This window comes from Bos indicus, chromosome 29 (assembly GCF_029378745.1).
Source record: "Bos indicus isolate NIAB-ARS_2022 breed Sahiwal x Tharparkar chromosome 29, NIAB-ARS_B.indTharparkar_mat_pri_1.0, whole genome shotgun sequence".
Taxonomy (NCBI): Eukaryota; Metazoa; Chordata; class Mammalia; order Artiodactyla; family Bovidae; genus Bos; species Bos indicus.
This window is the reverse complement of record NC_091788.1, coordinates 28113841-28185929: the sequence shown is the minus strand read 5'-3', so window position 1 is coordinate 28185929 and position 72089 is coordinate 28113841. Positions and strand designations below refer to the sequence as shown.

Here is a 72089-nt window from a genome sequence, read left to right as displayed (position 1 = left end):
CTGACTCCTAGCGACCCCATGGACTACAGCCCACCAGGCCGCTCAGTCCATGGGATTTTCCAGGCAAGAGTACTGGAGTGGGGTGCCATTGCCTTCTCCAAGAACAGTGTGGAGATTCCTTAAAAAACTGGAAATAGAACTGCCACACGATCCAGCAATCCCACTGCTGGGCATACAGATCGAGGAAACCAGAACTGAAAGAGACATGTGTACCCCAGTGTTCATCGCAGCACTGTTTATAATAGCCAGGACATGGAAGAAATCTAGATGTCCATCAGCAGACGAATGGATAAGAAAGCTATGGTACATATACACAATGGAGTGTTACTCAGCCATGAAAAATAATACATTTGAATCAGTTCTAATGAGATGGATGAAACTGGAGCCTATTATACAGAGTGAAGTAAGCCAGAAAGAAAAACACCAATACAGCATACTAACACATATATATGGAATTTAGAAAGATGGTAATGATAACCGTGTATGTGAGACAGCAAAAGAGACACAGATGTATAGAACAGTCTTTTGGACTCTGTGGGAGAGGGAGAGGGTGGGATGATTTGGGAGAATGGCATTGAAACATGTATAATATCATATGTGAAATGAATCACCAGTCCAGGATCAATGCATGATACAGGATACTCAGGGATGGTGCACTGGGATGACCCAGAAGGATGGTACGGGGAGGGAGGAGGGAGGGGAGTTCAGGATGGGGAACATGTGTATACCTGTGGCGGATTCATGTTGATGTATAGCAAAACCAATACAATATTGTAATTAGCCTCCAATTAAAATAAATAAATTTATATTAAAAAAAAAAAAAAGAAGTCTGCAACAACCAGTCACACGTCTTCTCCTTTTAGTACAAAAAAAGCCTGAATTCTAACTCAGGTAAAATGGTTCTTTGGAACACTAGTCCATCATCTTCTTGGTCTGCTGGCTTCCTGAATAAAGTCATTATTCCTTGTATCAACAACAAGAACAACAAAAATCTTACAAATAAAATCATACTGTTTATACTCTTTTGGGGTCTTCTGTCTTTGTTCTACATAATGATTTTTGTATTTCAACCACATTGGCACATGTGATAGAGCATTTTTTTTTTCCTGAGAAATATCTCATTGAATGTATTTTCTACAATTTGATTTCCTTGATGGAAATTTGGCTATTAAAGTAAAACCTCAGTAAACATTCTTGTACAAGTATTTTTTTTTTTTTTTTACATGCACTATTTTTTCTGGGTGTATAACAGTGGTGGAATGTCTGGATCAGATGCTACCTATGTGTGCAGCTTTATTAGAAAATACCATTTTGCTTTCTTTTTTTAAATTTTTTAAAATTTTATTTTATTTTTGAACTTTACATAATTGTATTAGTTTTGCCAAATATCGAAATGAATCTGCCACAGGTATACCTGTGTTCCCCATCCTGAACCCTCCTCCCTCCTGCCTCCCCATATCCTCCCTCTGGGTCGACCCAGTGCACCAGCCCCAAGTATCCGGTATCGTGCATCGAACCTGGACTGGCGACCCGTTTCATACATGATATTATACATGTTTCAATGCCATTCTCCCAAACCTCCCCACCCTCTGCCTCTCCCACAGAGTCCATAAGACTGATTTATACATCAGTGTCTCTTTTGCTGTCTCGTACACAGGGTTATTGTTACCGTCTTTCTAAATTCCATATATATGCGTTAGTATCTATCCAAATTTTCTCTTCTAACAGCAGTGTATGAAAGCTCCAGGAGTGCCACATCCAAATGTACACTTGGTGTAGACAGTCTTATTAATTTTAACCATTCTGGTGTATATGCAGTGGTATCTCATTATAATTTTGGTTTGATTTTCCTTAGGACAAAGGATGCCGAGGTACATTTTTTCAAACATATCAACATTTGAGCCTATATCTTGGAATGATAACTTTAAACAGTTTTTAAATACATCCTGGAAAAAAAGAAATATGGCTGCCTATGTTCTCAGATGATATGATTATCTCTGTAGACAATCCCTCAAAATTGACAGTGAGAACTACCAAACAAACAAATGAACAAAAGTTGGCTCAGTGGTAAAGAATCTGCCTGCAATGCAGGTGATGCGAGTTTGCTCCCTGGGTGGGTAGATCCCCTGGAGAAGGACATGGCAACCCTTTCCAGTACTCTTTCCTGGGAAATCCCATGAACAGAGGAGCCTGGTGGGGTACAGTGCATGGAGTCACGAAAGAATTGGACACAACTTAGCAACTAAGCAACAACAATGCAGCAACTAAGACCTGGAGCAACCAAATAAATAAAATCAAGAAATAAAAAAAGGAACTGATTCTAAAGTTTATATAGAAAGGCAAAAGACCCAGAATATCAGATACAACACTGAATGAGAACAAAGTTACAGGAGAGAGACTGTCCAATTTTAAGATTCTATGTGTGTGTGCATGTTAATTCAGTTCAGCTGTATCAGACTCTTTGGGACCCTATGGACCGAGGACCATCAAGCTCTCCGTCCATGGAATTTTCCAGGCAAGAATACTGGAGTGGGTTGTCATGCTCTCCTACAGGGGATCTTCCCCACCCAGGGAATGAACCTGTGTCTGTTTTGTCTCCTGCATTGGCAGTCGGGTTCTTTACCACCTGTGCCACCTGGGAAGCCCAAGACTCCCTATAAAACTATAGACAACAAGTCAGTGTGGTGTTGAAGGAAAAGACAGTGGATTAAAAGAATCTGGAAGTAGACCTACACAATATAGTCAACCGACCTTTGACAAAAGAGCAAAAGCAATCAATGGAGAAATGATAGTCTTCATAACAATTGGTGCTAGAAAGACCAGATGTCCCTATGCAAAAACATGAATTTATACCAGACTTTACACCTTTAAAAAAAATCAGAATCTAGAACCCCACCTCAGATCTGCTGAATTAGATTCTGCCTTCCCATTTCCTTTCTGGCACTTGTAGATTTAATTTTCTTTCTTTTTTTAAAATATAAATTTATTTATTTTAATTGGAGGCTAATTACTTTACAATATTGTATTGGTTTTGCCATACATCAACATGAATCTGCCACAGGTGTACACATGTTCCCTATCCTGAACCCCCCTCCCGCCTCCCTCCCCGTACCATCCCTTTGGTCATCCCAGTGCACCACCCAGAAGCATCCAGTATCATGCATCGAGCCTGGACTGGCGACTCGTTTCACATATGACACTATACATGTTTCAATGCCATTCTCCCAAATCATCCCATCCTCTCCCTCTCCCACAGAGTCCAAAAGACTGTTCTATACATCAGTGTCTCTTTTGCTGTCTCACATTCAGGGTTATCATTACCATCTTTCTAAATTCCATATATATGCGTTAGTATACTGTACTGGCGTTTTTCTTTCTGGCTTACTTCACTCTGTATAATAGGCTCCATTTTCATCCACCTCATTAGAACTGATTCAAATGTATTCTTTTTAATGGCTGAATAATACTCCATTGTGTATATGTACTACAGCTTTCTTATCCATTCATCTGCTGAGGGACATCTAGGTTGCCAATGATTCTGGATGTTTGCAGCAGCTTAGCTCAGTGTGACATAATACTGCAAATTAAAATCCTATTTAGTTAAAAAAAGATTTACATTTTATGCACCTTGCAATGGCAACCCACTCCAGTACTCTTGCCTGGAAAATCCTATGGACGGAGGAGCCTGGTGGGCTGCAGTCCATGGGGTCGCTAAGAGTCAGGCACGACAGACCGACTTCACTTTCACTTTCATGCACTGGAGAAGGAAATGGCAACCCACTCCAGTGTTCTTGCCTGGAGAATCCCAGGGATGGGGGAGCCTGGTGGGCTGCCGTCTATGGGGTCGCACAGAGTTGGACATGACTGAAGTGACTTAGCAGCAGCAGCAGCATGATAGTCTAGTATGAAACTTAATTTACTGCTGACTTTGTTAAGTTAGAACATATTGGGCTTGAGTTAAGAAAACAAACCAGGAATTAGCCAAAGATATAGCTCAGTGAAAAGGATAACTGACACATTTTGTTATAACTACATCAGGCTACTGTGACCATTATGTAGATAGAAGAAAGGAGGATAATGAGTTAGTTTTGCAGTGTTAGAAATAAGCTGAGTATCTCTACAATCATTTCTCTGCCTGTATTTATACTGGTTGTGTTAAAGATGAAAGAATGACCTTTAACTTTAGCTTAGCACTTTGCCATAAACTTTCTTGTAATGTGACTTCATGTAATATAAACTTGGAGGGAGTGTTTCTGTTTCCTGCATCACCTAAATAAAACTTCTAACATTTTCATAGAAAACACATGCTTTAATGAATCTCTAAGGTCCTCATCAAGACTAAGCCCAAAAATGTTTATCTTGTGGGACACATTTCAATTTTGTCCTGAGTAATTTTTGGTACTCTTGTTATTTCTAAGGATTTAGTAATAATAGTTGGGACTCATTTTAGTAATGATTGGGTTTTCAATTATCCTATGTGTAATCCATACAAAAGATTTTCCAAATATTTTTCTTGTGTCTCTGCTCTCTTTATTCATTCTTATTGAGTTCGCCCGACTCCATGACTCTGTGGGAATGGTCCCCAGATCTTTTTATCAGATTCTGGTCTTCCTCTTGAGCATTATTTAGCCTTATTTGGGTTGTATACTTCTTTTTAGTTGCTCAGTTGTGTCCAACTCTTTGTGACCCCAGGGACTATGTAACCCACCAGGCTTCTCTGTTCATGGGATTTTTCAGGCAAAAATACTGCTGTGGGTTCCCATACTTCTACTTGCTTGTCCAGCTGGGAACTCAAGATCAGCATGTTCACAACTGAATGCATAATGTTTGTGAACATTCCTATTCTTTCTGAATTTTCTGTTTGTAGTAACATCATAGTTTAACCTAGCACCTAGGCTAATATCTTTGGGATTTTTGTCTATTTCTATCCCATTTGTGAGAAGCTCTACTGACTTTCCTTTCAGTATCTCTTGCATGTGTTTGTTTCTTGGAATTATTCACAGTAGCACAGTTAATTCAGAGCATTTTTATCATTCATTGATCTTTTTTTGCCTCTTGTGAGTCGCCTTGTCTCTAGTCACTCTTACACCAGGCCATTCTACCAGCCATTGCCATATTAACCTTTCTAAGCTTGCACTTAGATGATTTCAATCCTATGTCAAAAATAGAAATAAAAATCTCGAATGGTTCCTAATGGCTTCCGATAGTGAGCTGACCTTGATTTTGGCATTTGAAACCTTCTATTGACCCAAATCTGCCTTTTGATCTGTGCTGTCAGAGAGAGACATTGAGACATTTCTGAGAATTTGTGGAAATCCTCTTTGCGACATTCAGGGAAGATGAAAATTATATTATTTTCTCTGAATTCAGCAGCTTTGATCTGAAGTGCTCTTAGATGACATCTAAGAGTTTAGCAGTGACCTTACAGGCCTTACTGATGTCTTTCCTGTCTCACACTCAGGTCTGCAAAGAAAAACACCAGCACTACATAAGCCTTTGCCTGCAGGGCAAGAATTTTGTTGTAGTGTCCAACATAGGTTCCAGGAAAGATGGGAAAGGGATCCTCATTCCTTTATTCTTTTATTATACAAATATTTATTGGGTGCCTATTATGTGCCAAGTATTGCTCTGAGGTGCTGCAGAAATACCTCTGAAGAAAATAGAAAAAAAATATAGCTTAGATTCAAACGTTTGTGAGTACATAAATGTGTGTTTATGTGTGGTAGGAACATGCAAGGAACGAATAAATGTATAGTATTCATATAGTGATAGATGCTAGAAAGAAACCACGTGGATGCAGGGGAGATTCAGCTTTTCTATTTGGGGATGCGTCCTATTTTACAAGAAACTAAAAGGTCTGTAAAATGGTATACTTCCAGTAACTCGGTGTTGTTATCATGAACTAGGCTGAATATGCGAAGTAGGTAATTTCTTTTTGCCTCAAAGTCTGACCTCTGGGGAAAACACTAAGAAACCATAGGTCTTTTAACTTTTAATCAGGTTCCTAGGATTTCCCAATTCATAAAAACCCATGGGTCATATTAGCAGGTGGCTCCCTGGGCACCAGCAGATGCTATTTACACCCTCTAGTTTGAAGAGGACACTTTGCAGAGCCACCATCAGAAATCATGACCTGTAACTCGTGGCATCTCAGAGCCAGAGCCACTGAGGTCTGTGCTCTGGCTTCATTAGTCTGAAACTCACTGAAAACAAAACAACAGAAAACTCTGTTTTAGGTTGCTCTCCCTCAAAATTCATCAGAGCCACTTGCCCTTCCATGCAAATGATGGAGAAGAGTTAATAAGGTGAGCTGACCTTGATTTTGTCATTTGGAAGCTTCCAAAACTGACCCAAATCTGAGTTTTGATCTGATTCTGTGCTGAATTTAGCAAGGAGAGACATTAGGACCTTTCTGAGAGCTTGTAGAAGTCCTTTATCTGACATTTGGAAAGGATGAAAGTGACTTTGTTTCTCTGAGCTCAATTAATCCGGCAGGACTGAGGTCCTCATGAGGTGAGTGTTGAATTTTATCTGTCCTGTTACTCGTCTTCCAAACCTCATCTGTGAAAGCCTGGGACACCCTGAAATGATGTGCCTTCTCTCTGCTGAGATGATCACTGATCATTGGGTGGGCCTGGTAAACTGTCAGAGCAGAAGTGGAGCAGAGATGCTGTTGTCATGAGGTCACAGTGTTACTGAATCTTGTCCCTGTAGAACTTGCCCATTAGTGTTTTTGATACCCATCTTTAAAAATTCCCTCAGCCTTTATACAGAAAAGAAAACAAAGGCACAGAGGGGTGGGTCGGGGTTCCTTCTCACATTCTGGGTCTGTCTCATTAGAGTGGTGTTGGGTGGAGAGAGTGGGGTACTCGTTTTAACATTACCCTCTGTCCTATTCTCCAGGTATGTCCTAGGGAAGAATGGCCCCAGGGAATGAATCTTCAGTGACTGAGTTTATCCTGCTGGGTATAACACAAGAGCCAGGACTCCAGCTGCCTCTCTTTTTCATTTTCTTAGCAGTTTATGCAGTCACTGTGGTGGGGAACGTTGGCTTGATTATTCTTATTGGTCTGAACCCTCACCTGCACACTCCCATGTACTACTTTCTCTTCAACCTTTCCTTCATTGATCTCTGCCACTCCTCTGTCATTACCCCTAAAATGCTGATGAGTTTCGTAAGCCAGAACATCATCTCTTACGCAGAGTGCATGACTCAGCTCTGCTTCTTCTCCTTCTTTGTTATTGATGAGTGCTGTATTTTGACGTCAATGGCCTATGACCGATACGTGGCCATCTGTAAGCCCCTGCTGTACAAGGTCTCCATGCCCCGTCAGGTCTGCCTCATGTTGACGGTGGGTGTATATGCGATGGGGCTTGTGGGTGCCATGGCCCACACTGCGTGCATGCTGCGACTCTCCTTCTGTGATGGAAACATCATCAATCACTACATGTGTGACATCCCTCCTCTCCTCCAGCTCTCCTGCACAAGCACCTCCATCAATGAGCTGGTGGTTTTCATTGTGGTGGGTGTCAATGTCATAGTGCCCAGTGTCACCATCTTCATTTCTTACACCTTGATCCTCTCCAACATCCTCCACATCCGTTCTGCAGAGGGCAGGTCCAAAGCCTTCAGTACCTGCAGCTCCCACATAATCGTGGTTTCTCTTTTCTTTGGATCATCTGCATTCATGTATCTCAAGCCTTTTCCCGCTGAGTCTCTGGATGAAGAGAAAGTGTCCACAGTTTTTTACACCATTGTGGGGCCAATGGTGAATCCTTTCATCTACAGTTTGAGGAACAAAGATGTCCAAATTGCACTGAGTAAGACTTTGAGGAAAAGGGTGTTCTAAGTGGAACTTTATTGTACTATTTGCTGGTACTATTTGTTACTAATAATTAGTAGTATTTGTTATCAATAATTAGTACTATTTGTTACTAGTAATTATTACAAATATCACTCTTTCCCTTCCCTGTGACAGCCAAGGTGGTTCTTTCTCAGATCTTCACTGTGAGAACCTGCTGGGGTGTTTTGAAGGTAAAATCCAAGAAAGTGAGGCAGTCCCCTAAAACTGTGGCTCCTATGGTGTGCTGCAAGTCTTTGGGGTTTCAAAGAGTCAGATATGACTTAGTGACTGAATAACAATGAATCTTAATATATATTTAATAGAAACATGTTATCTGTGACTCTAATCTAGCATCATAGGATTCATGGTAGACTTTCCTTTTTGTGGATCTGTAAATTCTTTCTTTGATGGTGTCACCTACTTATTTGACTGTACATTGTAAGGAGAAAAGGGGGAAAAGAAAACTGTACACAAGCACTGTACTCCAGATGGTAAATGTGTTTCTCACACTGGTATTGATGTGCAATTCTACCACATGTGTACTGGGATTGAATGAATGATAATAAATTTAGATAATAGAAATTTTGTTATAACCAAATGCCTTTCCCTGACTAACTTGCTTATGACTGGTAATGATGCTGTACACTCTCACAAAGTGTAGTGGAAGGGCATTCCTTGCTTTCCCCTTGTCTTTGACCGGTTATTAAAAACCTGCTAAAAATCTGGATGTCTCAGTCTTTATTCTTAGAGAAGGAAGAATGAGAGCCTTGACTCATATTGGCTTAAAGAGGATTCAGAGAAGAACCAGCTTCAACTGTGATTTCTAGCCTCTGTGCCTGAAACATTTTCCATAAATAAAACAGATTTACTTTTGTATAAATACAAGAAGGTGGAATAAACTTAAATTGTAAAAAAATGGAATGCTACTCAACAGCAAAGGAAATGGCTATTGATAGACGCAACAAATGGGGTGAACATTAAAGGCATCATGACTATTGAAAAAAGCCAGTCTCAGAGATTGCATATTGTTTGATTTCATTTATTATCCGCCAAATGACTTGACTATCAAGGTGAAGATGAAAGAGATGGAGATGGAGAAAACAGAGATGAAGGTGGAAGGGGATGGGTGTGACTATAAAAGAGTAGTATAAGAATTTCTAAAGGCAGTGAAACAGTTCTGTATCCAGTCGTGGTGTTGCTACATGAATATATACAAAGGATCAAATTGCATAGATCTACACACGTACACACACACAATATATACACTCAGTGCATATAAAACTGCTAAAACCTCACTGTCTGCAGTCCTGAAGTCTTGTTACCATTACTAAACCAGTGTCCGTTTCCTGGTTTTACTATTACACAGCAATTGCGAAAGATGTCATCATGATAGGAAGCTAGATGGAGTTCAAGGGACTCTACATTATTTTAGCCAACACCCTGTGAATCTATACTTATTTCAAAATAAATGTTAGCTGCAATCTCAGAAGCACACATAGAAATTAATACATATCTGCTGCTGCTGCTAAGTCGCTTCAGTCGTGTCTGACTCTGTGTGACCCCATAGATGGCAGCCCACCAGGCTCCCCCGTCCCTGGGATTCTCCAGGCAAGAACGCTGGAGTGGGTCGCCATTTCCTTCTCCAATGCATGAAAGTGAAAAGTGAAAGTGAAGTCACTCAGTTGTGTCCGACTCTTCGAGACCCCATGGACTGCAGCCCACCAGGCTCCTCCATCCATGGGATTTTCCAGGCAAGAGTACTGGAGTGGGGTGCCATTGCTTTCTCTGTAATACATATCTAGAAATTCTAAAGTCATATTTTCTTGAAATAAAACACGTGTATACCTGTGGTGGATTCATGTTGATGTATGGCAAACCCAATACAATATTGTAAAGTAATTAGCTTCCAATTTAAATAAATTTATATAAAAAAAGAAATAGAAGTCTTTGAACAGTGATTTTCTTATGTGCTCTATGCTTAGTCACCCAGTCATGTCCGATTCTTTGTGACTCCATGGACTGTAGCCCTCCAGGCTGCTCTGTCCATGGGGATTCTCCAAGCAAGAATATTGGAGTGGGTTGCCATGCCCCCCTCCAGGAGATCTTCCCAACTTAGGGACTGAACCCAGGTCTCCCACATTGCAGGTGGATTCTTTATTGTCTGAGCCACCAAGGAAGCCCAAGAATACTGGAGTGGATAGCCTATCTCTTCTCCAGGGGATCTTTCTGACCCAGAAATTGAGCCAGGGTCTCCTGGATTCCAGGCATATTCTTTACCAGCTGATCTACCAGGGAAGCCCCTGATTTTCTTATAGACTTAATTTATTAAAAGCAAAGACATACTGAGTCAGAACAGCCCAAACTAAATGTTGGATTAGAATTAAACCTAATAGCATTTTACTGAAACATTAATGTCTAAAAGCAATAAAAATATCCTTTTACTATATGTCTATAAAATGTTCATAAATATTTAAAGATACTCAATCTATTTTACAAAGCAAATAACCTTTACTGAAGTGTTTATAAATTTTTACAAAAATTAATATGTTACCTGGAATGACAGTTAATGAAATTTTCAGTGACATTAATTATTTTCATTTTTATGAAGCACAGAGAGGATCTTTTTCTATGTCCCAGGGGATGTATGTTCCCTGAAGGAAAACTAACATTTACTATCATGATTAGGGTATAAAAATAGACACAAATTTCTTGCCTGCAGAGCATATCACAATGGGAAGGTCTTAGGGGAGACTTACCCCTGGATTTCTAATCAGATATAAAAAAAATTACAAGCCTTAAGCAAATGCCATGTGCTCTATAACATGGTGATGTAGCTGCCAAGTCTATGGTTTCCCTTTACAGTCTCCTAATAGATTTATAGGTACAACTTTAACCTGAACCTTAGACTAACTCCTGTTATTCAGACTGTCATATCAGTGCTCTGACTCTTTTGCCAACACAGGGAGAAGATTCTGTGACTGCATCTGCTCAGTGTCGATATCTCCAAAGCCAGCTCTTCCAGAAGAGTGGAGGTGAAACACATGTGAAGCTCCCTCGGTTCTGAGTTCCCTCAATGGAAGGAATGTGAGTTAACCAGATTTCTTTTTCTCTTGTTGCTAAAAAATGAGGAAAAGTATTTATATTGACTAACAAGAAACTCCAAGGTCTGGATCTCTGACTCAACTGCTTTTATTGTTCTGAGCATATCCTCTGTGTTGGCTTTGTCCTTGTTCTGGTAACAGGGGAACTATAGCAGTTCCAAGTGACAAATCCAGAACATAGCAATATCAGAGGAAGAAAATATTTTTCTCCTAAATTTTTTTTTGTTGAAATATATGTATCATACAACTTTATACGTCATAATAAGGATACAGCTTGGTTTGTTTTCACTAACTTAATGGCTTATTTAATCAGCACCCAAATTAATTTATTTCTCTTTCATGCCATCCTACAAAACATGGTAAAGTACATCCACCTTGTTTTATTCATCCTCTGTTCTTCTAGGATGGAATAGAGCAGGAAAATGTGTAGAAACAATGGAGTATATGGTTAAGAATAAAGTTTAGGCCACCAAGGTTCTCCTCCATACCTGTTACCAATTATTGAGCTTGTAATATCTTGTAGTAAGTATCTGTAAATCCTATAGACTGTTAACGACTTTCTTCCAGGAAGCAGAATATTGGCGTGGCCTCTGCTCTATAGGAATTCTCTCTTTCTTGAAGGTCATCATAGGGAAACTGAGATATCTAGTAGAGTGATGGAAACTTGAGTAGGAATGAAAAAATGACTGGTCAGATGAGTAGGTTAGAGAGATGGGGATACATTCCCACCACTGAAACTCATCAACAGGTAGATTTGTTCCTCAGCTACCCCATCCCTCTGCTGCTGCTAAGTTGCTTCAGTTGTGTCCAACTCTGTGCAACCCCATAGACGGAAGCCCACCAGGCTCCCCCATCCCTGGGGTTCTTTAGGTAAGAACACTGGAAAGGGTTGCCATTTCCTTCTCCAATGCATGAAAGTGAAAAGTGAAAGTGAAGTTGTGTCTGACTCTTAGCGACCCCATGAACTGCAACCTACCAGGCTCCTCCTTCCATGGGATTTTCCAGGCAAGAGTACTGGAGTGGGGTGCCATTGCCTTCTCCACCCCATCCCTCTATCTTTTAGTAAAAATAAAGTTAGAGCCATAATTTGTCCCATACAACTCATGAAAGCAAAAGACATGGGAGGGGACATGGGTAAACCTATGGCTGATTCATGTTGATGTTTGGTAGATAACAATGCAATATTGTAAAGCAATTATCCTTCAATTAAAAATAAATAAATTTAATAAAAAAGAGTGATTTAAATGTTGAGATGTGCGTGCCTCCAGACACTATGAAGCAGAGGAGGACTTACATGATTTCTGCCAGTCTGAGATGGTGTCTCATAAGTAAAACTCATATAAAAGTGATTCTGTAAGGAAAGAGCTGTTTTTCCTGCTAATGAAATTTTCTTCTGTTCTCACAGATTTCTGAAGTTGAAAATAGAATGCTGGCTAGAAATGACTCCTTAGTGACTGAATTTATTCTTGCTGGATTAACAGACCATCCAGAGCTCCAGCAACCCCTCTTTCACCTGTTTCTAATGATCTATGTTGTCACCATGGTGGGCAACCTGGGCTTGATCATTCTTATTGGTCTAAATTCTCACCTCCACACCCCCATGTACTATTTCCTCTTCAACCTGTCCTTCATTGATCTCTGTTACTCTTCTGTTTTCACCCCCAAGATGCTGATGAACTTTGTATTCAGGGAGAATACCATCTCGTATGTGGGGTGCATGACTCAGCTGTTTTTCTTTCTCTTTTTTGTCATCTCTGAGTGCTATATGTTGACCTCAATGGCCTATGATCGCTATGTGGCCATCTGTAATCCCTTGCTGTATAAGGTCTCCATGTCCCATCAGGTCTGTTTGGTGCTCTCTTTGGCTGCATATGTGATGGGGTTTGCTGGAGCGTCTGCTCACACAGGGTGCATGCTTAGACTAACCTTCTGCAATGTGAATGTCATCAACCATTACTTGTGTGACATCCTCCCACTCCTCCAACTCTCTTGTACCAGCACATATGTCAATGAGGTGGTAGTTCTCATTGTCGTAGGTATTAACATCACAGTACCCAGTTTCACCATCCTAATTTCTTACATCTTCATCCTTAGTAGCATTCTTCATATCAAATCTTCTCAAGGAAGATCGAAAGCCTTTAGTACCTGTAGCTCCCATGTGATTGCTCTTTTTCTTTTTTTTGGTTCAGCAGCATTCATGTACCTTAAATATTCTTCTGAATCCATGGACCTGGGAAAAATTTCTTCTGTTTTTTATACTAATGTGGTACCCATGCTCAATCCTTTGATTTATAGTTTAAGGAACAAGGATATCAAAGTGACACTGAGGAAATCCCTGTTTAAAATCCAACAGACTTTCGGACTCTGTGGGAGAGGGAGAGTGGGGGATGATTTGGGAGAATGACATTGAAACATGTATAATATCATATAAGAAATGAATTGCCAGTCCATATTTGATGCAGGATACAGGATGCTTGGGGCTGGTGCACCGGGATGACCCAGAGGGATCGTACAGGGAGGGAGGTGCGAGGGGGGTTCAGGATGGGGAGCATGTGTACACCCGTGGCAGATTCATGTTGATGTATGGGAAAACCAATACAATATTGTAAAGTAATTAGCCTCCAGTTAAAATAAATAAATTTAAATTAAAAAAAAAAACCCAGAGGAGAACCATGTTCTAATTTGAAGTGGCAATATTATAAAACAACTCAAGTTTTTATTAGTTTTTATTGTTGTTTTTCAGGAAGATTCTTTGTTTATCACCATGTTGCTTCTACAGATTGTGTTATATTTAGAATAATAGACTTGTCTTATTACTTCCTCATTGCTGGTCTTATCTCATATTTGTCCCCTGTATTTCTTGTACCTCATATCAGTTTACTGAATAGTAACTTGTTTATAAAAGGAACAAATATGCTGACTTTTTTAAATACAATTTTTTATACTTCCATCTTCTGTGTTACTCCTACTCTGTACAAATGTGATGAAGTGTAAATCATAGAAATTTAAAATTATACTTTGCCTATCTAAACACAGAAGTGCCAAATACTACAGAAGCATTCTCATGCTTGTTGATAATATTGCTGGTATAGGCAACAGGATTCAATAAATTGTCTTAATACAAACTAGTATATAGCTTAAAGTGTTATCATAGTCTCTGATCTTTTCCTTTTGTTCTGTTTCTTATCAACTTACTTTTTAGTTTTGTCCTTTCTTATGCCCTTGGCAAATTGCAATATCTGTACCATAGTATCACCTGTTTTTGAGAGCCTCCATCAGCCCAGGTCATGTAATATTAAAGAGAATATATGTAGTTCCATCTTTTATTGCCAAAGATGGCATTAACAGAATACAATTAAAGGAATAATACACATGTACCTTAGGATCCCAGTAAGGGGACTGGCTGCTTTATTATAAAACTTGCATTCATTATTATATAAAATGACATAAAATATTTTGAAAAATAGCATATAATTCTTACTGCAGAGTTTGTTATTTATCACTTTAAAGGAAAATATTGCACATTAAGTTAGGAGAAATATGTTAGACATTGTTTTATTCATCTAATGAGATTTATCATGAAAAAAGTCATATGCTAATGATAATAAACTGTATTCCTTTCAATGGTTCTTGAGCTTATTTAAACCTGTTTCAGTGCATTCAGGGTAGTGTAACAAAATACCACAGACTCAATGACTTATAAATAACAGAAATTTATTTCTCATAGTTCTGAATGTTGGGAGTCTAGGATCAGAGTAACAGCATAAATGAGTGAGGGCACATTTCTGGGCTACACCTTTCTCATTATATGCTTACTTGGTGGAAGGGGCTAGTGATTTCTGTGAAATGTCTTTTACAATGCACTAATCTCAATTGTTAGGGTTCCATCCTCATGACTTAAGTACCTCTTAAGGGTCCCTTCTTTTAATATCATCATTGGGGCGTTAGGATTTCAACATTTGATTGTAGCACCTTGTCTCACTGATAAGGTAATTAACAGATTTAAAGTAGATGCTGTTTTCTGTAAGTTTCCTATTTCTCCAGTGCCTTTTCAGCTTGTATATTTAGAATATCAGATGTATTTGCAGGATAAGAAATACTTGTTAAATTGTGTTATCTTGTTTGAGTAACAACAATAATAAATTTTATTGTTATAAATAATAATTAAGGGAATATTATAATAAATACAAATACTAGTAACTAAATAAATCAGAGAGAACTTTGGGGTATCATTTATTTTTTTGAGGGTGGACTTTCACAGCTCTAGACATGATGCTCAGCTCCCAGTCAAGATAAGTAGCTGTGGGGAGCATCAGTCACTGTCTATAGCTTATACTGCTTTGGATCCACCAGTGTTCAGGCAGGGTCCATGCTTACTCTGAGATGTCCTTAGCCAATAGTTTAGCTTGGTGGGTCACACAGGAGCTGGCCATTTTATATGTTATATATTATACATGTATCTCCTAATAGACAGTTTTTGGTTAGGGACTTTCTATCATTATTAATGAGAATTATAGAACTGCACTGTGGCCTGGGATTTTCCTTCTCTGTCTCCTTTCTTAGATGTCAGATTTTCATTGAGGTCTGAAGCCCTTTCTCATGGATTTTCAGCTGCCTATTTTAGCCTTCATTGAATTTTTTAAAATGTGTCTTGAAAGTGAAAGAAAGTGAAAGTCCCTCAGTCGTGTCTGACTCTTTGAGACCCCATGAACTATGCAGTCCCTGGAATTCTCCAGGCCAGAATGCTGGAATGGGTAACCACTCCCTTCTCCAGGGGACCTTCCCAGCCCAGGGATCGAACCCAGGTCTCCCACCTTCCAGTCAGATTCTTTACCAGCTGAGCCACAAGGGAAGCCCAAGAATATGGGAGTAGGTAGCCTATCCCTTCTCCAGCGGATCTTTCTGACCCAGGAATTGAATCAGGGTCTCCTGCATTGCAGGCAGATTCTTTACCAACTGAGCTATCAGGGAAGTAATAAATGTCTTGCAAATCTAATATTTCTTGGCCTTTGCTCCTTGGAGAACTTTAAGTGACACAAAGAACTTACTGATTTTAAAGCTTAGTGTAATGTTCAAATAAAGACTGAGTTTCTCGTTATAAAACAGATGAATGAATAATAGATAAAATAGAAGATTCAGAAAAAGATCCTTATCTATACAGTTAATTGTTTTTTAACCAAGTAATAAGCCAGTTCCAGAGAGAAAGAAAAACTAAGAACCTGATGCTTGGAAATATTAACTTTCATGAGAAAACTATTAAACTTGATCTCTATTTAACAACATACACAAAAATTAATTTAAAGTGGATCAAAACAATAGACACAAAACTTAAATGTGTCTAAAAAAAAAACATAGGAAAATGTCTTCGTGTAGGCCTAGATTTCTTAGACATATTCTAGTAAACAGGAGATCCCAAAGAGGAGAAAAAAGGTAAACTTCATTAAAATTAGAATACCTATAAAAATATTCATAAGCAAACCATGTACTAGAAAAATATTTGCAGTGCATAGATTTGATAAATTTATTGTATCCAAAATACATGGCAATTTAATAACAAATATATTTCAATGATAAAATACAGTTTCATATATTTGCAAATCATTTGAAAGACACATCCATGTGTGTAAATGGCATGTATAAATGGCCAGTAAGCACATGGAAATAGGCCTAACTTGGTGCAGTCCCTTAGATGTATACTTAGGAGCTGGACAATAGTCCTTTAGCAAATATTCTGTCTTCCCTCACTTCGTTGCCCAAACTGGTGGCTCAGATGGTAAAGCGTCTGCTTACAATGTGGGAGACCCGGCTTTGATCCCTGGGGAAATGGCTAGCCACTCCAGTACTCTTGCTGGAGAATCCCATGGATGGAGGAGCCTGGTGGGCTTCAGTCCATGATGGGGTCACGAAGAGTTGGACACGACTGAGCGACTTCATTTTCACTTTCATAGTTGATTTACATATTCATATTAATTTCATGTGTACAGCATGATACGTTGTTACTTTTATATGCTCTACTCTGTTAAAAATTATCACAATTAATAGTCATAATTACTATATAATATATTCTTTTTGCCTATCTGTTTTCCCTAGTAGTTTGTATGTCTTAGTCCCATGCATGTAATTTGCCTCTCCCTTCTTCCCTCTCAGCTAGTGCCTCCCCTGACAGTTCCCAAGTAGACACCAGGTAACCAGGGAGCCACTGATGTAGCCCACAAAAGCCAACCTTCAGGGAGGGGTCCAGAGAACGTTGCAGAAGGATGGAGTGGGGATCTGAAGGAGCCAATGGGGAAGATCCAGCAGGGTTTGCTTACTAGTAAACAACTTTTGAAACTGGAGACTTCCCCAAATAATTCTGTTACATCTGAAATATCTAATAATACATATGCAATGATTATTTTAATGTTGAGGGTTTTTCTTTTCTTTTTTGGTGGTGGTGGTGGGATAATGGATTTTCCCTTTGATTTGTTTTTCTCTGTTAAAATGACTTCATAAAGTTCTTTAAAAAGTAATATGTAAAAAACAGCAAACATTATTCTCAATGGTAGAAAACTGAAAACATTTCTCCTAAGATCAGGAACAAGACAAGACAATTACAATTAATAGCCATTTTCACCACTGTTATTCAACAAAGTTTTGGAAGTCCACCCATGGAAATCAGAGAAGAAAAAGAAATAAAAGAAATATACACTGGAAAAGAAGAAGTAAAACTCTCACTCTTTGCAGATGATATGCTGTACATAGAAAATCCTAAAGATACCATCAGAAAATTACTAGGGCTAATCAATAAATTTAGTAAAGTCACAGGATGCAAAATCAATACCCCCAAATCCCTTGCATTCTTATACACTAATAACAAAAAATCAGAAAGAAAAATTAAGGAAAAAAAAATCCCACTCACCATCGCAACTAAAAGAATAAAATATCTCAGAATAAACCTACCTAAGGAGACAAAAGACCTGTATGCAGAAAACTACAAGATACTGATGAACGATGACACAACACAGATGAAGAGATGTATCATGTTCTTGGATTGCAAGAGTCAATATTGTGAGAGTTAATATACTGCCTAAAGCAGTCTATAGAGTCAATGAAATCTGATCAAATTACCAAAGACATTTCCCCAGAACTAAAACAAAAAATTTCACAAGTTTATGGAAACACAAAAGACCTCAAATAGCCAAAGTAATCTCAAGAAAGAAAAATAGAACTGGAGAATCAACCTTCCTGCTTTCATAACATACTACAAAGTCAGAGTAATCAAGAAAGTATGGTACTGGCACAAAAAGAGAAATATAGACCAATGGATCAAGATAGAAAGCCCAGAAATAAACCGACACACCTATGGGCACCTTATCTTTGACAAGAGAGGCAATAATATACTATACAGTGGAGAAAAGAAAGCTTATTCAATAAGTGGTGCTGGGAAAACTGGACAGCTACATGTAAAAATGAAATTAGAACACTTCCTAACACCATACACAAAAATAAACTTAAAGGCCTAAATGTAAGGTCAGAAACTATAAACTCAGAAAATGTAGGCAGACCGCTCTGACATAAATCACAGCAAGATCCTCTTTGACCCACCACCTAGAGTAATGGAAATAAAAATAAAAATTAAAAAATGGGATTAAACTAGGGCTTCCCCAATGGCTCAGCGGGTAAAGAACCTGCCTACAATGCAGGAGACATGGAAGAAGATGCAAGTTTGATCCCTGAACAGGAAGATCCCTGGAGAAGGAAATGGCACCCTACTCTTGTATTCTTGCTTGGAAAGTCCCATGGAGAGGAGCCTGGAGGGCTCCAGACCAGGCTACAGCCTATGGGGTTGCAAAGAGTCAGGCATGACTGAGCAGCTAAGCATGCAAAAGCTTTTGCACAGCAAAGAAAAATATAAACAAAATGAAAAGACAACCCTCAGAATGGGAGAAAATATTGCAAATAAGACAACTGACAAAAGATTAATCTTCAAAATACACAAGCAACTCATACAACTCACTCTCAGAAAAATATACAACCCAACCAAAAAATGGGCAGAAGACCTAAATAGACATTCCTCCAAAGAAGACATACAGGTGGCTGATAAACTCATGAAAAAAATACTCAACATAGCTCATTATTAGAGATATGCACGTCAGAACTACAATAAGGTATCACCTCACACCAGTCAGAATGGCCATTATAAAAATCTACAAAGAATAATTGCTAGAGAGCATGTGGAGTAAAGGCAAACCTCTTGCACAGTTGGTGGGAACATAAATTGATATAGCCACTATGGAGAACAATATGGAGATTTCTTTAAAAACTGGGAATAAAACAACCTTGTGGATTCAAGCAAGTTAAGTCACTTCAGTTGTGTCTGACTCTCTGTGACCTTATGAACTGTAGCCCACCAGGTCCCTCTGTCCTTTGGATTCGGCAGACAAGAACACTGGAATGGGTTGCTGTGTCCTCCTCTAGGGTATCTTCCAGACCCAGGGATTGCAGGCAGGTTCTTTACCACTGACTTAGCAATCCAACTACTGGGCATATACCCTGAGAAAACCATAATTGAAAAAGACACATATACCCCAATTTTATTGTAGCACTATTTACAATAGTCAGGACACAGATGCAACCTAACTGTTCCCGACAGGTATATGGATAAAGAAGTTGTGGTACATATATACACTGAAATATTACTCAGCCATAAAAAGGAACACATTTGAGTCAGTTTTAGTGAGCTGGATGAACCTAGGGCCAATTACACAGAGTGAAGTAAGTCAGAAAGAGAGAAACAAATACTATATGTGTGCTGTGCTTAGTTGCTCGGTCTTGTCCAACTCTTTGTGTCCCCATAGACTGTAGCCCACCAGGATCCTCTGTCCATGGGGATTCTCCAGGCAACAATACTGGAGTGGGTAGCATATCCCTTCTCCAGGGGAACTTCCTGTCTCAGGAATCAAACAGGGGTCTCCTGCATTGCAGGCAGATTCTTTACCAGCTGAGCTACCAGGATTAACACACACACACACACACACACACACACACACACACACACATATATATGGAATCTAGAAAAACAGTACTGATGAACCTATTTACAAGGAAGGAATGGAGACACTGATGTACAGAAAAAACTTGTGAACAAAAAGGGGAAAAGAGAGGTTGGGACTAACTGAGAGAATAGGATTGACATATATACCCTATCATATGTAAAATGGGTAGATGGTGAGAAGCTGCTACATAGCACTATATGAACACTGCCCAGACTGGCATTCTGTGACAACCTGGATGGGTGGGATGATGAGGAGAGGGAGGCTCAAGAGGGAGGATAAAGATATAATTATTATTGATTTGCAATACTGTACCTGGAAGCCAACACTACATGGTAAAGCAACAATGCCCCACCTATTCTTTTGTTTTAGGAACTGGGCATAGACTCCAAGAGATGATAAAAAAAGTAAATATTGGAACACACATTCCTCTGCCTTGGGGATTAAGGAGAATACTTATTTTAAAATTGTAAACTGAGTAGTATATTGTGTCTCAAAAGATCTGTGACACAGAATGGAAAAAAAACCCATTAATTTCTACTGTCAGTGGGCTCATTTAACTTGAAAGGAAATCACGAGGGAGAGAATTATTTTCTGTGCTTCTAATCAATTTCCCCAGAACTACAGTGTATGAAATGAATTCTACTTGAGTCAACTGACTGTTTTGGAGCTCATTAAGGTGGATATGAACAGTATGAAGAGGCAAAAAGATAGGACACTGAAAGATGAACTCCCCAGGTCGGTAGGTGCCCAATAGGCTACTGGAGATCAGTGGAGATATAACTCCAGAAAGAATGAAGGGACAGAGCCAAAGCAAAAACAATACCCAGCTGTGGATGTGATTGGTGATAGAAGCAAGGTCTTATGCTGTAAAGAGCAATATTGCATAGGAACCTGGAATGTTAGGTCCATGAATCAAGGCAAATTGAAAGTGGTCAAACAGGAGATTGCAAGAGTGAACATCGACATTCCAGCAATCAGCGAACTAAAATGGACTAGAATAGGTGAATTTAACTCAGATGACCATTATATCTATTACTGTGGGCAAGAATCCCTTAGAAGAAATGGAATAGCCATCATAGTCAACAAAAGAGTCTGAAATGCAGTACTTGGATGCAATCTCAAAAATGACAGAATGACCTCTGTTCATTTCCAAGGCAAACCATTCAATATTACAGTAATCCAAGTCTATGCCCCAACCAGTAACGCTGAAGAAGCTGGTGTTGAATGGTTATATGAAGACCTAGAAGACCTTTTAGAACTAACACCCCCAAAAGATGTCCTTTTCATTATAGGGGACTGGAGTGCAAAAGTAGGAAGTCAAGAAACACCTGGAGTAACAGGCAAATTTAGCCTTAGGGTACAGAATGAAGCAGGGCAAAGGCTAATAGAGTTTTGTCAAGAGAATGAACTGGTCATAGCAAACACCCTCTTCCAATAACACAAGAGAAGATTCTACACATGGACATCACCAGATGGCCAACACCGAAATCAGATTGATTATATTCTTTGTAGCCAGAGATGGAGAAGTTCTATACAGTCAGCAAAAACAAGACCAGGAGCTGACTGTGGCTCAGATCATGAACACCTTATTGCCAAATTCAGACTTAAATTGAAGAAAGGAAGGAAAACCACTAGACCATTCAGGTATGACCTAAATCAAATCCCTTATGATTATACAGTAGAAGTGAGAAATAGATTTAAGGGCCTAGGTCTGATAGATAGAGTGCCTGATGAACTATGGATGGAGGTTCGTGACATTGTACAGGACACAGGGAGCAAGACCATGTCCAAGAAAAAGAAATGCAAAAAAGCAAAATGGCTTTCTGAGGAGGCCTTACAAATAGCTGTGAAAAGAAAAGAAGTGAAAAGCAAAGGAGAAAAGGACAGACATACCCATTTGAATGTAGAGTTCCAAAGAATAGCAAGGAGAGATAAGAAAGCCTTCCTCAGTGATCAGTGGAAAGAAATGGAGGAAAATAATAGAATGATAAAGACTAGAGATCTCTTCAAGGAAATTAGAGATACCAAGGGACCATTCATGCAAGAACAGAAGCAGAAGATATTAAGAAGAGGTGGCAAGAATACACAGAAGAACTGTACAAAAAAGATCTTCATGACCCAGATAATCACGATGGTGTGATCACTCACCTAGAGCCACACATCCTGGAATGTGAAGTCAAGTGGGCCTTAGGAAGCATCACTATGAATAAAGCTAGTGGAGGTGATGGAATTCCAGTTGAGCTATTTCAAATCCTGAAAGATGATGTTGTGAAAGTGGTGCACTCAATATGCCAGCAAATTTGGAAAACTCAGCAGTGGCCACAGGACTGGAAAAGGTCAGTTTTCATTCCAATTCCAAAGAAAGGCAATGCCAAAGAATGCTCAAACTACTGCACAATTGCACTCATCTCACACACTAGTAAAGTAATGCTCAAACTTCTCCAAGCCAGGCTTCAGCAATATGTGAACTGTGAACTTCCTGATGTTCAAGCTGGTTTTAGAAAAGGCAGAGGAACCAGAGATCAAATTGCTAACATCCACTGGATCATCAAAAAAGCAGGATTTCCAGAAAAACATCTATTTCTGTTTTATTGACTATGCCAAAGCCTTTGACTGTGTGGATCACAATAAACTGTGGGAAATTCTGAAAGAGATGGGAATACCAGACCACCTGACCTGCCTCTTGAGAAACCTGTATGCAGGCCAGGAAGCAACAGTTAGAACTGGACATGGAACAACAGACTGGTTCCAAATAAGAAAAGAAGTATGTCAAGGCTGTATATTGTCACCCTGCTTATTTAACTTATATGCAGAGTACATCATGAGAAATGCTGGGCTGGAATAGGCACAAGCTGGAATCAAGATTGCCAGGAGAAATATCAGTCACCTCGGATATGCAGATGACACCACCTTTATGCCAGAAAATGAAGAAGAACTAAAGAGCTTCTTGTTGAAAGTGAGAGAGGAGAGTGAAAAAGTTGGCCTAAAGCTCAACATTCAGAAAACTAAGATCATGGCATCTGGTCCCATACTTCATGGTAAATAGATGGGGAAACAGTGGCTGACTTTATTTTTCTTGGGCTCCAAAATCACTGAAGATTGTGCCTGCAGCCATGAAATTGAAAGACACTTGAAACATGTATAATATCATATAAGAAACGAATCACCAGTCCAGGTTCGATGTAGGATACAGGATGGTTGGGGCTGGTGCACTGGGATGAACTGTGGGGACGGTATGGGGAGGGAGGTGGGTTGGGGGATTCAGGATTGGGAACACGTGTACACCCGTAGTGGATTCGTGTTCATGTATGGCAAAACCAATACAATATTGTAAAGTAATTAGCCTCCAATTAAAATAAATAAATTAAAAGAAGGACACTTTCTCCATGGAAGGAAAGTTATGACCAACCTAGATAGCATATTAAATAGCAGAGACATTACTTTGCTAACAAAGGTCCATCTATTCAAGGCTATGGTTTTTTCAGTGGTCATGTATGGGTGTGAGAATTGGACTGTGAAGAAGGCTGAGCACCAAAGAATTGATGCTTTTGAACTGTGGTGCTGGAGAAGACTCTTGAGAGTCCCATGGACTGCAAGGAGATCCAACCAGTCCATCCTAAAGGAGAACAGTCCTGGGTGTTCATTAGAAGGACTGATGTTGAAGCTGAAACTCCAATACTTTGGCCACCTGATGCAAAGAGCTGACTCATTTGAAAAGACCCTGATACTGGGAAAGATTGAGGGCAGGAGAAGAAGGGGAGGACAGAGGATGAGATGGCTGGATGGCATCACCGACTCAATGGACATGAGTTTGGGTGAACTCCAGGAGTTGGTGATGGACAGGGAGGCCTGGGTTTCTGCAGTCCATGTGGTTGCAAAGAGTCAGACATGACTGAGCGACTGAACTGAATTGAACTAAAGGTGGATATTGTCCTTGCAAGTGAAGAAAACCTTCTGGGAGAATTTTCATATAAAAATTATGGCCTGTTCCCTTAGCTTGTCAAAGACTGATGACCACAGTGATGGATACTGTTTTCTTCCTTGTGAGAAACTTTGACCTTCTAAGCATCATAGGGTAGAAGGAGACCTACGGTTCAGTGTCAGTGAGGCATCGAGGAAAAAGAAGGTGAGGGTTGAATCACCTTTGTCTCAATTCCTTTCAAACTTCAGACTGTATAAATTGAGGGTTCTGGGGAACACCACCTATTTATTGTTCTTTTCAGCCCAGATCCTGAACAGAGCCTGAAGAGAAGGAAGAATGATGTGCAGAGACACTGGGAGTCTACTGGTATTTTTTAAGCACAGAGACAAACAAGAGGAGTAAGGGCAGAAAGAAGAAAATGAGGAATCTGCGGGAATAGTCATTACAAGTCTTGTATTTTGGATGATTTGATGAGTCTCTTTAGACAACCCTGTGGTTATAAAAAGATCCAGCTCTCACTCGGGAAACAGGGAAAGTCCATGAAGGTCCATTGTGAATCTGAGTTTCTGCCCCTGTTACTACAGATCACGACTGTGTAGTAAATGAATATGGAAAATGCGCCCTCTGTGACTGAGTTTATCCTTATGGGATTGACAGAACAACCTAAACTCCAGCTACCTCTGTTTTTCCTGTTTCTGCTGAACTACATGATCATTATGGTGGACAATTTGTGCTTAATGAATCTAATTTGTCTAAATTCACACCTGCACACCCCCATGTACTTTTTTGTCTTCAGTCTCTCTTTTATTTATCTTCATTACTCATCTGTCTTTACCCTCAAAATTCTAATGAGCTTTATTTTTGAGAATATGCTATCTCCTTTACAGGATGTGTGTCTCAGCTGTTTTTCTTCTGCTTTTTTGCAGCTCTGAGTGCTGTGTGTTGACAGCCATGGCCTATGATCGCTATGTGGCCATCTGTAAGCCCTTGCTGCCCACAATGGCTGTGTCCCCTCAGGTGTTTTCTCTGCTGATGTCTGGTTCATATGTGATGGGGTTTCCTGGAGCCATGGTCCACACAGGGTGTATGATGAGGCTGAACTTTTGTGATTCCAACATCATCAACCATTTCATGTGTGACATCTTCCCGCTTCTACAGCTCACCTGCAGCAGCATTTATGCCAATAGGATTTTAGTTTCTGCTGTTGTGGGGACAGTTGTAATAGTATCTAGCCTCATTATCTTTATTTCTTACACTTTGATTCTTTCCAATATTCTTCGTATACCATCATCTAAAGGTTGGTCCAAAGCCTTGAGCACTTGTTTTCCCATATTACAACAGTTGGTCTATTTTATGGATTTGGGCTGCTCACTGTCAAACCATCATCCTCTGGGTTTGTGGAAGAGGGAAACTTTTTCTCACTCTTTTCCACCAGTGTGGTACCCGTGCTGAACCCTCTCATATAGCCTCAGGAACAAGGATGTCAAAATTGCTGTGAAGAAAATCCTGAAGAGAATTACAAACTGAACCAAACCATTTAGGCCACCTTTTCTTTGTTGTCTTTCTTTTTTTCCTGCTCGTTCTTTTTTCACATTTTCCTTTGTCTTCCTCATGTCTTCTTGACAGGATTCGTGTCTAATGTCTGATGCCTATTCTTCTCTTGCCACATAATGTAACACTGTGGGCCTATTTGACTGGAGAATCATCCTCAGCCCTAAGTGATCCCATAGCATTTGGAGAGTAGGGATCAATAACCTTTCCCATCTGATGATAACACTACTATTTCCCTTGTGCGTCAGTTCATCCAAGGTATGCCATAGAGTAGTATGCTGTTTGACCATTTTTTTTCTTTCTTGCTTTCAATTACATAGAGCCCTTTCCTGTATCAGTGCTGTCATTAGTTACCACTCCATTAACACAGAGAAGTAATGACAAAAATGTGGACATGGTAAAGATGTAAAAATTCCCAAAAACTTTCTGGATTTTCTTTTAGTAATAGCTCCTGTTCTGTATTTTAGGTGCCACATAAAAAAAAATAGATAATGAAACTGAATAATTTGTTGAACCATAATTCTTTTATTCTTGAGGGTACTTGAGAATGAATAAGCTAAACTATTCTATCTACCGTTCTCAACCCACACCAATAAAAATGCCTGTTTTTAGTTTATTGGTCAATTGATATGTTGTCATAAACATAATTGAAATTGTTATCAACTTGCCTATCAGTGGATTGTAATTGTGATTAAAAGTTGCACAGTGGTATATTTGACTACAGAGTATGTTATCAAACATAAGGTCAGGATTCATTGTCTAACTATGTAAGAGGGCTTCCCCTTTGCAAAGAAAGGTGTGTTTCCCACTTTTCAAAAGAAAACAAAAGTATTTGGCAGAAACATTGTCTTATTGATATTTACTCTTTTAGTTCATAAATTTGACTCCTTCCCTCTATTAGAGGAAAATTTAAATCGGTAGAAAATAATGTGTTATAGAATTTTACAAATGGTCTAAAAAATAAATCTCCTTATCTGATTTTTTTTTGCTGAGGAAACAGTTCTGTGACTTGCTCAGAATCACACAGCTAAAATTGCAGAGACAGTTTTTGCAGCCACTGTTCATCTTGTGAAAAAAATGGAAGAAAAGAAAGAACTGTGAAGGGCCAGAGAGAACTTCTGGAGAGTTGTTTCTGAATGAGCTTGAAAGTGGGAATTTTCCAGTGTGGAGTTATCTCAGAAAACTAGAAATAGAAATACCAAATGTCCAGTAATTCCACTCCTGTATATATATCTTAAAAATATGAAAGCATTAATTCAAAAGATATTTGTACCCCAAAATTCAGTGCAGCATTATTTACAGTTGCCACGATATGGGAGTATCCTAAATCTCCATCAACAGATTGAAGGGATAAGATGTGGCAAATATATACAATGGAATATTACTCATCCATCAAAAGAATGAAAAATTCCCATTTACAGCAACATCAATGGACTTGGAGGGTATTATGCTAAGTTATTTAAGTCAGGCAAAAAAGATAAAGATGATATTACTTATATGTGAAATCATAAAACTGTAAAAAATTAGTGAATACAGCAAAAGAGATATAGACTCATTGATGTAGAGAACAAATTTGTTTATCTGTGGGGAAAAGGAAGTGGGAAGAAACAATAAAAGGATAGGTGATTAAGAGGTATAAACTATTATGTATAAAATAAGCTTTAAGGATATATTGTACAACACAGGAGATATAACCAGTATTTTTATAATAACTATAAATGGAATGTAATCTCTAAGAATTGTGAATCACTATATTGTACATCTGTAACTCATATAATATTGTACATAACTACACTTCAATAAAATAAGTTAAAAGAGAATTTTTGATCAGTAATTGATATTTCATTCATAAAACCTGATAGAAAAATTACATTCCACAAACAAGCACATATTTACATTAGAATTTTGATGATTTTATTTGGAAATGTTATCTAGTAGATAAAATCATATCATAATTCATCTTTAAATATAAGAATATTTTCAATTTTTAGATAATTATGTTAATATGATAAAGGTTGAAAATACCTGTTTTTCTTTTTTATCATCAAACATAACAGACTTACTAGATGTTCCCTGGACATTCATTTATGGTTTAATAAATAATTAAACATTTGACTTAATATCTACCATGGTCATAAAATATTGCCAACATAGTTGATTCAGTACTTATAGTTATATTTTCCCCCATGTGTATTTGTTGTAAAAAATCTAGCTAAATGTTATGAGATAGATAAGTTTTGAATTTAGTCAAATTAGTGTGAGTGAATTTGGTGCTGTCATTGATTTTGCTGATTGTCTTTTTACTGGAAAAATTATTTGTATAAATAGACCTATTTATAATTAAAAACTGTGATGACATATAGCTTTGTGAGTTCTTGCTAGTCTTCTTAATTAAATACTTGGTAGACATACTTTAAGAGTACACAGAATCATGTAAATATTGTATACAAAATATTTTGGAAATAAATTATTTAGATAAGATTAGATAGCTATATTGGAGAAGGCAATGGCAACCCATTCCAGTACTTTTGCCTGGAAAATCCCATGGACAGAGGAGCCTGGTAGGCTGCAGTCCATGGGATCGCGAAGAGTCGGACACGACTGAGCGACTTCACTTTCACTTTTCACTTTCATGCATTGGAGAAGGAAATGGCAGCCCACTCCAGAGTTCTTGCCTGGAGAATCCCAGGGACAGCGGAGCCTGGTGGGCTGCTGTCTGTGGGGTCGCACAGAGTCGGACACGACTGAAGTGACTTAGTAGTAGTAGTAGATAGCTATATAGGTCTTTCATTCTAAATGTTCTCTTGCCAGTTCTATTTACCTCCCTTGATTCCTGTGCCTGAAATCTTACATCAGGCCACTCAAAATATAGTATTAACTCCTTTTGGTTTGTCCAAGACTCTTTTATTATAATTTTCTAACTACAAACATCTTTGCATGCTGGAATTTATTTTTAAATGCATTTTTATTGAAATATAGTTGATTTATAACATTATTTTCAGGTGTACAGCATAGTGTTTCAGTGTTTATACAGATCATACTCCAATAAAATTATTACAAGGTAATTGTATAATTCCCTGTGCTATAAAGTAACTCCTTGTTGCTTATCTGCCTTATACATAGTAATTTTCATTTCTTAATCCTGTACCCTCATCTTGCTCCTCTCCCTGCTAGTCACCTGTAGTTTTTTTACTTTGTTTGTTTTATATTTTAGATTCCCATATAACTGGTATCTTATTCTATGTTTCTATATGAGATATTTCACTAACCATAAAATTCTGTAGATCCTTCCAAGTACTTGATGCTTTCTTTATTTTTTTCAAATTTTTGTTTTGTATTGGTGTATAGCTGGTTAACAGTGTTGTGGTAGTTTCAGGTGAATGGCCAAGGGACTCAGTCACAAATATACATGTTCCCATTCTCCCCCTAATCCACCTCCCATCCTGGTGGCACATAACATTGAGCAGAGTTCCATGTGCTATACAATAGAAAACAAGGTTATTTATAAATGAGTCAAAGACCTTAACAGATATCTAACCAAAAAGATAAACAATTGACAAATAAGCATGTGAAAAGATGCTCAACATCATATGGCATCAAGAAAATGCAAATGAAAGCAACAATGAAATAGAACCACACAGATATAAAGAACAAATTCATGGTTGCCAGGGGAAGGGAGTGGTGGTTGGAGATGGATAGATTGAAAGTTTGGTATTAGCATGTGCAATCTATTATATAGGAAATGGATAGACAAGGCCCTACTGTATAGCTCAGGGAACTACAGTTGCTATCCTATAATAAACTATAATGGAAAAGAATATGAAAAAGAATATATATACAGAGATATGTATAACTGAATCACTTTGCTATTCAACAGAAATTAACAGAACATTATAAATCAATCATGATTTAATAAAATGAGATACTTTTTAATAAACGAGATACTAGTACACGATATTAGAATGGCTGAAATCTGGAATATAAACAACATGAATTCCTAGAGAGAATGTGGAACTACAGGAACTCTCATTCATGGATGATGGGAATTCTGAATGGTACAGCCACTTTGGAAGTCAGTTTGGCAATTTCTTACAAAACTAATCCTACTTTTACCATGAGATCCAGAAATTACACTTCTTGGAATTTACCCAAATTAATTGAAAACTTACATCCACATAAAAACCTGCACATGGATCTTTATAGCAGATTTATTCATAATCACTTAAATCTAGAAGCTAATAAAATACCCCTCAGAAGGTGAGTGGATAAATAAACTGTGGCACATCCAGACAGTTATATTATACAGCACTATAAAGAAATGAGCCATCAAGCTATGAAATGACTGGAGGAAACTTAATTCATATTACTAAATGAAAGAGTCAATCTGAAAAGGCTACCTACTATATGACTCCAACTACATACCATTTTGAAAAAGGCAAAACTATGGAGACAGTAAAAACATCATTAGTTGCCAGGGGAGAGAAGGATTAGAGCACAGATTAATTCTTAGACAATGAAACTACTCAGTATTATACTATAATGGTGGATATATGTCATTATAAGTTTGTTCAAACCCATATAATATACATCAAAAGAGAACCTAAAGTAAGTGATGAGCTTTAATGGTAATGATCTAGGGGAATTGATGCTTTTGAATTGTGGTAATGGAGAAGACTCTTGAGAGTCCCTTGGACAGCAAGGAGATCAAACCAGTTGATCTTAAAGGAAATCAACCCGTAATCATTGGAAGGCTGAAGCTCCAATACTTTGGCTACCCAATACAAAGAACCCACTCATTGGAAAAGACCCTGATCCTGGAAAAGATTGAGGGCAGGAGAAGAAGTGAGTAACAGAGGATGAGATGGTTGGATGACATAACTGATTCAATGGACATGAGTTTAAGCAAACTCTGGGAGATAGTGAAGTACAAGGAAGCCTGGTGTGTTGCAGCCCATGGGGTTGCAAAGAGTCAGATATGCCCTTAGTGACCGAATAATAGCAAAAATGTATATATACATATATATATATATATATATATACACATGTGTATATATATGTATACACACATATATTTAATGACAAAGTATCATATATAATATTTTTTAAAGCTGGGCTATATATGTATATATTAATATGCATAATATATAACTCAGCCAATAAAAATAATGAAATCCTGCCATTTGCAATAATGTGGTTGGTCCTAGAGAATATTTTTTAGTGAAATAGGGCAGACAGAGAATTACCAATATTGTGTTACCACTTATATATGGAACATAAAAAATAAAAAGGAAAAAGTTAATATAATAGGACAGGAACAATCTCACAGATACTGAGATCAAAGTAGTGGTTATCAGTGGGGAGAGGGAAGATGTGACAGACAGTAAAGGAAGGAGGGGATTAAGAGATACAGATCAGTATGTATAAAATAAAGATATATGGATAGAGAATCAGTCAGTATTTTAATATAGCTTTAAATGGAGTATAACCTATAAAAATATTGAATCACTATATTGTGCATCTGAAACTTACAACATACTGTAAATCAACTACACTTCAATAAAAAAAAATTCTGTCTTTGATTTCTTATAACTTGATTGTAAAGTGTGTTTTTCTGTTGATTTCTTTGGGATCCTTTTTGTTTCCTGGTTCTGGATATACATTTCCTTGCACAGATGCAGGGATTTTTCAGCCAATTTTTCTTCAAGAAACATTTTGCTTCATTTCTCACTTTCTTCTTCTGAATCTCTATAATGCCTATATGGTCCAGGTGACATTTTTCATAAATCCCTTAGGCTTTACCCACTATTTTTCATTCTTTTTTATTTTTCCTCCATTTACTGAATTATTTCCAATTCTTTTTTCCCCCAAATTTTAGACTCCTTTCCTCAGTTTGTTTAGTCTGCTGTTTTGAATTTTTAGTGAATTATTCCGTTCAGTTATTGTGTTTTTTGGATTCATAAAGATTCATAAAGAATGTTCTGCTTGGTATTCATAACACTAAAATTCTCACTTTGTTCATGTATTGTTTTGTGACTACAATGAGCATCTTTATGGCAGTTAAATGAAATCTCTGTCATGTAAATCATGTATCCATTTCATTAGGGCCACTTTTTAGGCTCTTTTGGAAAGACTTTTTTTTTTAAATGTAATTGGACTTTCCTTCATTTTACCTTGACTTTCTGCATTTGTGTCTATATATAGACAAATAGTAACCTGTTTTAGTCCTCATGAACTGGCTTTGTACTGGAGAAGACCCACATCATTAAGCCTGGCTAGAAAAAGCAAACCTCTTTAACTTTGTAAAAGTACAATCCACTTTATTTTTAGTGGCTCTCAGGTACTTGACAAGGGCACCCCACTCCAGTACTCTTGCCTGGAAAATTCCATGGATGGAGGAGCCTGGTGGGCTGCAGTCCATGGGGTCGCTAAGAGTAGGACACGACTGAGCGACTTCACTTTCACTTTTCACTGCATGCATTGGAGAAGGAAATGGCAACCCACTCCAGTGGTCTTGTCTGGAGAATCCCGGGGACGGGGTAGCCTGGTGGGCTGCCGTCTATGGGGTTGCACAGAGTTGGACACGACTGAAGCGACTTAGCAGCAGCAGCAGCAGGATCCCATCAGGCTCTTAAAACAAAGGAGACTAAAGTCAATTCCTCAAGCAGCCCCCAGATAAATCGGGTCATTGGATGTACAGAGCACATTTTCCTTAATCAAGGAGAAGCTGTAGGAAAAGTATTTTCTACAGCTAGCTGTGTTAAGCTAAGGGGAGGTGAATTCTAGCCCAGACTGCTATCTCAGTTCTTTCTCTCACCTCAGGCAGCTAAACTATGCCATACCTTATGTCCCCTCAGCTTTCTGGCACAGGCTATCCTGAAGCCAGTCTTCACAACAGCCTCTAGAAAAATTGGGGCTTTGAATATGTTGTACATCTCTTTCTCTCCCCAGGAAGATCTGGGAACTGGGGGAAGTTTATTCCAGTCATGTGGTTTTGGATCACCATAGGTATATGGCAAGAGTTTATTTTGAAATTTCTAACAACTTAAACATAACTGGTATCATGCTCAAACTGTGTGCAGGATCCTTTTAACTAAGTTTTGGGTTTCTAACGAAGGGAATTTGTACAGAAATTGTTTTTGAATCAGTGTGGTCATACAGAGGAGGAGATTCTGGGGCTTGGTCTTCTGCGTGTCGCTAATGGGAAATGGTTGTCAATTTTGGCTTGTCCTTGGAGGGTTAACAATCCCTGCAGTGAAGGAAAAACTTGAATGAAATGTTGATTGCATAATGAACAAAAGACATATTGTGGTCTAGGTGTAAATATAATCCCTTTAGTTACCTATTACACCCAGAAACTGTTCCCTGGGGGAAGAGACTGAGGAAGCTGCTGCCCTTTTTATATCTGAGTACATTATACCATTGCACTCACAATATATCTTTTGTGACTTACTGTGTGGCAAGAATGGTATTAATAGAGGCCGTTATTGCTTTCTGCTCCTTGATAGAGTGAAAAGTCATACTCAAGATGATGATCTATAATTCTGAGTATACTTTCCAGGAAATATCAGAGATTAATTGCACGTGGCATTTTCTTAGAATCAAAGAAACCAAAACCTATGAATCTGAAGTTGACCTTCCTGGATCAGGGGTATAGCAATAATAAGAAGAAAGAATTTGGATTTTCTGGATTATGGAGGGTGAGTTTCTGAATTCCATTTATATTCGTCTTTTCCTTGTTTGAGATGGAGACCAAGGATCTTATATAAGACAGTTTCTTTGACTCCTATTCCATCAGGTCTAATCTTCATTAGAGGAAAGCATCGGGCTCTGAGGGCTGCTGCCTTCAATTTTGGGCTTCCCAGGTGGCAGCAGTGGTGAAGAACCTGCCTGCCAAAGCAGGAGACCGAGAGATAGCGGTTCGATCCCTGGGTTGGGAAGATCCCCTGAAGGAGGGAATGGCAACCCACTCCAGTATTCTTGCCCGGAGAATCCCCATGGACAGAGGAGCCTAGTGGACTCTGGTCCACAGAGTTCAATTTACTTGTGAGGGGTGGGTCCAAGTGCATGAATAAGAAATGGTGAGATGAGAGAAGGAAAATTCTGTCCCTGGTTCAAACTTCTTTTCCCTCCCCCGCCCACTTTTTCCCCCCAACAGGTATGTTTGCATATGGCAGCTGTTCCCTTCACTCTGTAGGTTAAACTTTGGTGATTTTTTGCTGCTTAGTTTATAACACCTTAGAAGGGAACACTCTTGTCTCGCATCTCCATGGTAATGGTAAAGAAATTCTATGGGTCAAGTTTTAGATAGTTTTAGTCATTCCCTGTGCATACATCACTATGTGAGAAGAATTGCTGTGAGAAAAGCTGTTTTTCCTCTATATCAACCTTTTCTCCTGTGCTCACAGATTTACTTAGAGAAGAATGGCTCCAGGAAATGGCTCTTCCGCGACTCAGTTCATTTTTTTGGGATTAACAGACCAACCAGATCTCCAGCTCCCGCTCTTCTTCCTCTTTCTAGTAATGTATATGGTCACCGTGATGGGAAATTTGGGCTTGTTAATCCTTATTGGGCTGAGTTCATACCTATATATGCCCATGTACTTTTTCCTCTTTAACTTGTCCTTCATAGATCTGTGTTACTCTTCTGTGTTTACACCCAAAATGCTGATTAACTTCATATCAAAGAAGAATATTATTTCTTACATGGGGTGCATGACCCAGCTCTATTTTCTCAGTTTTTTTTTGTCATTTCCAAATGCTATGTGCTGACCTCAATGGCCTATGATCGCTATGTGGCCATCTGTAACCCACTTTTGTATAATGTTGCCATGATCCCTAAAGTGTGTTCCAGCCTTAAGCTCGGTTCATACTTCATGGCATTTGCTGGTGCCATGGTTCTCACTGAATGCATGCTGAGACTGACCTTCTGTGAGGCAAACACCATCAACCATTATATGTGTGATATCATGCCTCTGCTCAAGCTCTCCTGCACAAGCACCTACGTCAATGAGCTGGTAGATTCCATTACATCAGGGTTCAATGTCATTGTGCCCAGTATCACCATCTTTGTCTCTTATGTTTTCATCCTCTCCAACATCCTTCAGATCAGCTCCAAAGAGGGCAGATCCAAAGTCTTTGGCACCTGCAGTTCCCACGTCATTGCTGTTTCTCTCTTCTTTGGATCAATTTCATTTGTGTATCTCAAACCATCTTCTGCTGTGTCTATGGATGAAGGAAAAATCTCTTCTGTTTTTTACACCAATACGGTTCCTTTGCTGAACCCCTTAATCTACAGTTTGAGGAAAAAAGATGTTAAACTTACTCTGAAAAAAACCCTGCCTAGATGGTTTTGATCAGAGAGTATGCTTCTATGCAGTTATTGATATGACAAGGAGATTCTGTGCTAATTAAAAATTAATTAAATATTTTTAGTTTCAGCCTTATTATCCTTTTTTTTCCATAAAATGATTAAGAAAATATGTGCTGTTTCTCAATAATTTGCTCCCAATTTTTCTATCTGAAACTTCTTTTTCTAACTATTTACACAATATCCTACCCCTTCCCCATTTTTCCTATTAAATAATAACATTAAATTAGAAATGTTATCTGTGCTTTATTGTGATTTCAAACTTCTAGTTTTTACTGGAAAAAGAAAATGGTCTTCAAGTGCTCAAATTTGAGATACCTCTGATATAATGAGCAACAAATGAAGAAAATCACCTAGATAACACTAGAGTAGCACTGTTTCATTGGAGTTGTGCTTATCTGCCACTTACTTTTAGAAGCATGCATCCTAATCTCTGATTTCTACTCCCATGTAGCCACTCTCTATGAAAAAATGTTTCCTTTAAATGCCAGATACTGAAGTTTCTAAAACAGCTTTGACTATAATTCATTTTACGTCTGTAAATATTTTAAATGTAGCTTTTGGCAAGTATTTTCTTTTTACCTTTGTGCAGTGAAACCAGTACACACACATCATATAAATATATTTATTTCATCAATAGTAAAATCAAGTTCAGAACGGTTAATGATTTAAAGTCACAGCTTTAAAAAAAAATTTAGACTAAACTGTTAGCCTTCTAATTTCAAGTCTACTAATTTGTAAACTGCTTATATCAAATTCATTCTGTTCTGTTTCAGTAAGACTGTACTTTGAGAAAATATTTTTAACTTGTAGCTTGACTATTATTTATTACAGAATTTCTCTCATGCCATGTGTTACCTTTTTTGTTGATGCTTGCTTGTTTAGCAGAGTTTCATTGGTTTCTTTGGTTGGGAAAGGAAGGCATTTTGGGCTTGTATATTGGTGAGATGATTGACTCAAATTAGGAGGTTACTTTTTCTGCAAAATTAAGAAAACTAAATTTGGGATGTTTGAAAGTATCTATTATTAAAAGAATTGGACCTGGGTGAGAAAGGAGCCCAGAATCATGTCATTAGGACAGACCTCAGCAAGGCACATGGTCAACAAAAAAGAGACCATGTGTTCATGAGGCTTAGGGAAACATTTTATTCTGAAACTGTAGCCTTTCTGTATAGGACTGTAAATGTCTTCAAATTTTTGGTAAAACTATAAAGTACATGACCTTAAATTAGTACTGCTTTGGGAAAATGAAGGTGAAAACACCGTGGTCACATTTAGAACCAAGTAAAAAGGAGGCAGCAGATACAAGTAATAAAATAGTTAATAATTTGAATTCAAGTTAGAAAGATGAAATTTAGAGAGTAAAATGATGGATAATTAAAGTCCCTACCTGTTACTCTCCTCTTCTTTCTGGAAGGTCCTAGAAACATTCAGAGCTCACAGGGTTTCAGGCTTCCCTGATGTCTCAGAGGGTAAAGAATCTGCCTGCCAGTGCAAGAGACTAGGGTTCAGTCCCTGGTTTGAGAAGATCCCCTTGAGGAATGACTACCTAATCCATTATCACAGGGTTTCTCTGGAAAGGACACCAGCTTAAGTTATTTGATACTTAACAAAGTTAAGCCAACAGAGCTTAAGGCCCTGGGAACAATTAAATCACTACCAATTTTGTGTACTTCCATAAATATTTTAAGTTACTAAACCTCAAAGGTCAGCTGGCAATATAATGACATCTTGAAACAAATATTTTGTGAATACACAAATTTTGGCCCTGTCATTACTGAAAAGGATGCTGAACTATTATTTTTCTTAGTTAAATATTCTACCTTAAAAGTCCTCAGTATATTCTGTCACAGGATAATGTAAATATTTTCTGCATGGCTGGCAGGCATGCACATGTTCAGGAGAAGCTTCCACAAAGCTTACGGTAGCCAGAGTGAGAAAGTAGGGCTTTTCCCCTCAAATATCCCATGTCTGTTCCCTGATTACTAATTGTTGCTTCTTTTTTTTTTCTTTTAAAATTATTATTATTATTATTTTTACTTTACAATATTGTATTGGTTTTGCCATACATCAACATGCATCCGCCATGGGTGTACATGTGTTCCCCATCCTGAACCCCCCCTCCCACCTCCCTCCCCATACCACCCCTCTGGGTCATCCCAGTGCACCAGTCCCAGGCTTCCTATATCCTGCATTGAAGCTGGACTGGCGATTCATTTCGTATATGATATTATACATGTTTTAATGCCATTCTCCCAAATCTTCCCATCCTCGCCCTCTCCCACAGAGTCCAAAAGACTGTTCTATACATCAGTGTCTCTTTTGCTGTCTCATATATAGGGTTATTGTTACCATCTTTCTAAATTCCGTATATATGTGTTAGTATACTGTATTGGTGTTTTTCTTTCTGGCTTACTTCACTCTCTATAATCGGCTCCAGTTTCATCCACCTCATTAGAACTGATTCAAATGTATTCTTTTTAATGGCTGAGTAATACTCCATTGTGTATATGTACCACTGCTTGCTTATCCATTCATCTGCTGATGGACATCTAGGTTGCTTCCATGTCCTGGCTATTATAAACAGTGCTGCGATGAACATTGGGGTACATGTGTCTCTTTCAATTCTGGTTTCCTCAGTGTGTATGCCCAACAGTGGGATTGCTGGGTCATATGGCAGTTCTATTTCCAGTTTTTTAAGGAATCTCCACACTGTTCTCCATAGTGGCTGGACTAGTTTGCATTCCCACCAACAGTGTCAGAGGGTTCCCTTTTCTCCACACCCTCTCCAGCATTTATTGCTTGTAGACTTTTGAATCACAGCCATTCTGACTGGCATGAAATGGTACCTCATTGTGGTTTTGATTTGCATTTCTCTGATAATGAGTGATGTTGAGCATCTTTTCATGTGTTTGTTAGCCATCTGTATGTCTTCTTTGGTGAAATGTCTATTTAGTTCTTAGGTCCATTTTTTGATTGGGTCATTTATTTTTCTGTAATTGAGCTGTAGGAGTTGCTTGTATATTTTTGAGATTAGTTGTCTGTCAGTTGCTTCATTTGCTATTATTTTCTCCCATTCTGAAGGCTGTCTTTTCACCTTGCTTATAGTTTATTTTGTTGTGCAGAAGCTTTTAATTTTAATTAGGTCCCATTTGTTTATTTGTGCTTTTATTTCCAATATTCTGGGAGGTGGGTCATAGAGGATCCTGCTGTGATGTATGTCGGAGAGTGTTTTGCCTATGTTCTCCTCTAAGAGTTTTATAGTTTCTGGTCTTACATTTAGATCTTTAATCCATTTTGAGTTTATTTTTGTGTATGGTGTTAGAAGGTGTTCTAGTTTCATTCTTTTACAAGTGGTTGACCAGTTTTCCCAGCACCACTTGTTAAAGAGATTGTCTTTAATCCATTGTATATTCTTGCCTCCTTTGTCAAAGATAAGGTGTCCATAGGTGCTTGGGTTTATCTCTGGGCTTTCTATTTTGTTCCATTGATCTATATTTCTGTCTTTGTGCCACTGTCTCGATGACTGTGGCTTAGTAGTAGAGCCTGAAGTCAGGCAGGTTGATTCCTCCATTTCCGTTCTTCTTTCTCAAGATTGCTTTGGCTATTCGAGGTTTTTTTGTATTTCCATACAAATTGTGAAATTATTTGTTTTAGCGCTGTGAAAAATACCGTTGGTGGCTTGATAGGGATTGCACTGAATCTATAGCTTGCTTTGGGCAGTATACTCATTTACACTATATTGATTCTTCTGATCCATGAACATGGTATATTTCTCCATCTATTAGTGTCCTCTTTGATTTCTTTCATCAGTGTTTTATAGTTTTCTATTTATAGGAAAGCCTCTTGATGAAAGTGAAAGTGGAGAGTGAAAAAGTTGGCTTAAAGCTCAACATTCAGTAAATGAAGATCATGGCATCCGGTCCACCACTTCATGGGAAATAGATAGGGAAACAGTGAAAACAGTGTCAGACTTTATTTTTTAGGCTCCAAAATCACTACAGATGGTGACTTCAGCCATGAAATTAAAAGACGCTTACTCCTTGGAAGGAAAGTTATGACCAACCTAGATAGCATATTCAAAAGCAGAGACATTGCTTTGTCAACAAAGGTTTGTCTAGTAAAGGCTATGGTTTTTCCTGTGGTCATGTATGGATGTGAGAGTTGGACTGTGAAGAAGGCTGAGCACTGAAGAATTGATGCTTTTGAACTGTAGTGTTGGAGAAGACTCTTGAGAGTCCCTTGGACTGCAAGGAGCTCCAACCAGTCCATTCTGAAGGCGATCAGCCCTGGGATTTCTTTGGAAGGAATGATGCTAAAGCTGAAACTCCAGTACTTTGGCCACCTCATGCGAAGAGTTGACTCATTGGAAAAGGCTCTGATGCTGGGAGGGATTGGGGGCAGGAGGAGAAGGGGACGACAGAGGATGAGATGGCTGGATGGCATCACTGACTCGATGGACATGAGTCTGAGTGAACTCCGGGAGTTGGTGATGGACAGGGAGGCCTGGCATGCTGCGATTCATGGGGTCGCAAAGAATGGGACACGAATGAGCGACTGATCTGATCTGATCTGCTCTGATTTATAGGTCTTTAGTTTCTTTAGGTAGATATATTTCTAATTATTTTATTCTTTTCATTGCAATGGGGAATGGAATTGTTTCCTTAATTTCTTTCTATTTCCTCATTATTAGTGTATAGGAATGCAAGGGTTTTCTGTGTGTTGATTTTATATCCTGCAACTTTACTATATTCATTGATTAGCTCTAGTGATTTTCTGGTGGAGTCTTTAGGGTTTTCTATGTAGAGGATCATGTCATCTGCAAACAGTGAGAGTTTTACTTCTTCTTTTCCAATTTGGATTCTTTTTATTTCTTTTCCTGCTCTGATTGCTGTGGCTAAAACTTCCAAAACTATCTTGAATAGTAGAAGTGAGAGTGGGCACCCTTGTCTTGTTCCTGACTTTAGGGGAAATGCTTTCAATTTTTCACCATTGAGGATAATGTTCGTTGTGGGTTTGTCATATATAGCTTTTATTATGTTGAGGTATGTTCCTTATGTTCCTGCTTTCTGGAGAGTTTTTATCATAAATGGATGTTGAATTTTATCAAAGGCTTTCTCTGCATCTATTGAGATAATTATGTGGCTTTTATTTTTCAATTTGTTAATGTGGTGTATTACATTGATTGATTTGCAGATATTGAAGAATCCTTGCATCCCTGGGATAAAGCCCATTTGATCATGTTGTATGATCTTTTTAATGTGTTGTTGGATTCTTTTTTATTTTTTATATTGTATTGGTTTTGCCATATATCAACATGAATATGCCACAGGTATACATGTGTTCCCCATCCTGAACCCTCCTCCCTCCCTGTACCATCCCTCTGGGTCGTCCCAGTGCACCAGCCCCAAGCATCCAGTATCGTGCATCAAACCTGGACTGGTGACTCGTTTCATATATGATATTATACATATTTCAATGCCATTTTCCCAAATCTTCCCACCCTCTCCCTCTCCCACAGAGTCCAAAAGACTGTTCTATACATCAGTGTCTCTTTTGCTGTCTCATATATAGGGTTATTGTTACCATCTTTCTAAATTCCGTATATATGTGTTAGTATACTGTATTGGTGTTTTTCTTTCTGGCTTACTTCACTCTCTATAATCGGCTCCAGTTTCATCCACCTCATTAGAACTGATTCAAATGTATTCTTTTTAATGGCTGAGTAATACTCCATTGTGTATATGTACCACTGCTTGCTTATCCATTCATCTGCTGATGGACATCTAGGTTGCTTCCATGTCCTGGCTATTATAAACAGTGCTGCGATGAACATTGGGGTACATGTGTCTCTTTCAATTCTGGTTTCCTCAGTGTGTATGCCCAGCAGTGGGATTGCTGGGTCATATGGCAGTTCTATTTCCAGTTTTTTAAGGAATCTCCACACTGTTCTCCATAGTGGCTGGACTAGTTTGCATTCCCACCAACAGTGTCAGAGGGTTCCCTTTTCTCCACACCCTCTCCAGCATTTATTGCTTGTAGACTTTTGAATCACAGCCATTCTGACTGGCACGAAAAGGTACCTCATAGTGGTTTTGATTTGCATTTCTCTGATAATGAGTGATGTTGAGCATCTTTTCATGTGTTTGTTAGCCATCTGTATGTCTTCTTTGGTGAAATGTCTATTTAGTTCTTTGGCCCATTTTTTGATTGGGTCATTTATTTTTCTGGAGTTGAGCTGTAGGAGTTGCTTGTATATTTTTGAGATTAGTTGTTTGTCAGTTGCTTCATTTGCTATTATTTTCTCCCATTCTGAAGGCTGTCTTTTCACCTTGCTTATAGTTTATTTTGTTGTGCAGAATCTTTTAATTTTAATTAGGTCCCATTTGTTTATTTGTGCTTTTATTTCCAATATTCTGGGAGGTGGGTCATAGAGGATCCTGCTGTGATGTATGTTTGGAGAGTGTTTTGCCTACTCTCCTCTAGGAGTTTTATAGTTTCTGGTCTTACATTTAGATCTTTAATCCATTTTGAGTTTATTTTTGTGTATGGTTTGTTAATGTGGTGTATATTACATTGATTGATTTGTGGATATTGAAGAATCCTTGCATCCCTGGGATAAAGCCCACTTGATCATGGTGTATGATCTTTTTAATGTGTTGTTGGATTCTGATTGCTAGAATTTTGTTAAGGATTTTTGCATCGATGTTCATCAATGATATTGGCCTGTAGTTTTCTTTTTTTGTGGGATCTTTGTCAGGTTTTGGTATTAGGGTGATGGTGGCCTCATAGAATGAGTTTGGAAGTCTACCTTCCTCTGCAATTTTCTGGAAGAGTTTGAGTAGGATAGGTGTTAGCTCTTCTCTAAATTTTTGATAGAATTCAGCTGTGAAGCCATCTGGACCTGGGCTTCTATTTGCTGGAAGATTTCTGATTATAGTTTCAATTTCCGTGCTTGTGATGAGTCTGTTAAGATTTTCTATTTCTTCCTGGTTCAGTTTTGGAAAGTTGTACTTTTCTAAGAATTTGTCCATTTCTTCCACGTTGTCCATTTTGTTGGCATGTAATTGTTGATAGTAGTCTCGTTGTGATCTCTCCATTTTCATTTCTAATTTTGTTGATTTCATTTTCTCCCTTTGTTTCTTGATGAGTCTGGCTAATGGTTTGTCAATTTTATTTATCCTTTCGAAGAACCAGCTTTTGGCTTTGTTGATTTTTGCTATGGTCTCCTTTTTTTTTTTTTTTTTCCATTTATTTCTGCCCTAATTTTTAAGATTTCTTTCCTTCTACTAACCCTGGGGTTCTTCATTTCTTCCTTTTCTAGTTGCTTTAGGTGTAGAGTTAGGTTATTTATTTGACTTTTTTCTTGTTTCTTGAAGTATACCTGTATCGCTATGAACTCTCCCCTTAGCACTGCTTTTACAGTGTCCCACAGGTTTTGGGTTGTTGTGTTTTCATTTTCATTCATTTCTATGCATAAGTTGATTTCTTTTTTGATTTCTTCTGTGATTTGTTGGTTATTCAGCAGCGTGTTTTTCAGCCTCCATATGTTGATTTTTAATAGTTTTACTCCTGTAATTGAGATCTAATCTTACTGCATTGTGGTCAGAAAACATGCTTGGAATGATTTCAATTTTTTTTGAATTTACCAAGGCTAGATTTATGGGCCAGGATGTGATCTATCCTGAAGAAGGTTCCATGTGCGCTTTATAAAAAGGTGAAATTCATTGTTTTTGGGTGAAATGTCCTATAGATATCAATTAGGTCTAACTGGTCTATTGTATCATTTAAAGTTTGTGTTTCTTTGTTAATTTTCTGTTTAGTTGATCTATCCATAGGTGTGAGTGGGGTATAAAGTCTCCCAGTTTATTATTGTGTTATTGTTAATTTCCCCTTTCATACTTGTTAGCATTTGTCTTACATATTGCGGTGCTCCTATGTTGGGTGCATATATATTTATAATTGTCATATCTTCTTCTTGGATTGATCCTTTGATCATTATGTAGTGTCCTTCTTTGTCTCTTTTTACAGCCTTTGTTTTAAAGTCTATTTTGTCTGATATGAATATTGCTACTCCTGCTTTCTTTTGATCTGTATTTGCATGGAATATCTTTTTCCAGCTCTTCGCTTTCAGTCTGTATGTGTCCCCTGTTTTGAGGTGGGTCTTTTGTAGACAACATATATAGGGGTCTTGTTTTTGTATCCATTCAGCCAGTCTTTGTCTTTTGGTTGGGGGCATTCAACCCATTTACGTTTAAGGTAATTATTGATAAGTATGATTCCATTGCCATTTAGTTTATTGTTTTGGGTTCGAGTTTATACACCCTTTTTGTGTCTCTTGTCTAGAGAATATCATTTAGCATTTGTTGGAGAGCTGGTTTGGTGGTGCTGAATTCTCTCAGTTTTTGCTTATCTGTAAAGCTTTTGATTTCTCCTTCATATTTGAATGAGATCTTTGTTGGGTACAGTAATCTGGGCTGTAGGTTATTTTCTTTCATCACTTTAAGTATGTCTTGCCATTCCCTCCTGGCCTGAAGAGTTTCTATTGAAAGATCAGCTATTATCCTTATGGGAATCCCCTTGTGTGTTATCTGTTGTTTTTCCCTTGCTGCTTGTAATATTTGTTCTTTGTGTTTGATCTTTGTTAATTTGATTAATATGTGTCTTGGGGTATTTCACCTTGGGTTTATCCTGTTTGGGACTGTCTGGGTTTCTTGAACTTGGGTGATTATTTCCTTCCCCATTTTAGGGAAGTTTTCAACTATTATCTCCTCAGGTATTTTCTCATGGTCTTTCTTTTTGTCTTCTTCTTCTGGGACTCCTATAATTTGAATGTTGTGGTGTTTAATATTGTCCTGGAGTTATCTGAGATTGTCCTCATTTCTTTTAATTCATTTTTCTTTTTTCCTCTCTGATTCATTTATTTCTACCATTCTATCTTCTATTTCACTAATCCTATCTTCTGCCTCCATTATTCTACTATTTGTTGTCTCCAGAGTGTTTTTGATATCATTTATTGCATTATTCATTATATAGTGACTCTTTTTTATTTTCTCTAGGTCCTTGTTAAACCTTTTTTGCATTTTCTCAATCCTTGCCTCCAGGCTATATATCTGTGATTCCATTTTTATTTCAAGATTTTGGATCATTTTCACTATCATTATTTGGAAATCATTATCAGGTAGATTCCCTATCTCTTCCTCTTTTGTTTGGTTTGGTGGGCATTTATCCTGTTTCTTTACCTGCTGGGTATTCCTCTGTCTCTTCATCTTGTTTATATTGCTGAGTTTGGGGTGGCCTTTCTGTATTCTGGCAGTTTGTGGAGTTCTCTTTATTGTGACATTTCCTTGCTGTGGGTGGGGTTGTAAGGGTGGCTTGTCAAGGTTTCCTGTTTAGGGAAGCTTGTGTTGTTCTGGTGTGTAGAGCTGGATTTCTGTTTATGGAAGCTTGTGTTGTTCTGGTGTGTAGAGCTGGATTTCTTCTCTCTGGAGTGCAATGAAGTGTCCAGTAATGAGTTATGAGATGTCAGTGGGTTTGGAGTGACTTTGGGCAGCCTGTATGTTGAAGCTCAGGGCTGTGTTCCTGTGTTGCTGGAGAATTTGCTTGGTATGTCTTGCTCTGGAACTTGTTGGCCCTTGGGTGGCACTCCTAAGATGGAGGCGTTTGATGAGCTCCTATCACTTAATGTTCCCTGGAGTCAGGTGTTCTATGATGTTCTCAGGATTTGGACTTAAGCCTCCTGCTTCTGGTTTTCAGTCTTATTTTTACAGTAGTCTCAAGACTTCTCCTTCTGTGCAGCACCATTGATAAAACGTCTAGGTTAAAGATGAATAGTTTCTCCACAGTGAAGGACACTCAGAGAGGTTCACAGAGATACATGGAGAAGAGAAGAGGGAGGAGGGAGTTAGAGGTGACTCGAATGAGATGAGGTGGAATCAAAAGAGGAGAGAGCAAGCTAGCCAGTAATCACTTCCTTATGTGCGCTCCACAGTCTGGACCTCTCAGAGATGTTCATGGAGTTATACAGAGAAGAGAAGCGGGAGGAAGGAGACAGGTGGCCAGCAGGATAAAAGGGGGGAATGAAAAGGAGAGAGACAGATCCAGCCAGTAATCAGTTCCCTAAGTGTCCTCCACCATCTGGAATACACAGAGATTCAGAGAGTTGGATAGAGAAGAGAAGGGGGAGGAAGGAGACAGAGGTGACCTAGTGGAGAGAAAGGAGAGTCCAAAGGGAGAGAGAGCAGTCAATCCAGTAATCTCGCTCCCAAGTAAATATGGGTACTGAATGTTGGGTTCTTAAAGGTACAAAATTGATAACAAATACCAAAAAGCAAAGATTAAAATTCTAGAATAGAGGTTGGATTTTTGAAAATACAATATTAAAGAAAAGAAAAAGAAGAAGAAGAAAAAAACAAAGTTACAAAAGTTATTAAAAATATATATGAAGTTTGCTTTAAAAAATAGTCTTTTTTTTGAAAAGTAATAGTAGGTTATAAAAATGAAAATTAAAGGAGTAACAGAGGACTTAAAAATTTTTAAAAAGTTTAAAAAAAGAAAGAAAAGAAAAGAAAAAAATATAAAAAAGAAAAAGAAAAGAAAAAAAAGAAGAAGAGAAAAAGAAAAGAATGATCGTAAAAATAGTAAAAATATATCTAGGACTTTCTCTGGTATTGTTGTGGGCAGTGTGGGGTCAGTTCATTTTCTTTTTTTTTTCTAATTTTATTTTATTTTTAAACTTTACATAATTGTATTAGTTTTGTCAAATATCATAATGACTCCGCCACAGGTATACATGTGTTCCCCATCCCGAACCCTCCTCCCTCCTCCCTCCCCATACCATCCCTCTGGGCCGTCCAGTGCACCAGCCCCAAGCATCCAGCATCGTGCATCGAACCTGGATTTCTTGGTCCAGCTTATATTTCTCAAGTTCTATAGGCCCCTTCTTATGTAGTCGGTACTAACTACAGGGTTTTAACCTATTGCACCTGTCTCTTCCAAGGTGGTTCCCTCAGTTTTAGCTTCTGTTTGCTGGTCTCTTCAGTGTCTGATTTCCGCCCTGACACAAGGGGGTGGTGGTGGGCACTTTTTTAGGCTCACTTGTTCAGTCGCGCTGTGGGGAGGGAGGGACACTGCAAACAAGTAACACTGGCGTGTGCTCGTAGTGTCTCAGCTACACTGGGCCGGCCCCTGCTCACGGCGCGTGCACCCTTCCTGCCCACACAGCTCAGGCTCTAGGTTGCTCCCCCGGGAACCGTCTGAGGCTGGCCCTGGGCTTCATGCACCTCCCAGTCTAAGCCGCTCAGGTTCAGGCACTCGAGTAGTCCTCAGAGGCGCAGACTCTGTTGGGCCTGCGTTTTGTGCCCTTCCTAGCTCCGAGCAGCTCTGGTGATGAGGTGTTTGGCGAGCGCGCGGTCACTGTGACTTATCGCCTCTCCTGTCCCTGCCGCTCGGTTTTCTGCGTGTACAATCGGCGCACCTTCTCAGGTGGATGACTGTCCAGAACCCCAAGAAGTCTTAGTAAGCAAAGACACCTGCTTGCAGTTTGGTAGATAATGTCTCTCTGGGGCTGTGATTGCCCCCTTCCGGCTCTGGCGGCCTGTCACCGGAGGGGGATGGTCTGCAGCCAGCTAGTTCTGTTCTACCCTTTGTTCTGTGTGCAGGCCTGGCGGTGTATTAGGGCTTTTCGCGTGGTAGCTATCCCACAGTCTGGTTTGCTAGCTCAAATTAGTTCGCTCTGATTACCCTCAGAGGCATTCAGGCCGGATCCTTACTCTAAGCAGTGCAGCCCGTGCCTCCCTGCCCAGTCCCCACTTGCTAGTGGCGGGCGCAGGCGTCTGCGCTGCTTCTCTGCTGGGGCAGTTATCGTTGGGCTCGTAATCTGTGGGTTTTAATTATTTACTTATTTTTCCTCCCTATTATGTTGCCCTCTGTGCTTCCAAGGCTCAGCACAGACTCGGCAGTGAGAGTGTTTCCTGGTGTTTGGAAACTTCTCTCTTTTTAAAACTCCCTTTCCGGGACAGAGCTCCGTCCCTCCCTCTTTTGTCTCTTTTTCTGTCTTTTATATTTTTCCTACCTCCTTTCAAAGACAATGGGCTGCTTTTCTGGGTGCCTGATGTCCTCTGCTGGCATGCAGAAGTTGTTTTGTGGATTTTACTCAGCTTTTAAATGTTCTTTTGATGAATTTGTGGGGGAGAAAGTGGTCTCCCCGTCCTATTCCTCCACCATCTTAGGACTGCCTCCTAATTGTTGCTTCTGAATCAGACATGCAGACACAGAGGGAGCAGCCACTGTTGGTGCACCTCCCCACCGTGGCTATAATCCCCTCCTGATACAGCTGAAGTGATTTCCAGGGGATTTAAAGGCCATTATCCTTTATCCTTCTTATCTTTATTTTTCTCTTTTTTGTCTTGTGGGAGTCAGACACAAAGACCAAGGCTTTTAAAAAGCAAGAAGCACGTCCAGAGATAATTAGAAAGTCCCCATGCTTGTACACCATGCTTGTACAAAATGCAGACTCAGAAAGACCAGGGAAGAACTTAAATTTTTACCTTAGCCTGATCTTCCACACAGAGGTAGCCTATAACAATCGAAACTATAAAAAATAAGAAAGGAGGTCAAAATGGCAGAGTGGCAGGATGCTAAGCTCAACCCTCTTCAGGAACACACCAAAGTACAACTACATATGGAGCAACTCTTGCTGATATTAACCTAGGCACTAGCAGAACAGCTGTTCTACAACCAAGGCTGTAATGAATGATCCACATGGAATCTGCAGGAAGTGGAGGGAAGTCATCAGGTCAGAGCATATACACCTAGCCTGGGACAGAGAAGAGGAAGGGGAGATCACAGGCTAGGGAATCCTCCCAGAGGAGGAAAGATTTTGGTCCAGATTTTAGGCACACCAGCCCTGGGGTTTAACAGGAAAATGAGCTGCTTTATCTGGTTTGACAACCAGTGGAGGTTTACCTGAGTTTGTAAGAAACTGAGACTCTGCTCTTGAAATGTATGCACCAGAACTGCTCACTCCCAGTCATAGCATGAAGGCAGCAGATTGAAAACTGCCTGGGACTCTGGGCAGCTGGTAGGGACCACTCCAACACTCCCACCAAGGCTTAACTGAGCTTCTGCTCCAGTCCCTCTTGTTCCTGTGGCTGCTGCCCCCTAAGTGGGAGGCCACCATTGCTAAAGAAAGTGTGCACTCTTAGACACAACAGAGGTAACTTGGACACTGGTCCTGCAACGGAGCCATTGTCAACTCATATGTCTCTGCACACACTCCAGGAGGAGTGAAGTTAGCTCCAGAGAAGAGAACATTATCAACAGAGTGTATATCCCTCTGTGTACTTAGGAGGGAGCAGGGCCAGTTCAGTGGTATGGCACCAACCCCCCCCAGTCCTTCCCAGAGTCTCACTGAGACATACACACTGGGGAAAAAGAGAAACCAGCCCAGAAGCACAGCCCCAAGCTCTCAGGGCTTGGTCCTGTCCCAGAATAAATCAGAGACTGCCAATACAGACAGGAGAAACCCAGTTTCTCAAGGCTCTTATTCCAGCACCTCAGTGGTGAAAGCCACTGAAAATTGAAGCTCTTGCTCACCCCTGGCTCTGGCTCTAACCCCACCGACTCCAGCCCTACATCCCACCAATGCAGTGGCTGCCATCACACTTCAGGGGAAGTCACACCCTATCTTCAAGTACCTATGGAACTTTCTCCAAGATACATCACATGCTAAGCCTCAGGACAAATCTTAACAAATTTAAGAGGATATCTTAAATTATAATTATATATAAAAAATTATATCAAACATCTATTTTGAGCACTCCAGTACAAAACTACAGGAAGAAAAATGGGAAAACCACAAACACATGCAGACTAAACAACCTGCTACTAAAAAACATAATGGGTCAAAGAAGAAATCAAATAGGAAATCAGAAAATACTTTGAGACAAATGCAAATAAAAGTGCAACTTTTTTTTTTTTTTTTGCAGTTCTTTGGATATAACAAAAGTAGTTCTAAGGGGTAAGTTTATAGCTATACAGGTATGCCTTAAAATGAAGAAGAATCTCAGACAACAACCTAGAAATAAGAAAAAAAGAACAAATAAAGTTCAAAGTCAGGGGAAGGAAGGAAATAATAAAATTCTGAAACTAAATAAATTAGAGATTAAAAATATATAAAAAGCAATGAAACCAAGAGTTGTTTTTTTAAAAGATAAAAAATTTAATAAACTTTTACCCAGGTTCATCAAGAAAAAAAGAGAGAGCACCCAAGTAAAATGAGAAAATGAAATAGAAATAACAACCAACAACAGAGATACCCAAAATCATAAAGGTATATATACAAAAAGTAGTTATATGCCTGCAATTCGGCAGCCTTGAAAAATGGACAACATTTTGAAGCATAGAAACTCCGGAGACTGAATCAGGAAGAAAGAGGCAATCTGAACCAAATGATTGATAATTTTGAATTTGTAATTAAAAAAAAATTCCAGCAAAGGAAAAAAAGTTTAGGATTGGACAGATTCAAATGGGAGTTCTACCAAGCATATAAATAAGAGCTAATACCTAACTTCTCAAACTATTCCAAAATATTGAAGAACAGAGAACAACCCCAGGTTCGTTCAACAAGGCCAGCACCTCCCAATTCCAAAACCACGGGAAGACACTACAAGAAAAAGAATATTACAGGCCAATATTTCTGATAATATAGATCCAAAAAATATTCAACAAAATATTCTTAAACTAAAGCAATGGATCATAAATCATGACCAAGTGGGATTAATTCCAGGACTGCTAGGATGATTCAATATCCAGAAATCAGTTAATGGGATGCACTACATTAAGAACTGTGGTGTTGGAGAAGACTCTTGAGAGTCCCTTGGACTGCAAGGAGATCCAACCAGTCCATTCTGAAGGAGATCAGCCCTGGGATTTCTTTGGAAGGTTTGATGCTAAAGCTGAAACTCCAGTACTTTGGCCACCTCATGCGAAGAGTTGATTCACTGGAAAAGACTCTGATGCTGGGAGGGATTGGTGGCAGGAGGAGAAGGGGATGACAAAGGATGAGATGGCTGGATGGCATCACTGACTCTATGGATGTGAGTCTGAGTGAACTCCAGGAGTTGATGATGGACAGGGAGGCCTGGTGTGCTGCAATTCATGGGGTCACAAAGACTCGGACACGACTGAGCGACTGAACTGAACTGAACTGAACATTAAGAAAAGGAAGAATAAAAATCAAATGATATCCACATAGATGCAAACATTTTTGATGAAATTTAACATCCAATCTGGAGAAGGCAAAGGTAACCCCCTCCAGTGTTCTTGCTTGGAGAATCCCAGGGACGTGGGAGCCTGGTGGGCTGCCATCTCTGGGGTCGCACAGAATTGGACATGACTGCGACTTAGCAGCAGCAGCAGCAGCAACACCCATTCATGATAAAATTTCTTATCAATGTTTGTATAGAGAAAATATAACTTAATAAAGGCCATGTATGAGAAACCCACAGATACCATCGTATTCAACAATGAAAAACTGAAAGACTTTCCTTTAAAGTCAGGAACAAGATATGGATGCCCACTCTCACCATTTCTATTTTACATAGTATTGCAGATCCTAGTCACAGCAATCATACAAGAAAAAGAAATAAAATCACCCAAATTGGAAGGGAAGAAGTAACATTGTCCCTCTTTGCAGATGACATAATACTATATATAAAAAAACCTGATGTCGCCACCAAAAAAACTATCAGAACTAATAAATGAATTCAGTATCATTGAAGGATACAAGATTGATATACTGAAATCTGTTATTTTTCCGTACAGTAGTAATGAACTATCAGGAAGAGACAGCAGGAAAACAGTCCTGTTTAATGAGGCATCAGAAAGAATAAAATACCTAAGAATAAACTTACTTAGTCAAAGAGGTGAAAAACCTATACTCTGAAAATTTTAAAAAAATTAAATGGAAAGATTTCCTGTGTTTATGGATTGAAAGAATCAATATTGTTAAAAGTCTATAGCAATCTACAGTTTTAATGCAATTCCTAAGAAAATACCCATGGCATTTCCAACAAAAATAGAGCTCACAATCCTAAAATTTATATGGAATCACAGAAGACCCCAATTTTCCAAAGCAATATTGAGAAAAAAATAACAAAGGTGGATGTATCACATGCCCAAACTTCAGATTATACCATAAAGCTACAACAATCAAAACAGCATGGCCCAGGCACAAAAAACAAATACATAGATAAGTGGAACAGAATAGGTGATTAAGAAATAAACCCACATTCCTTTGACCAATTAATCTATGACAAGAAGATAAAAATACACAGTAAAGATAAGACAGTCTCTTCAGTAAGTGGTTCTGGGAGAAGTGGGCAGGTGCATATAAAACAATGAGATATGAACAGTTCCAGAAAAACATCTATTTCTGCTTTATTGACTATGCCAAAGCCTTTGACTGTGTGGATCAAAATAAACTGTGGAAAATTCTGAAAGAGATGGGAATACCAGACCACCTGATCTGCCTCTTGAGAAACGTCTATGCAGGTCAGGAAGCAACAGTTAGAACTGGACATGGAACACCAGACTGGTTCCAAATAGGAAAAGGAGTATGTCAAGACTGTATATTGTCACCCTGCTTATTTAACTTATATGCAGAGTGCATCATGAGAAACGCTGGGCTGGAAGAGGCACAAGCTGGAATCAAGATTGCCGGGAGAAATATCAATAACCTCAGATTTGCAGATGACACCACCCTTATGGCAGAAAGTGAAGAGGAACTCAAAAGCCTCTTGATGAAAGTGAAAGAGGAGAGTGAAAATGTTGGCTTAAAGCTCAACATTCAGAAAATGAAGGTGATGGCATCCGGTCCCATCACTTCATGGGAAATAGATGAGGAAACAGTGCAAACAGTGTCAGACTTTATTTTTTTGGGCTCCAAAATCACTGCAGACGGTGATTGTAGCCATGAAATTAAAAGACACTTACTCCTTGGAGGAAAGTTATGACCAACCTAGATAGCATATTCAAAAGCAGAGACATTACTTTGCCAACAAAGGTCCGTCTAGTCAAGGCTATGGTTTTTCCAGTAGTCATGTATGGATGTGAGAGTTGGACCATGAAGAAAGCTGAGCACTGAAGAACTGATGCTTTTGAACTGTGGTGTTGCAGAAGACTCTTGAGAGTCCCTTGGACTGCCAATCAGTCCATTCTAAAGGAGATCAGTCCTGGGTGTTCTTTGGAAGGAGTGATGCTAAAGCTGAAACTCCAGTACCTGACCACCTCATGTGAAGAGTTGACTCATTAGAAAATTCTCTGATGCTGGGAGGGATTGGGGGCAGGAGGAGAAGGGGACGACAGAGGATGAGATGGCTGGATGGCATCACCGACTTGATGGACGTGAGTTTGAGTGAACTCTGGGAGTTGGTGATGGACAGGGAGGCCTGGCATGCTGCAATTCATGGAGTTACAAAGAATCAGACACGACTGAGTGACTGAACTGAACTGAACTGGTGAACATTTTCTCACACTACATAGAAAGATAAACTCAAAATTATTTAAAGACCTAAGTGTAAGATCTAAAACCATAAAACTCCTAGATAACGTATGGAAATCTCTTTCTTCATAAACCTTTTTATTTTTATTTTTTTGAATTTGTCTAAGGCAAAAGAAATAAAAGCAAAAATGAATGAATGGGACCTAATTAAAGTTAAAAGGTTTTGCACCATAAAGATCATCAATAAAATGAAAAAGCTATCTACTGAATGGGAGATAAATTTGCAAACGATATAACCAAAAGGAGTTAACATCCAAAACATATAAACAGTTCATACAACTCGGTATCAAAAAAAACCCCCAAACAATCCAATCAAAAAATGGACAAAAGAACTGAATAGACAATTTTCCAAAGAAGATACACAGGTAACAACAGACACATGAGAAGATGCTCAGCCATCACTAATTATTAGAGAAATGCAAATCAGAACAATGAGATATTACTTCATACTTTTTAGAGTGGCAGTCATCAACCCCCCCCACAAATATCAAATGTTAGAATGTGGAGAAAAGGAAACCCCCCTGTACACTGCTGGAAGGAATATAAAGGGGAAACCACTATGGAAAAAAGTATAGAGGTTCCTCAATAAACTGAAAATAAAACTACCATATGACCCAACAATTGGGTATATATCTGAAGAAAGTGAAAGGAGTAGTCAGAAAAGATTAATGCCACTGAGTGTTCATAGCAAAATTATTTTCAGTAACAAAGATTAAATAGATTAAAAATATATTATATACATATTTAATGGTCAGTGATATGTTCAGTATATTGCATGTGTAGGTGCAAAGTTGCTTCAGTCTTGTCTGACTCTTTGCAACCCCATGAACTGTAGCCTGCCTGTCTCCACCATACATGGGATTGTCCAGGCAAGAATACTGGAGTGGGTTGCTGTGCCCTGCTCCAAGGGATCTTCCCAACCTAGGGATCAAACCCATGTCTCTTATGTTTCCTGCATTGAAAGGCAGATTGTTTACCACTAGCACCACCTGGGAATCCCATGTACGCTATATTACCCAGCCATTAAAAAGAATGGAATTCTGCCATTTGCAAATATATGGTTGTTCCTAGAGAGTATTATATTTAGTGAAATAAGAAAAAGAAAAAAAAGATTAATACTGTATGTTATCACTTAAATGTGGAATATAAAAAATAAAAGAAAAAATGAATATAACAAAACAGAAACAATCTTGCAGATACAGAGCCCAAAGTATTGATACTGGTAGAGAGAGGAAAGCAGTGAGGGTCAATGCAGGAGCAGGTGATTAAAGAGATGCAGACCAGTGTGTATAAAATGAATAAACAATCAGAATATATTATACAGGTGAAGAATGTAGCCAATGTTTTATAATAGCTTCAAGTGGAGTATAATCTATAAAAAATTGAATCATTATATTTGTATACCTGAAATTAATGTAATAATGTAAATCAACTATATTTCAGGAAAAAATTCTGTCTGACTTTTGGTAACTTGATTGTAATGTGTCTTGCTGTGGATTTCTTTGGAATTATTGTATTTGATAGCCTTATTGTTTCCTGGTTCTGGATGTCCATATCCTTCGACAGACTTGGGGACTTTTCAGTCAGTTTTTCTTTGAGAAAGCTTTCAGATCACTTCTCATATTTTTGTCCTTCTAGGACCTCTGTAGTGCCTATATGGTCCATGTGATACTTCCCATAAATTCCTTAGACTTTCAACAGTATATTTTATTTTTTTTTCTTTTTGCTCCATTTACTAAATTATATCAAATGTCCTTTTTTCAAATTATACAGTCCTTTCCTTTGTTTAGTCTGCTGCTTTGACCATCTAGTGAATTTTTCAGTGCAATTATTGTGCTTTTTGATTCATTATTTCTGTGTGTTTCTCTTTAAGGCTGAAATTCTCACTTTATTCATGTATTATTCTGTGACTAGGTGGTGGTTTAGTCACTAAGTCATGTCTGACTCTTGCGATCCCATTGACTGTAGCCTGCCAGGCTCCTCTGTCCACGGGATTCTCCAGGCAAGAATAGTGGAGTGGGTTGACATTTTCTTCTCCAGCAGATCTTCCCGACCCAGGAATCGAACCTGCGTCTCCTGCATTACAGGAGACTAGAGTGAGCATCTTTATGACACTTAAATGAACCCTTTCTCAGGTAAATCGTATATCTTAATTTCATTAGGGCCACTTTGTAATGTCACTTTCTTGTAAAGGGGAGGGGTGTGTTAATTGGACTTCCTTCCATTTTTCCTTGACTTTCTGTGTTTGTGTCTGCACATAGGCAAACTACCAACATATTTTACTCTTCATGAACTGGCCTTGTACTGGAGAAGACCACTAATAAGCCTGGCTAGAAAAAGTGGGCCTCTCAATCTGGTGATAGTACAATCCACTTGCCTTTTTTTTCAGAAGCTCCCAGGTATCTGGAGAATGTCAGGGTCCCATCAGGCTCCTAAAACAAAGGAGACTAGGATCAATTCCTCAGGCAGCCTCCAGGTGAGCACAGTGTATCTTTTCCTTCATCAAGGAGAAGCTGTAGGAAAAATGTTTTCTACTGCTAGCTGTGTTAAGTCAGGGGGAGGGTTTATAGTGAATTCTAGACCAAACTGCTATCTCTCTTCTCTCACCTCAGGTAGCTAAAGTCTGTCATATCCCACATCCCTTCAGTTTTCTGACACAGGCTATACAGAAGTCAATCATGTGGATGGCCCCTAGGAAAGCTGGGGCTTTGGATGTATTGTGCACCTCTTTCTCTTCCTAGGGAGAATCTGGGAACTGGTGATTTTGTCCCAGTCACATGGTTCTGAACCACCATAGCTACATGGCAAGATGTATCTTCAATTTTTTTAATAGATTCAACATGACTGGCATCATACTTGAACTGTGTGCAGGATCCTCTTAACCTAGTTTTGGATTTCTTACAAAAGGAATCCGTACACAAATTGTTTTTGAGTCCATGTGTTCATGCAGAGGAGATTCTAGCGTTTCCTGTTTTGCCATCTTGCTGATGGGAAACAAAAGTTAATTTTGGGTCTTCTTTGGAGGATGAAAATCTCTACAGTGAAGGGAAAACTTGAGTAAAAGATTGAGTCTATAAGGAACTAAAAGACAGATTTTAAATACAATCCCCTTAGTTCCTATTACATGTAGAAACTGTTCTCTGGGGAAGAGACTGAACAAGCTGCTGCCATCTATAACTGAGTGCATTATACCATTACACTCACATTAAATCTTTTATGGCTTACTCTGTGGCTAAAATGATAACAATAGAGGCAGTTTATTGTCTTTTGCAGTTTGATAGGACTCAAAGTCATAATCAAGATTATGATCTGTAGTTCAGGAAAGCTTTTGAGGGCATATCAGAAATTAATTACAGGTGACATTTCGTTAGAATCAAAGAAATCAAAGCCTCAGAACCTGAAATTACCCTTCAAGGACCAGGGGGATTAAAAACAATCAGAAGAAACCCTGGGGATATTCTGGCTTAAAAGAGTGTGAGTTTCTGAACTCCATTTATATTCATGTTTCCTTTGTTGGAGGTGGAGAACGAGGACCTCTGATATGACAGTTCATTTCCTGTTTTTGCTGTCCTGAGATTCAGCTGAATCTTGCCGGAAAATCTGTTTGAAGAGAGAGCAGGGAATGTTAGAATTACTAAGGGACACAGGTGATGCAGTTTCTCATTAAGTTCCCTCTCCATGGATGGAACATTCATTCTTCTAGATTTATAAGTTTTACTTTGTGACATGGTGAATTAACTTAACCTCTCTTAGACTGTGGTCCACTCCCCCCACCACCGCCTTTTTTTTTTAATGTAGAGATAATCTTCTTGGTTCCTACCCTGTAAAGTCTTATCTGCATTGCAGATGAGCATTAGGCTTTTGGGATTACTGCCTCTAAATTTACTGGTGAGGGGAAGGTCAAGTGAATGAAGAAATTGTGAGAAGAGGCAATAAAAATTCTGTTCGTATTCAAAATTCTTTTTCATAATCCTTCAATTTTTTCTAATACTTATCTTTGCATATGTAGTTCCCTTCACTCCATAGGCTAACTTTTAATGCTTTTTGCTACTTAGTTTAAAAAGTTTATAGGGGAAACTTTTTTCCATGATAACTGAAACTCATTTCCATGATAACGATAAGGAAGTTCCATGAGTGCAAGATAGGGTACTCATAGTCATCCCAGCACATACACTATCTTGTATAGGAGATGTTATGCAAAACCCTGTTTTTCCTCTATGTGACCCTTTTCTCCTATGCTCTCAGATTCCTTTAGGGAAGAATGGCTCTGGGGAATGGCTCTTTCATGACTCAGTTTATTTTGATGGGATTAAGAGACCAATCAGATCTCCAGCTTCCCCTCTTCTTCCTGTTTCTAGTAATGTATATGGTCACTGTGATGGGAAATTTGAGCTTGATCATCCTTATTGGGCTGAGTTCACACCTACACACCCCCATGTACTTTTTCCTCTTTAACTTGTCCTTCATAGATCTCTGTTATTCTTCTGTGTTTACACCCAAAATGCTGATTAACATCATATCAAATAAGAAGATTATTTCTTACATAGGGTGCATGACCCAGCTTTACTTTTTCAGTTTTTTTGGTATTTCCGAATGTTATGTGCTGACATCAATGGCCTATGATCGCTATGTGGCCATCTGTAACCCATTATTTTATAACGTTGCCATGTCCCCTAAAGTGTGTTCCAGCCTTATGCTTGGTTCCTACTTGATGGCAGTTTTGGATGCCACGACCCTTATTACATGCATGCTGAGACTGACCTTCTGTGATGCAAACACCATCAACCATTATTTGTGTGACATCCACCCTCTGCTCCAGCTCTCATGCACAAGTACCCACATCATTGAACTGGAAGTGTTCATTGTGGGAGGCATCAACATCATTGTGCCCAGTCTCACCATCTTTGTCTCTTATGGTTTCATCCTCACCAACATCTTCCACATCAAGTCCACAGAGGGCAGGTCCAAAGCCTTCAGAACATGCAGTGCCCACATCATTGCTGTTTCTCTGTTCTTTGGATCAAGTGCATTTATGTATCTCAAACCATCTTCTGTGTCTGTGGATGATGGGAAAATATCCTCTGTCTTTTACACCAATGTGGTTCCCATGATGAATCCCTTAATTTACAGCTTGAGGAACAAAGATGTTAAGCTTGCTCTGAGAAAAACTTTGAGAATGGGAAAGTTTTGATCAGAAATAATGTCTATGCATATAGTTACAGGACAAGGAGATTCTGTGTGATTAATTGCTTTTAGTTTCAGCCTTATTCCTATATATTTTTTCTCTTAACATGATTAAGAAAATTTGAGTTTTCTCCATACTATATTTCCAATTTTTTAGTCTGGGATTTCTTTTTCCCTATTTGCATACAATCTTTTTTCACATTTTTTTTTTTTACTGTTTATTGATAACTTTAAAAGGGATATGTAGTATATCTGTCATTTTTTATTGTCATTTTCAACTTTTAATTTTTACTAGAAAAAGAAAATGGTCTCCAAGTGATCAAATTTGAGATACCTTTGATATAATAAGAGATCAGTGATCAAAATGAACTAAATAGCACTATTGTAACATTATTCTATTGGAGTTGTTCTTATCCTCCACTTGCTGTCAGAAGCATGAATTAGATACTGTTTTACTCTTGTCTTTCCATTTGCTGACTGAGAAGACTATGCCTCCTTTAAATGCCAGAGATTGAAGTTTCTATAAAGGCTTAGATTATAATTCAGTTTGCATCTCTAAATATTTGCATCTAGCTTTTGGCAAGTGTTTTCTTTTTATTTTTTACAGTGAAACTATAACATGTCAGATCATATAAATATATTTATTTCACAGATGGTAAAATGAAGTTCAGAATGGTTAATGATTTAATGTCACAGCTTCATAAAAAAATCTAGACTTAACTGTTAGCCTTCTAATTTCAAGTCTATGACTTCTGTACTTACTTTCACTTTGGTCTATTCTATTTGTTTCATTAAGACCATACTATGAGAAAATATTTTTAATTTGAAGATTGACTGTTATTTTTTCAAGGGGGGTATATGAATTTCCTTCATGCTATGTGTTGCTTTTGTGGTTTTTTAGTTTAGCCAAAGTGTTTCATGGTTTTCTTTGGGTGGGAAAGGAATGCCTTTTGGACTAGTATATTGTTGAGATGATTGACTCAAATAGGGAGTTACTTATTCTGAAAAATTAAGAGAACTGAATTTGGGGTGTTTGAAAGTGTTTTTGTTGTTGTTGTTGTTTTAATTAAAAGGACAGGACATGGGTGAGAAAGGAATCCAGAATCATGTCATTAGGACATACTTCAGCAATGCACAGCCAAAAAATAAGAGGTTGTTTGTGGAAAGTGGTCACGAAATGTAGGAAACAAATTTTATTCTGAAATTCTGTCCTTCTACATAGAACCGTATGTGTATTTCATGGTCCATAAATCTTTGATAAAGTTGTAATGTGCATGACTATAAAGTAGAAGTGCATTGGGAAATGATGGTGAAAATGCTATGGTCACAGTTGGAACAAGAGAGAAAGAGGGAAGCTTGAGGTGATAAAATAACTAAGGGCATTTGAAACTCAAGTTAGGAAGAAGAAATTTAGAGAGTAAACTGATGGATAATGAAAGAGCCTACCTATGACATTGCTTTCCTTTTTATAGGACCTGAGAAATATGGTGCTCAATGGTGTTTCATTGGATAGGACACAAATTTAAGTTATTTGATTTTTGTCAGTTAAACCAACAGAGCTGAAGAACCTGGGAACAATTAAATCATTTTTGTTCTTGTGGACCTTCATATTTATTAATATTTCCTTGTGTGTGCTTAGTTGCTCAGTCATGTCTGACTCTTTGCAACTTCATGGACTATAGCCCACCAGACTCCTCTCTTCATGGGATTCTCCAGGCAAGAATACTGGAGTGGGTTGCGATTCCCTTCTCCAGAGGTTCTTCCTGACCCAGGGATCAAACCTGCATCGTAGGTGGATTCTTTAGTGTCTCAGCCACCAGGGAAGCCCCTAGTACTTCCATACAGATTTTAAATTACTAAACTTCAAATTGCAGCTGACAGTATAACGACATCTTGAAGGAAATATTTTGTGAATACACAAATTTTTGCACTGTCTTTACTGGAAAAGATGTTGCTTTAAAAATTTTTTTTAAAGGCAAAAATGCTACCTTAAAAATCCTCAGTGTGATGTGTCAAGGGATAATTTAAATATTTTCTCCATGGATGTCAGGCATGCAGATGTGCAGGAGAAGCTTCCTTAGAGCTTATGGAACCCAAGTCGGGAAAATAGGACCTTTCCCCTCCCATATCCAGTGTCTGTACTCTGATTACTGATTGTTGCTTCTGAACCAGATGTGCAGACACAGGGGGAGCAGCTGCTGTGGGTGCACCTCTCCACTGTGGCTACAAGCTGCTCCTAATCCAGCTGAAGTGACTTCCAGGGAATTTAAAGGCCAACACACTTTGCCCTGTCATCATTATTTTCTCTTTTTGGTCTTTCCTGAGCCAGACATTAAAGATAGGACTTTTAAAAAGTAAGAAGCCATACATCAACATGCATCCGCCATGGGTGTACACGTGTTCCCAATCCTGAACCCCCTTTGATGTATGGCAAAATGAATACACTATTTTAAAGTAAAAAAAAATAATAATAAAAAAAATGATACGCAGTAAAATACTAAAAAAAGAAAAAAAGCAAGACGCCTATATAGAGATAATGAGAAAGTCCCCATGCATGTACTTGGAATGATACATGCTCAGAAAGACCAGAAAATAATTTAAATTTTCTCCTGAGCCTGATCCTCTGCATGGAGATTGCCTACAACAATCTAAACTACAAAAAATGAGGAGGGAGTTCTAGATGGCAGGTTGGTAGGATGCTAAGCTCACCCCTCCTTAAGAACACAACATATTACCACTACATATAGAGAAACTCTTGCTGACATCCACTTGGGCAAGAGCAGAACAGCTGTTCTACAACCAAGGTTATAAAGAATGATCTGTATGGAGTCTGCCAGGAAGGGGAGAGAAATGATATGGATGGGACCTATACTTCTCACCTGGATAGAGAAGAGGAAGGGGACATCACAAGCTGCAAAATACCCCGGGATGAGCAAGGATTTGGGGCCAGAGTTTAGGCACATCAGTCATGGGGTTTAACAACAGGAAATAAGCCCCCTTTCTGGCTTGAAAACCAGTGGAGATTTACCTGAGTACTGCAAGTAACTGAGACCTTGCTCTTGAAGAGCATGTGCCAGACCTGCTCACGGAGGCAGCAGATTGAAAACTGCCTGTGACTCCATCCAGCTGGCAATTACCACCCCAGCATCCCCTCTTCCCCAGCCCTAACTGAGCTCCTGCCCCAGCCTCTCATGCTCCTGTGGTTGCTGCCCACTAAAGGGGAGGATACCATCGCTAACAAAAGTGTGCACACTTGGAGGGATGGTAGCTGACTTGGACACTGAGCCTGCAACTGAGCCATTGTCAACTCATATATCTCTGCAGTCACTCCAGGAGGAGTGAAGTTACGTCCAGAGAAGAAAACACTATCACCAAAGTGCACATCCTTTTCCATATTGGGAGAGGGCAGGGTCAGCTCTGTGCTGTGGCACCAACTTCTCCACCAATACTCAGCCACTAATCAAGGCAAGCACAAAGGAGAAAAAGTGGGGGGGGGGGGGAGTCACTAACAAGTCACTACTCAAGGTGAGCACACTGGGGGAAAAGTGGGGAAAAAGTCATGAAGACGTCACTACCCAAGGCATGCACACTGGGGAAAAAGTGGGGAAAAGTCACTAACAAGTCACTAACCACACTGGGAAAAAGAGTTGCTAACCAAAGTATGCACACTGGGGAAAAACCAGCACAGAAATATAGCCCCAAGCTCTCAGGCCTTGGTCCTGTCCCAAAATACTGACTGCCATCAAATGTAGGAGAAACCCAGTTTCTCAAGGCTCTTGCACCACCTCCTTAGGCTACAGTTCTGGACCTGATAGGGTAGTGACAGCTATTGAAAACTGGAGAAGCCATTGCTCACCCCGGCTCTGGCTCTTTTCCCACCAACTCCATCCATTCCACTAATGCAGTGGCTGCCATCACACTCCAGGAGAAGACAAAGTCCATGCTCACTTCAGATCCAGTTCTCCCAGCAAAGCCATTGGACATTCACAGACTTCATAGGGACATTCCCACACAAGAAACCACCTTCAAGCTTGGGATAGGTAATTGCTTTACCTAATGTCATAGAGACAGAGAAAATTAAGCAAAGTGAGATGTTAGAAGAATTTGTTTCAAACAAAAGAACAACAGCAAAAACCTCATTAAATCTCTAACGGAAAGGAAACAAATAGTTTACCTGATACAGTTCAAAGCAATCATAAAGAGATATCTAACTAAAGTGCAGAAAGGAATAGACGAACACCATGGAAACTTTAATAAGGAACTATAAAATATATTTTAAAATCTTAACTGAAGTATATAATAACTGAAATGAAAAATACACTGGAGGAGAATTAGCAGTAGATTAGTGATAAAGGATAATGACTAAGTGGATATGAAAGAGAGAATAATGGAAATAGCCCAGTTAAAACAATAAAAAAATGCAAATAAAATTTAAAAATATGAGTAGCTTAAGGGAGCTCTGTGACACATCAAGTTGACTAACATTTGTGTTCTAGTGGACCCAGCAGCAGAAGAGAGCAAGAAAGTGGTAAAAAAAAAAAAAAAAAAAAGACATTTAATGAAATTATGGCTGAACACTTGCTGAACCTGAAGAAGGAAACAGATATCTAGATTTGGGAAGTACAGAGAGTCTCAAATAAGATGAACCCAAAGAGAACCAAACCAATACATATCGTATTTAAAATGGCAAAATTTAAGATCACAGTAGAATATTAAAGGTAGCAATAGAAAAATAAGGAATTTCATATGAGGGAATCCACATAAACCTATTATAAGCTGATTATTCTGAAGAAACTTTGCAGGCCAGAGGAAGTAGCATAATATATTTAAAGTGCTGAAAGTAAAAAGCTATAGCCTAAGATACTCTTCCAAGCAAAGCTATCATTCAGCATTGAAGAAGAAATAAAAACATCTCCAACAAGCAAAACCTAGAAGCTTTCATAAGTATTAAGCCAACCATATAAGAAATGTTAAAATGTCTTCTTTATTGAAAAAGAAAAGACTGAAAGAACATTAGGAAATATAGGAAGAGAAAATTCCACTGGTAAAGGCAAATATATGGAAAATGCTGTTGACAAACCACTTAAATAAGCTAGTAGAATGGTTAAAAATGAAAAATGTGAGATTATGCCAAGAAATCAAAGCAACCAAAGTGGCCATCAAGAAATGAGTTTATAAAAAAGATGTGGTATATGTGCACAATGTGCTGTGCTGTGCTTATTTGCTCAGTCATGTTCGACTCTTTGAGACCCATGGACTATAGCCCGTCAGGCTCCTCTGTCCATGGGGATTCTCCTGGCTAGAATACTAGAGTGGGTTGCCATGACCTCCTCCAGGGGATCTTCCTAACCCAGGGATCAAACCCAGGTCTCCCACATTGTAGGTAGATTCTTTACCATCTGAGCCACCAGGGAAGCCCAAGAATACTGGAATGGGTAGACTATCCCTTCTCCAGGGAATCTTCCCAGCCCAGAAATTGGACTGGGGTCTCCTGCATTACAGGCAGATTCTTTACCAGCTGAGCTACAGAGAAATGTAAGTCAAAATAATAATGAGATTATCACCTCACACTTGTTAGAATGGCTATCATGAATACTAACACAAATAACAAAAATTGGCAAGGATATGGAGAAAAGAAAACCTGGGAACGCAAACGGGTGCAACCACTATGGAAAAAATTACAGTGGTTTTTCAAAAACTAACAATAAAACTTCTATATGGTCCAACAATTGGTATATATCTGAAGAAAACAAAAACAATAATATGAAAAAATACATGAAACTAGTGTTCATAGCAGCATTATTTTTAATAGCATAGATGTGGCAGTCACCTAAGTGTCCATCAACAAATGAATTGTACATGCATACACATATACATTTAATGGCTGAGTTTTATATATGTCATGAAAAAGAATGAAATTCTGCTGTTTGCAATTATGTAGTTGACCATAAAGAATAGTATGTTCAGTGAAATAATGCAAAGATCAATTCTATATGTTATCAATTATATGTGAAATATAAAAAGAAAAAAAATGTATATTACAGAATAGAAACATTTTCACAGATACAGAGACCAAATTAGTGGTTACCAGTGAGGAAAGGAAAGGGAAATATAGGAGTAGGGGATTAAAAGATACAGGACAGTATGTATAAAATAAATAAACAACAAGGGTATATTATATAGATGGAGAATACAGTCAATATTTTCATAAAGATTTAAATGAAGTATAATCTATAAAAATATTGAATCTCTATATTGTACACCTGAAACTAACATGATATTGTAAATCAACTATATTTGAAGAAAAGCTCTTTCTTTGACTTCTGTTAACTTGATTATAATGTGCCTTGTGGTGGATTTCTTTGGGATCATCTTATTTGGGATGTCTTTGTTTCCTAGTTCTGAATGTCCAGTTGCTTGCACAGACTTGAGGATTTTTTCAGCCAGTTTTTCTTTGAGAAATCTTTTAGATCATCACTTGCATTTTCTCCTTTGGTGATCCACGGAATGCATATGTGGCCCATGTGATATTAGTACTTCCCATAAATCTTAGACTTTTGGTACAACTTTTCACTCTTTTTTCTTTTTGTTCCACTTACTAAATTATTTCAGATATCCTTTTTTCAAACTCTGTAACTCATTCTTATATTTGTTTAGTCTGCTATTTTGACCTAGTGAATTTTTCAGTTCAATTATTGTGTTTTGGCTTCATGATTTCTGTTTGGTACTCTTCAAAGAATAAAATAGCCACTTTGTTCATGTGTTGTTCTTAACTACCTTGACCATCTTTATGATAGTTAAAGAGATTCTCTGTCTGGTAAATCATGTATCTCCATTTCAGTAGGGCCACTTTCAGGATCACTTTCTTGGAAACGGTCTTTTTTTAAATGTAATTGCTCTTTTCTTCATGTTTCCTTGTCTTTGTGCATTCATGTCTGCATGTAGACAAAAATAGAAAACTACTTTAATTCTCATGAACTAGCCACAAAGAGAGATAAGAAAGACTTCCTCAGTGATCAACACAAAGAAATAGAGGAAAACAACAGAATGGGAAAGACTAGAGATCTCTTCAAGAAAATTAGAGATACCAAGGGAACATTTCATGCAAAGATGGGCATATAAAGGACAATAAAGGACAGAAATGGTATGGACCTAACAGAAGCAGAAGATATTAAGAAGAGGTCGCACAAGATCTTCCCAACCCAGATAATCACGGTGGTGTGATCACTGACCTAGAGCCAGACATCCTGGAATGTGAAGTCAAGTGGGCCTTAGAAAGCATCACTACGAACAAAGCTAGTGGAGGTGATGGAATTCCAGTTGAGCTGTTTCAAACCCTGAAAGATGATGCTGTTAAAGTGCTGCACTCAATGTGCCAGCAAATTTGGAAAACTCAGCAGTGGCCACAGGACTGGGAAAGGTCAGTTTTCATTCCAGTCCCAAAGAAAGGCAATGCCAAAGAATGCTCAAACTACTGCACAATTGCACTCATCTCACATGCTAGTAAAGTAATGCTCAAAATTCTCCAAGTCAGGCTTCAGCAATACATGAACCGTGAACTTCCTGATGTTCAAGCTGGTTTTAGAAAAGGCAGAGGAACCAGAGATCAAATTGCCAACATCCGCTGGATCATCAAAAAAGCAAGAGAGTTCCAGAAAAACATCTATTTCTGCTTTATTGATTATGCAAAAGCCTTTGTGTGGATCACAATAAAGTGTGGAAAATTCTGAAAGAGATGGGAATACCAGACCCCCTGACCTGCCTCTTGAGAAACCTGTATGCAGGTCAGGAATCAACAGTTAGAACTGAACATGGAACAACAGACTGGTTTGAAATAGGAAAAGGAGTACATCAAAGCTGTATATTGTCACCCTGATTATTTAACTTATATGCAAAGTACATCATGAGAAATGCTGGGCTGAAGAGGCACAAGCTGGAATCAGGATTGCCAGGAAAAATACCAATAACATGGTATGCATATGACACCACCCTTATGGCAGAAAGTGAAGAACTAAAGAACCTCTTGATGAAAGTGAAAGAGGAGAGTGAAAAAGTTGGCTTGAGGCTCAACATTCAGAAAACTAAGATCATGGCATCCGGTCCCATCACTTCATGGCAAATAGATGGGGAAACAGTGGAAACAGTGGCTGACTTTATTTTTGGGGCTCCAGAATCACTGCAGAAGGTGATTGCAGCCATGAAATTAAAAGACACTTCCTCCTTGGAAGGAAAGGTATGACCAACCTAGATAATATATTAAAAAGCAGAGACATTACTTTGTCAACAAAGGTCTGTCTAGTCAAGGCTATGGTTTTTCCATTAGTCATATATGGATGTGAGAGTTGGACTATAAAGAAAGCTGAGCGCTAAAAAATTGATGCTTTTGAACTGTGGTGTTGGAGAAGACTCTTGAGAGTCCCTTGGACTGCAAGGAGATCCAACCAGTCCATCCTAAAGGAGATCAGTCCTGGGTGTTCATCCGAAGGACTGATGATGAAGCTGAAATTCCAATACTTTGGCCACCTGATGCGAAGAGCAGACTCATTTGGAAAGACCCTGATGCTGGGAATATTGAGGGGAGGAGGAGAGGGGACAACAGAGGATGAGCTGGTTGTATGGCATCACCGACTCAATGGACATGAGTTTGGGTAAACTCTGGTACTTGGTGATGGACAGGGAGGCCTGAAATGCTGCAATTCATGGAGTTGCAAAGAGTTGGACGCGACTGAGTGAGTAAACTGAAGTAAAATGAGCATTATAAAGGAGCTGACCCTCTCAATAAACTTGGCTAGAGAAAGCAGACCTCTCAATCTTGTGATAGTATAACCCACTTATTTGTTTTTAGTAGCTCCAGGCCTCTGGAGAATGTCAGGATCCCATAGACCCTTAACACAGGAGATTAGTCATTTCCTCTGGCAGCTCAAATCAACTGGGTCATTGGTTGAACAGTGTACCTTTTCCTTTACCAAAGAGAAGGTTTAGGAAAACTATTTTCTACTACTAGCTATGTTAAGCCAATGTGGCTACAGTGAATTTTAGCTCAAACTTGAGAAGGCAATGGCAACCCACTCCAGTACTCTTGCCTGAAGAACCCCACGGTTGGAGGAGCCTGGTAGGGTGCAGTCCATGGGGTCTCGAAGAGTTGGACACTACTGAGCGACTTCACTTTCACTTTTCACTTTCATGCATTGGAGAAGGAAATGGGAACCCACTCCAGTGTTCTTGCCTGGAGAATCCCAGGGATGGGGAAGCCTGGTGGGCTGCCGTCTATGGGGTCTCACAGAGTCGGACACGACTGAAGTGACTTAGCATAGCATATATGGTCACTGTGATGGGAAATTTGAGCTTGATCATCCTAATTGGGCTGAGTTCACATCTGCACGTCCCTATGCTCTTTTTCCTCTTTAATTTGTCCTTCATAGATCTCTGTTATTATTCTGTTTTTACACCTAAAATGCTGATCAACATCATATCAAAGAAGATTATCTCCTACATGGGATGCATGGCCCAGCTTTATTTCTTCACTTTTTGGTATTTCTGAATGCTATGTGCTGACATCAGTGGCCTATGATGACCATGTGGCCACCTGTAACCCACTGTTGTAAACATTGCCATGTCCCCTAAAGTGTGTTCCAGCCTTATGCTTGGTTCCTACTTGATGGCATTTTCTGGTGCCATGGTTCACACTGGATACGTGCTGAGTCTGACCTTCTGTGATGCAAACACTATCAATGATTATTTGTATGACACCTGCCCTCTGCTCCAGCTCTCCTGCACAAGTACCTGCATCCTTGAGCTGGAAATTGTCATCGTGTCAGGAATCAATATCATTGTGTGCAGTCTCACCATCCTGTTTCTTATGGCCTCATTCTCTCTAATATCCTTCACATCAAGTCCACAGAAGGCAGGTCTAAAGCCTTCAGCACCCACAGTTCCCACATCTTTGCTGTTTCTTTGTTCTTTGGATCAAGTGCATTTGTGTACTCAAACCATCTTCTATGCCCATGAATAAGGGAAAAGTCTCTTCTGTCTTTTACACCAGTGTGGTTCCCATGGTGAACCCCTTATTTTACAGCTTAAGGAACAAAGATGTTAAACTTGCTCTGAGAGAAACCTTGAGGATGGTGAAGTTTTGATCAGAAACATTATCTCTCTGTGCATGTAGTTATGGGACAAAGAGATTCTGTGTGTTTATTTAAATATTTATAGTTAGAATCTTATTTCTCTCTTTTTTAAAAAACATGAATTAAAGAATATTTGAGCCTTCCCTCAATAATTTATTTCTGGTTTTTCTGTCTGTTGCTTCTTTCCCCCTAATCATTTGCATGAGATCTGCTGCAGTTTTCCTTCTTACTAGTAATTTTAAATTAAAAATGTAGTATCTCTGTTATTTTTATTGTCATTTCACACTTTCAGTTTTTACTGAAAAGGAAAATGGTCCCCAAGTGATCAAATTTGAGACACCTCTGATATAATGACAGACCAATGATGAAAATCAGCTAGATAAGACTAAAGTAACATTGTTTCACTGGAGTTGTGTTTATCTGCCACCTGCTGTTAGGAGAAAATATTCTGTTTCTACACCCATCTTTCCATTTTCTGACCTGGAAGAGTATGTCTCCTTTAAATGTCAGAGATTTAGGTTTCCATAAAGGCTTTGACTGTAATTTATTTTGTATCTGGTAAGTATTTTACATCAAACTTCTTTGGGCTGGAGTGTACTCTTTACCTTTGTACAATGAACTCAGCAAATGACAGATCATCTAAATATATTTTTTTCATTGAAAGTAAAATGAAACTCTGAGTGGCTAATGATTAAACGTCACAAGTTCACAAAGCAATCCCACTTCTGGGCATACACACCGAGGAAACCAGAATTAAAAGAGACATGTGTACCCCAATGTTCATCGCAGCGCTGTTTATAATAGCCAGGACATGGAAGCAACCTAGATGTCCATCAGCAGATGAACGGATAAGAAAGCTGTGGTACATATACACAATGGAATATTACTCAGCCATTAAAAAGAATACATTTGAATCAGTTCTAATGAGGTGGATGAAACTGTAGCCTATTATACAGAGTGAAGTACGCCAGAAAGAAAAACACCAATACAGTATACTAACGCATATATATGGAATTTAGAAAGATGGTAGCGACAACCCTGTATGCGAGACAGCAAAAGAGACACAGATGTATAGAACAGTCTTTTGGACTCTGTGGGAGAGGGAGAGGGTGGGATGATTTGGGAGAATGGCATTAAAACATGTATAATATCATATAAGAAACGAATCGCCAGTCCAGGTTCGATGCAGGATACAGGAAGCTTGGGGCTGGTGCACGGGGATGACCCAGAGGTATGGTATGGGGAGGGAGGTGGGAGGGGGGTTCAGAATGGGGAACACGTGTACACCTGTGGCAGATGCATGTTGATGTTTGGCAAAACCAATACAATATTGTAAAAATTAAAAAAAATTAATTAATTAATTAAAAAAAAATCTAGACTAAACAGTTAGCCTTCTAATTTCAAGTCTGCTACTTGTGTAGTCTACTTACATCTACTTCATTCTATTCTATTTGTTTCAGTATGATCATTAATGAGAAGATATTTTTAACTTGAAGCTTAGCTGTTGTTTATTCCAGGGGATGTATGAATTTCTCTCATGGTGCATGCTGCTTTTTTGTTGTTTGTATATTTAGGCAAAGCGTTTCACGGTTTTCTTTGGGTGGAAAAGGAAGGTTTTAGGACTAGTATTTTGGTGAGATGGGGCTTCCCAGGTGGCACTATGATGAGGAAACTGCCTGCCAATGCAGGAGACGTAAGAGATGTGGGTTTGATCTCTGGGTCTGGATGATTCCCTGGAGGAGGGCACGGCATTCCCACTTCAGTGTTCTTACCTGGAGAATCCCATGGACAGAGGAGCCTGGAAGGCTACAGTCCATAGGGTCACAAAGTCAGACACAACTAAATGACTTAGCACTCACATTGATGAAATGATGGATTCAAATAGGAGGCCGTTTTGTGTGTGTCTAAAATTAAGAAAATTGAATTTCAGGTGTTTGAATTTTTTTTTTTTTTAAGAGAACAGGATGTGGTAAAGGAAGGAGTCCAGAATTATGTCATGAAGACGGACCTCTACAAGACACATGGCCAGGAAATAAGAAGTCGCTGTGTGGGAAGTGGTCATAAAGCTTAGGAAACAGATTTTATTCTGATATTGTATTCTTGGATGCTGGACTGTATATGTATTTCACAGTATATAAACCTTTGATAAAGTTATAATGTACATGACTGTAAGGTAATAGGGCATTGGAAATGATGGTGAAAAAGCTGTGGCCACATTTGGAACCAGGGAGAAAGAGGGCAGCTACAGGTGATAAAATAATTAAGAGCATTTGAAATTCAAGTTAGGAAGAAGGAATTTAGAGAGTAAATTGATGGATTTCAAAGCCCCTACCTATGACTCTGCTCTCCTTTCAATAAGGCCCTAGAAGTATTATTGAGCTCACAGTGTTTCTCTGAATAAGCTATCAGCTTAGCTTGATTATTTGATTTTTGATTTATTTGATTTTTGATTTTTTGACAGTTATTTGATTTTTGACAGTTTTTTTGTGGAGCTTCATGTGCTACTTCCATACAGATTTTAAATTACTCAACTTCAAAGTGCAACTGGCAGTATAATGACATCTTGAAAGAAGTACTTGGTGGATACACATATTTTTGCACTGTGTATACTAGAAAAGGTGTTGCATTTTTAATTTTTTAAAGGCAAAAATGTAACCTATAAAAGCCTCAGTATGATGTGTCAAGGGTTAATGTAAATATTTTCCATGGATGTCAGGCATGCACATGTCCGGGAGAGGCTTCGACAAAGCTTATGGAACCAAAGGTCAGATAGTAGGACCTTTCCCCTCCAATATCCAGTGTCTGTGCTCTGATTACTGATTGCTGCTTCTGAACCAGACCTGCAGACACAGGGGGAGCAGCCACTTTTGGTGCATCTCCCAACTCTGGCTGTAATCCCCTCCTGATCCAGCTGAAGTGACTTCCAGGGAATTTAAAGGCCTGTACCCTTTCCCTGCCCATCCTGTTTTTCTTCTTGGAGCCAAACATTAAAGACTAGGACTTTTGTAAAGTAAGAAGCATACTTCACTCTGTATAATAGGTTCCAGTTTCATCCATCTCATTAGAACTGATTCAAATGTATTCTTTTTAATGGCTGAGTAATACTCCATTGTGTATATGTACCACAGCTTTCTTATCCATTCATCTGCTGATGGGCATGTAGGTTGCTTCCATGTCCTGGCTATTATAAACAGTGCTGCGATGAACATTGGGGTACATGTGTCTCTTTCCCTTCTGGCCAATACAGTATACTAACGCATATATATGGAATTTAGAAAGATGGTAACAATAACCCTGTATGAGACAGCAAAAGAGACAATGATGTATAGATCAGTCTTATGGACTCTGTGGGAGAGGGAGAGGGTGGGGAGATTTGGGAGAATTGCATTGAAACATGTATAATATCATGTATGAAACGAGTCACTAGTCCAGGTTCGATGCATGATACTGGATGCTTGGGGCTGGTGCGCTGGGACGACCCAGAGGGAGGGTATGGGGAGGGAGGAGGGAGGAGGGTTCAGGATGGGGAACACAGGTATACCTGTGGTGGATTCATTTCGATATTTGGCAAAACTTATACAATATTGTAAAGTTTAAAAAAAAAAAGATATGATAATAATAGAAAAAAAAAGGTAAGAAGCATATACAGAGATAATAAGAAGATCTCCATATATGTACCTGGAATGATACAGACTCAAAAAGACCAGAGAAGAATTTAATGTTTTTACCTAAACCTGATCCTCTGCACAGAGATGGCCTATAACAATCTAAACTGCAAAAATGAGAAGGGAGTTCTAGATGGCAGGTTGGTAGAATGCTAAGCTCACCCATCCTCGGGAACACATCACATTACCACTATATATAGAGAAACTTTTGCTGAAATCCATGTGGGCAAGAGCAGAACAGCTGTTCTACAACCAAGGTTGTGAAGAATAATCCATATGAGTCTGCCAGGAAGGGGAGACAAGCGATATGGTTGGGACCTTTACTTCTCACCTGAGATAGAGAAGAAGAAGGGGATATCACAGGCTGGGGAATCCTCCTGCAGGAGCAAGGATTTGGGGCCAGATTTTAGGCACACCAGCCCTGGGGTTTAACAACAGGAAATAAGCCCCCTTTCTGGCTTGAAAACCAGTGGAGATTTACCTGAATGCTGCAAGTAACTGAGACCAGACCTGCTCACTCCCAATCACAGCAGGGAGGCAGCAGATTGAAAACTGCCTGGGATTCCATCCAGCTGGCAAGGGCCACCCCAGCATCCCCTCTACCCAGTTCTAACTGAGCTCCTGCCCCAACCTCTGATGCCCCTGTGGGTGCTTCCCACTAAAGGGGAGGATGGATTCCATTGCTAACAAAAGTGTGTACACTTGGAGGGATGAGAGGTGACTTGGACCCTGA

General features: G+C 38.9%; 2 protein-coding genes and 3 pseudogenes across 2 annotated transcripts; all 5 read left to right on the top strand.

The window, feature by feature from the left end:
• The first annotated feature begins 6905 nt into the window (after positions 1 to 6905).
• On the top strand, positions 6906 to 7850 carry LOC109554231 (olfactory receptor 8B8-like; annotated as a pseudogene).
• Positions 7851 to 12356: 4506 nt separating this feature from the next.
• On the top strand, positions 12357 to 13349 carry LOC109554064 (olfactory receptor 8B3). The gene has a single exon (XM_019954362.2). The coding sequence runs from the start codon at positions 12372 to 12374 to the stop codon at positions 13347 to 13349; it is 978 nt and encodes a 325-aa protein (XP_019809921.2). The 5' UTR covers positions 12357 to 12371.
• An 11161-nt stretch (positions 13350 to 24510) lies between these two features.
• Positions 24511 to 25429, top strand: LOC109554313 (olfactory receptor 8C8-like; annotated as a pseudogene).
• Positions 25430 to 33874: 8445 nt separating this feature from the next.
• Positions 33875 to 34806, top strand: LOC109554063 (olfactory receptor 8B3-like; annotated as a pseudogene).
• Positions 34807 to 56644: 21838 nt separating this feature from the next.
• LOC109554060 (olfactory receptor 8B3-like) lies at positions 56645 to 57574 on the top strand. The gene has a single exon (XM_019954360.2). It carries the CDS (start codon positions 56645 to 56647, stop codon positions 57572 to 57574), a length of 930 nt encoding a protein of 309 aa, XP_019809919.2.
• Positions 57575 to 72089: the final 14515 nt, after the last annotated feature.

Excerpts from the sequence above, each read along its gene's own strand:
- LOC109554064 (XM_019954362.2), top strand. The coding sequence starts at position 12,372 with ATGCTGGCTAGAAATGACTCCTTAGTGACTGAATTTATTCTTGCTGGA.
- LOC109554060 (XM_019954360.2), top strand. The coding sequence starts at position 56,645 with ATGGCTCTGGGGAATGGCTCTTTCATGACTCAGTTTATTTTGATGGGA.